The sequence below is a fragment of the Myxocyprinus asiaticus genome, chromosome 5 (assembly GCF_019703515.2).
Source record: "Myxocyprinus asiaticus isolate MX2 ecotype Aquarium Trade chromosome 5, UBuf_Myxa_2, whole genome shotgun sequence".
NCBI classification, from domain to species: domain Eukaryota; kingdom Metazoa; phylum Chordata; class Actinopteri; order Cypriniformes; family Catostomidae; genus Myxocyprinus; species Myxocyprinus asiaticus.
The window spans coordinates 25,421,986-25,494,074 of NC_059348.1; the positions used below are offsets into that span (position 1 = coordinate 25,421,986).

General features: G+C 37.3%; 4 protein-coding genes across 9 annotated transcripts in view; 3 read left to right on the forward strand and 1 right to left on the reverse strand.

Annotated features, from left to right (window-relative positions):
- Positions 1-2,624: 2,624 nt before the first annotated feature.
- LOC127440557 (cytosolic phospholipase A2-like) lies at positions 2,625-22,129 on the forward strand. 2 transcript variants are annotated; one of them, XR_007897166.1, is made up of 19 exons: positions 2,625-2,737; positions 2,991-3,080; positions 3,721-3,802; positions 4,422-4,570; positions 4,785-4,898; positions 5,026-5,063; positions 5,228-5,372; positions 5,480-5,616; positions 6,183-6,405; positions 8,567-8,681; positions 9,200-9,337; positions 10,119-10,208; positions 11,544-11,609; positions 12,854-13,093; positions 14,867-15,051; positions 15,754-15,943; positions 16,370-16,491; positions 16,627-16,784; positions 16,907-17,055. XR_007897166.1 is itself a non-coding variant. In XM_051697229.1 (18 exons), exons 2-18 carry the CDS (start codon positions 3,048-3,050, stop codon positions 17,045-17,047), a joined length of 2,244 nt encoding a protein of 747 aa, XP_051553189.1. In that variant the 5' UTR covers positions 2,625-2,737; positions 2,991-3,047; the 3' UTR covers positions 17,048-22,129. The 2 variants fall into 2 exon arrangements, 1 of the variants encoding a protein (XP_051553189.1); XM_051697229.1 differs by lacking the exon at positions 16,370-16,491 and having other exon boundaries at positions 16,907-22,129.
- Positions 22,130-25,650: 3,521 nt separating this feature from the next.
- LOC127440558 (actin-related protein 2/3 complex subunit 5-A-like) lies at positions 25,651-33,149 on the forward strand. Of its 2 annotated transcripts, XM_051697230.1 has the most exons (4): positions 25,651-25,913; positions 28,026-28,099; positions 28,313-28,489; positions 31,458-33,149. In XM_051697230.1, exons 1-4 carry the CDS (start codon positions 25,775-25,777, stop codon positions 31,518-31,520), a joined length of 453 nt encoding a protein of 150 aa, XP_051553190.1. In that variant the 5' UTR covers positions 25,651-25,774; the 3' UTR covers positions 31,521-33,149. The 2 variants fall into 2 exon arrangements, with proteins under 2 accessions (XP_051553190.1, XP_051553191.1); XM_051697231.1 differs by lacking the exon at positions 28,026-28,099 and having other exon boundaries at positions 25,651-25,894.
- Positions 33,150-41,036: 7,887 nt separating this feature from the next.
- Positions 41,037-57,003, forward strand: LOC127441005 (influenza virus NS1A-binding protein homolog B-like). Of its 3 annotated transcripts, none has more exons than XM_051698118.1 (15): positions 41,037-41,167; positions 42,317-42,497; positions 42,829-42,949; positions 44,020-44,192; positions 44,274-44,349; positions 44,436-44,609; positions 44,725-44,850; positions 45,648-45,755; positions 46,039-46,138; positions 46,240-46,464; positions 48,024-48,145; positions 48,216-48,342; positions 48,451-48,582; positions 48,701-48,874; positions 50,020-57,003. In XM_051698118.1, exons 3-15 carry the CDS (start codon positions 42,839-42,841, stop codon positions 50,274-50,276), a joined length of 1,905 nt encoding a protein of 634 aa, XP_051554078.1. In that variant the 5' UTR covers positions 41,037-41,167; positions 42,317-42,497; positions 42,829-42,838; the 3' UTR covers positions 50,277-57,003. The 3 variants fall into 3 exon arrangements, with proteins under 3 accessions (XP_051554078.1, XP_051554077.1, XP_051554079.1); XM_051698117.1 differs by having other exon boundaries at positions 42,317-42,493; positions 50,020-57,002; XM_051698119.1 differs by lacking the exon at positions 45,648-45,755 and having other exon boundaries at positions 42,317-42,493.
- A 13,685-nt stretch (positions 57,004-70,688) lies between these two features.
- The window catches only part of LOC127441311 (E3 ubiquitin-protein ligase RING2), a 7,642-nt gene continuing 6,241 nt past the window's right edge, over positions 70,689-72,089 (reverse strand). The window contains exons 7-8 of one of the 2 annotated variants that reach the window (XM_051698563.1): positions 71,599-71,746; positions 70,689-71,366 (exon numbers count right to left, since the gene is read on the reverse strand). In XM_051698563.1, coding sequence (XP_051554523.1) covers positions 71,645-71,746 — 102 coding nt within the window. In that variant the 3' untranslated portion in view covers positions 70,689-71,366; positions 71,599-71,644. Of the gene's footprint in view, positions 71,747-72,089 lie in introns of both variants that reach the window. The other variant, XM_051698562.1, reaches the window with a different exon arrangement.

Consider the following 72,089-nt stretch of genomic DNA (forward strand, 5'->3'; position numbering starts at 1 on the left):
AGTTTGATTTTGAGGTAATTTTATCTAATCTGTAATAATTTTTAACATGTTGCAAATGTATGTAGCTAATGAGAATAACTGAAATTATCAAAGTGTTTCAATCAAAACTTTTTAATAACTGTCCAATAAGTGAAAGGATACTATTTGGCGTGAAAAAAAAAAAATAAAAAAAAAATAATAATAATAAAAAAAACTATTGCTGGGGCTAAAGGCCCCATATAAAACACATTTATTATTAAGTGAGGGGAATAGATTTGTTCGAAATGGGCTCACACTGACTGATCCAATCACAATGGAGATTCGTTTGAAGAATTCATTCATTTAAAGAATACTTGAGATTATATGAAATGCCAGATGTGATTGAAATAAGTGGTTATTTTGATTAAGCATTATCCTACTTTGTTACATAAAAAAAAAAAAAAAAAAAAAAAAATACAAATAAATAAAAAAGCATAGTTCTGTTTCAAAATTATTTCCATAGATTTACACATTTTCCCCCTATTTTTAAACAATATCACTGTAACCCCCCTGGGGTCTTTACCCCAAGTGTGGGGTAAAAGGCTCCCTCGCCACTTTTATTTTATGCATTTTAATCAAAACAACCTTCCTTTATAATTTATTTTCACACAAATTATGTTGCTCCATCAATAGCCTATTAAATTAAAATAAATGTAGTATTTCAATCTAGATACACTTTATGACCAGAAAAAAAGCAAATGTTCATTGAGCCTTTAGACCCGTTGTAGCCTAATTTAAAATCAGCATTTTAATTGGAAAGCGGCATAAGATGGAAAAGAGGAAATTTTAACTTGCGTAATTACCACCAGTAGATTGGACGCATTGTACTTCAGCTCATGAGCGCTACCTTGCGTCAAATAAATTAGGCAATAACTATGGAATCAAAATCCCGTCAAAAGTATTGCGGTCAGGGATCCAAAAATAATAAGCGTAAAAAAAAAAAAAAATTAAAGCAAAGTTATCAGAATTGCAAACAAAATCATGTTTTCTTGGTTATTACTGTTTTTTTTTTTTTTTGTTTGTTTTTTTTTTTTTGTGCTCTGACAATTTTAAATGAATTTATTATTATTATTATTATTTTTTTGTACACTTACGCTATATTTTTCTTTGCTTTTGTTTCCAAGTTCTGCGCTTGGTTTTCCAAAACTTGTGAGTAGAATTTCATGTAAATCAGGGGGCGTTTTGCATCCCTATTGGTCCACTAGTTCTTGATCGACAGCTCCTCCTCTAGCCCATCATTCGAAGAGGGGAGGTGATGTCACTCCAATGCAACTCGGATGGCTGCTGCCCAATATTATATTATTTGTGGTTGATAGATACACTGCTTGTGTCTGTTTTGAGTATTTTCTGTTGGGTTCTGAACTTGTGACTACATTGGTACAGCTAGTAAAAACATGCATCAAACATCCACACCAACCCATCCTTGTTTTTTTTTTTTTTTTAGATATGCAGCCAATAACCTACAAACAAGGAAGTCTTAAATAATGCCTAAACTAAAGACTCTGCTAACTAAATTCAGCTGACTCGATACATGTTAATGGACTATGATAATGGCTTACTTTGACAACACATTGTTTCCTAGAGCTGGCAGAAAATACTCAAAACAGACACAAGCAGCGTATCTATCAACCGCAAATAATATAATATTGAGCAGCAGCCATCGGGGTTGCACTGGAGTGATGTCACCTCCCCTTTTCGAATGATTGGCTAGAGGAGCTGTCGATCAAGAACCCCTGAAGTTTTGGAAAATCAAGCGCAGAACTTGGAAACAAAAGCAAAGAAAAATACAGCGTAAGCGTACAAAAAAATGAATAATGTGAGCAAAATTGTCAGAGAGCACAAAAAACAGTAATATAACCAAAAAACCTTGATTTTGTTCGCAATTCTGATGACTTTGCTTTAAATTTTCAGTTTTTTTTTTGTTTGTTTTTTCAGCATATTTTAAATGTGTTTATATATTTTTGATTCATGCTTGTTATTTTTTGCTCTGCGCTAATTATTTTGATCTGCGCTTATTATTTATTTTTGTGCTTATTTTTTTTTTATCTACACTTATTTTTTGATTCACACTTATTATTTTGATTCACTCAATTATTTTTGGATCGTGACTGCAATACTTTTGACGGGATTTTGATTCCATAATTAGCCATTCACTTTCAATTTGAGTGGATTCTGGGTTTACTGTTTTTATGGAGTTATGATTTCAAATCAACTAAAACTGAAAACATGAACGCATCCATATAATATCATTTAACATTTATTACCATATTATGAGAAAGAGAGAAACAGACACCACGACTAAAGATAATTCACTGTAGCGCTTCTCATTTCCATCACTTGTGAAATATGAAGAGATGGGGCGGGAAAAAAGTTTGTTTCCGCCTTATATGGAGTTCGATTCATTTGAACGAATCGATTCGCTTGGACAGTTCGTTTCAATGAACCGATTTTACAAAAGCCATATTCATAAATTCTTTTGAGCCGAAGGTCAAATATAACCCACCTCTCATCAGAATTTTACTCTCAAACGTTCACTCTTACAGGCGAGTGATTTACAAAACGCTGTGCGATTCGGTTCGCTCGAGTCATTCAAATGAACCGGCTCACAAGAATGATTCGCTCGCGAATATTTAAATCCGCCCCGTAATGCGCATTGTTTTGGCCTTCCTGAAATAACTTTTAGTCGGAAGGGTTTAACAGCACTATACCACCAACCATGGTAAGTTATTACGTGGTTTGTTTCTCTATAAATTACTTTAACTTTGAGTACGCCTCAATATGACTTATGCAAATAAGTCCAGCAATTCCTATCATGACTTTCATCTAAACTGAGAGTGAACTTTTGGGTTCGACTCAGAAAGACGTATACCAGCTGAACTCTGCATATCTCTTTCGACAAGACAGTATCACATTTCAACTTCTTGTGCGTAGACAGTATTTTTATTCCTTTTTTTATTGTATAATTTTGACAGATATTGCCAGGACTGTCCTGAAATAAGCGTACCTTCATGACATAAACTGCTGTCAGAATGTCCTCTATCGACCCCTATCAATACATCATAGTAAGTTATATTATCCTCCTCAAGTTTCATTATGATGTTAGTGAGAGTTGTCTTAAAATAAAACCTAAATTATTACAATAAGTCTACTAATCGCTGATGACATTTTGTTTGGTGATTTTCAATATATATTGAATATATATATATATATATATATATATATATATATATATACAGTATATATTAAATGTACTTGTTATTATTTTTAATATGCATTCAGCTTATATTTATGTTTTGTTGTAATTTACCTGATTCTGAAATAAGGGAAAGAACTTCTGGGTCTACAGTTGTATATTTGGTGCTGCTGATGTTGATTTGCATGAGGAAAACTCCTGCTGGCACTTTCTGGAAATCCAGCCTTCATTTAAATTATGTATCATGTTGCTAAAATGCTACATTCATTAGTTTATTGATTTAAACATCATACCATAAATATGAATTAACCATAATATACGGTCAGAATGTTATTTTTAATTGCTTATTTTGAATTTATGACATCGGAAACCATGGACACTTCTGTCTGGGATTCACCTGTTGTCCATTTCCTACTTCGATAGCTAAATGAGCTACCTTTTCACATAGGCACATTTTACTGCCTTTTCCACTCTAAATCCTTGCCATTGTATATCAATGTTATCCACAGGTAGAGCATCAGTATTCTCATAGACTGAAAGTAACCGTGGTGAGAGCTGAAAATGTGACTAAAGGAGCATTTGGGGATTTATGTGAGTATAAATTCATGATGTCTTTTTCTTATTTAAAGAAATCCTTAAAGGGATAGTTCCCCCAAAAATGAAAATTCTCTCATCATTTACTCACCCTCATGCCATTCCAGATGTGTATGACTTTCTTTCTTCTTTACGACACAAACTAAGGTTTTAAGAAGAATATCTCAGCTCTAAAGGTCCATACAATGGAAGTGAATAGTGACCAAAACTTTGAAACTCCAAAAAAAGCACATAAAGGCAGCATAAAAGCCAAGGACACTGCAGATGCCAAGATTTATAGTGAAAAAGGAGTTACATTTTGGTCTGTACTCATCCAAAACCAATTGGATTGCTTCAGAAGACATGGATTTAACCACTGGAGTCATATGGATTACTATTATGCTGCCTTTATTTGCTTTTTGGACCTTCAAAGTTTTGGTCACCATTCACTTGCATTGCATGGACCTACAGAGCTGAGATATTTTACTAAAAATCATTGTTTGTGTTCTGCAGAAAAAAGAGGGTGAGTAAAAGATGAGAGAATTTTCATTGTAGGGTGAAGTGTTCCTTTAAATAAATAAATAAACAAACACAGTGTTTAGTGCACAAGCTTTACAGTTTATGTGTTTGTTCATAGTGGACACCCCAGACCCTTATGTGGAGCTGTCCATTCCAACCACCCCAGAGTCAAGAAAACGGACACGCCACATTGATAATGACATTAACCCAAAGTGGAACGAAACATTTGAGTTCGTATTGGACCCCAATCAACCCAACATTTTAGAGGTGAAAAATTCATACTCTAATTACTTATGGAGTATTTGCCTTTACAAGCTATTTCTTTTATTATGAGATACTTTACTGTAGTTATATTATCATTCCATGACAGTTAAAATATCTAGGTCATAGAGTGTTTTTAAAAGTTTTGTATTGAATTGCTGGAGTTTGAGAGTATACATGAGCACAATGTTGTAATGTCTTTTGAATGCTCTTTATTTAGATAACACTGATGGATGCTAATTATGTCATGGATGAAACTCTCGGCACAGCTACATATTCCCTATCAAAACTCAAAGTGGGGCAGACAGAGCAAGTGACACTCCCTATTGGCAAGGTGAAAACTCCAAATCCATTTTGGTATACATTCTTAGCTTGCCATGAATTAATCTGTGTACTGTCAATGTTAATGTGATGGTCAGTGATTTTCAGTTTATGGTTGTTTACTTTTATTTTCCTTCTAGATGACTAAAGTGTTTCTCGATATGTCCTTAGAAGTGTGGTATGTATGAAGCAATTTTAATGCAATATATTGTGCATGTTTTATACATTCAATATGTAAGTTCCTTTTTGTGCTCATTCAGTTGTGGTTCATGCAGATTTTTATTGTCATAACAAATGAGAATCGCAGTTGTATTCTAATTGACTCTTCTTATTGGTGAGCAGTGCATCCAGAGACTTGCGCTTCAGCATTGCTTTGTGTGATCAGGAGAAGCTTTTCATGCAGAAACGCAGGGACAGAGTTATGCTCAGCATCAAGAAACTTCTCAAAATGGAAAACCCGCAATTCCTTCCGGCCTCACCAAGAGAGGTGAACTCAAGGACCACTTTCAAAAATCAAAATTGTGCAATTCTAAAAAGGGGATTTTATTGCGAGTGTGTGAGACCCTGTCTTATTACAGTTCTGTTTGTGCTCAGGTTCCAACCATCGCCATACTGGGCTCTGGAGGGGGGTTTCGTGCAATGGTGGGCTTCTCTGGAGTGATGAAGGCTCTGTATGAGTCTGGAGTGCTCGACTGCGCAACATACGTTGCGGGACTTTCTGGATCAACATGGTCAGTATTTGTTTTAAAATGTCAAGTAGTTGGCACAAGATGGTTTATTATGTGAGGTAGCTACAGGATGGCTGCTAAGAAGTTTGCCTTTTATCATTATTACAGCACTGCATAACAACATTGTTATTGCACATACCTAGGGTTAGAGATTTGATTGGTAACTCGTCCTGCACTGTTTGTGTGTATAAATGGGTACCTCAAATCATGCAGCTTATTACATTTCTAATCGATCAGACTTTCACCTGGTGGATCCCTTAAGGGATTTTTATAAGCACAAACAGTGCAGGACAGGGCATAGACATTGAAGGAGGGAACCAATCCATATCTAGGGACCAGAATATCATAGAGACTTGGGGGTGGGCTCTTTTGACTTTGGGCCAGTAATTAACCACATTTAACACCCTAGCAACCACCAACAACAACATAGCACTGTGGCAGCGATTTTCGCATGGGCAAGCACCACTCACTTTTTCGCCAGAAACTGTAAAAATCTATTTCAGACTTTGTAATGACAAAATCAAATCTAAAATTTGGAGGAGCCTTCTATAATAACAATGTTTCCACAGGTATATGTCTATGCTGTACTCACATCCTGAGTTTCCCGCTAAAGGACCAGGGTATATTAATGAGGAGCTGATGAACAGGGTCAGCAATAACCCACTTAAACTGCTCCTGCCCCAAAACATCAACCGCTATGTCAAGGCTCTGTGGAAGAAGAAGTCAGCCGGACAGCCTGTCACCTTCACTGACATCTTCGGCATGTTGATAGGAGAGACTCTCATTCCAGGGGTGAGACAAGCAGGCTTATATGGGTTATTGATAGTTCTTACTGCAACATGATGTCATGCAAAAATTTTGAAATGCACTGTACTTTATTTAAAACCACTGTAGTATATTCAGATACAAAGGCTCATTTGTATGTTGTCTCCCTATTATGCATCCCAATGCAAATTGACCTCTTGGGAAGGATCGGCCCAATGAATCAAGGAAAATATTTTTCAATAGAGGAAGCTGACAGCCTCTGTAATAAGGAATTTGTCAGCTTAATCACTGATAACATTGTTTATCTAAATTCTCATATGACTATCAAATGACACAGAAAGTATTTACAGTGTGTGCTGAGACAGATGCAACAGAATGACTTTACTGATAAAGCATTGACTGTGACTGGGTAAATGATAGTTTCCCTGCAATGATATAGTGTTATAGTTCAACGAGCATTGATCATACTGAGGAAATATTACTATGCTGGTATGTAGTTGTAATGTTGCAGGCACTGGCAATGATGATGACGAAGACAATGACGTAGTGTAGAGAACCCAAGTGCAGTTTATTTACAAAGTGAGAACCAATGACCCTGACTACAAAACAAAACATGAACATGGACTAGACTAGACTTGACATAAACATAACATGGCTTGACTTGGCTAGGAGCAAAACACATCCACATACATTCAATACTTGACCAAGACACAATGGAAAACACGAGGCTTAAATACATGGACATGGGGGAACATAAACCAATAAACAAACAGAACTGATAACAAGATAATTAAACAATAAACCAATGAAAACATGACACATGAACATGGAGGGAAAACAGGAATCACATGACAAGGGAAACAGGAACTAAACATTTCAAAATAAAAGACATGAATCAACAAAATACACATGACAGTAGTGCACTTAATACAAAATAGCCACCACTGAAAGTGTTCAGGCACATAATTAAGTTTAGGGACATTTTTTTAATTGCTTGAATGTACATAAGATTTGTTTAAATCTACTACATTGTAGGTACTGACTTGTAAAAGAATAGTTCACCCAAAAATGAAAATTCTTTCATTTTTCAGGATTTTTTATTTTTTTTTTTAATCTTCACAACTCGTCTTTTCACCATAAAACAAAAGTGAAAAGTGATTCCGGGCTGTCAAGTTCCATAAAGGACAAAAAGCATTACAGAACATTAAAAATAGTTGATACAGTTCACACACTATTTTCCAAATTGTTGTTCACTCTCAAATCAAATCATTGATCAATTCCCATTAACAGAGCACAAATGAAATACAGTGAAATGTAAATAACATCAAACCTCATTGGTTCTTGTGCCATTGTCACAACATGATGACACGGAAGTCGACTTGTTGTTTCCGAGAATTCCAGTACCCTAGGATTGGCCACATTATGCCAACTCACTGACAAGCACTTTCTCCCATCAATAATTTTTGCATCGGCTCTAGCTTGTTTTCCTTCCCTTGTGGCTCGACCGGAAGAGTGTTGCGTCAGCAGTGTTGGAGACCCGGATTCGGATCCTGAGTTATCAGGAAGTTATTGCGTTCGCATAGAGCGCGATTCAGAGATTCTTTTTCACTAACATTACATTTTTAATCCACTGATGGTTAGGTATGCACTCTTCTTCACTTTATTACATCCTCTCCAGCTAAAAAATAACTTGCTTCACAACTCGCATTTGACGCCTCTCTGTGGACATTTCATTGGGAAAATGGAGCTCACATGCCCATACACCCAACAACACTTATCGCTTTGGCCACTGGGGGCAGTGTTTCAAATCTCTGTAATCACAGACCAATTTTAGAAAAAAAAGGGAAAAAAAAGAAAAGTGAACCTACTGTGTCCGATTTCACTGTAAGATGACGTGTGGTCACATGAGGTTTGAGTCACTATTCACTTACATTATATGACAAAAAGATGTGTGAAGATAAAAAAAAAAAAACAAATCTTTGTGTTCTACGGAAGAAAGAAAGTCAGGTTTGGAGTGATATTAGGATGAGTAATTCATAACAGAATTTTCATTTTTGGGGGAACTATTCCTTTAAGAAAATGATATGTAAATACTATGAAAATGTGATGATGTGCTTGCATTTTTGTCAAATGCTGTGATCACTCAAAAGAAAGATCATTATACTTTGTGTGTGTTTGTGTTGTTCAGAGAATGGACACAAAACTTAGCTCCATGCAGGAGAAGATTAATGAAGGTCAGAGCCCTCTGCCACTCTTCACCTGTCTGCACGTCAAACCTAATGTCTCTGAGCTCATGTTTGCAGGTAAGAGGACAACGACTGTTCACAAAGTCAATATTTGTTAAGACAAACAAAATAGCGGACATTTGTATGACAGTCACCTCTTTTTAGCCTACATAGAAATGCGGGCATTATCTATTTGTTTATATTTGCTTAAAGCAGTGGAAAACATGCAAATATTCATTATGGTGCCCGAACTAATGATTGATTCTTCCCTGACCCACTGGCTCAACCCAAAAGTTATATTTAGAGATTAGCCATTGTGTGTCCGTAGGTTTTCTGTTTTCTTTTGAATGAGATGAGTCGTGTGACAAAGCAGAGGTGATTGTTAAGTGGAAGGGAGTCAGTTACATTACTCGCTGTATTTGCCATAGATTTGTGTACTTGAGTCACATAGTTAAGGAGTATAACATTTTACATTTTGTTGTTACTGCTATATTAAATGTTGTGGTAGTGTAATATAATTTTTTCTAGTGCATGCAATTTGACTCAGCGTTGATCATACTGAGTGAATGTTTTATTCCTGTGCATCTCTCTGTCAGATTGGGTAGAGTTCACTCCGCATGAAATTGGCATGGCCAAATACGGCACCTTCATGTCTCCAGGGCTCTTTGGGAGCAAGTTCTTCATGGGCTCTGTTGTGAAGCAATATGAGGAAAACCCCTTACATTTCCTCATGGGTAAGACTGGGACTGCTCTGAATTTTAACAGAACCATTTTCTCATACAGACCCTCATATAAAAAATGTATTGTGGATCACTGGATACTGACTACCATATGAACTGGTAACTGAGTTAGTTTACATGGACACCAGTTTGCTAAAACCTACCAAAAATCCAAAAAAAAAAGGGGGATTATTGAAATCATCTGATTATCTCTGCTGTTGACATCAAAACGTAAACAGGCATGCCCACAACACTTGCTTGCATTAGATAAGCAGATAAGAACACTGGGAAAGGTGTTTATATGCAACGCAAAATCAGGATAGTGGATAAAAATCAATCATTTTTTGCTTAAACTGTTTATGACCATACCCCGAACTGCGTTTAAGACCTTTACATGACCGTATACATTGTCAGCTTATTAACCGTAATCGGTGTAAAAACATGCTTGTAAACACGCTCACTGACAACTTTACTCATTTATCGTATTATCTTTGATCAGGGTTATTCATACTTCCCAATAGTTATGCTTGTGTTGCTTTAATTCTTACTCATGAGTGACTCTTTATGTAAATATATCTTATCTTGAATCAAGACAGCTAATTTTGCACAAGCATCTTGCAGCTGTCAGTTAAAGAGGGTATAAGTGAGTTCTATATGAGAAGAACTGTCCTAAAAGCCTCTAATTGTTTTCAAGATTCTCAGTAGAATATCAGAATCAGTTCCATGTATTGTGCATTTTTGTGTGTGTTGCATAGTGTTTGCTGAGTGTTTGATGTGTTCTCTGTGTGTGATGCAGGTGTATGGGGAAGTGCTTTCTCCATACTCTTTAACCGGGTTCTGGGTGTGAAAGAGACAGCCAGCAGTAGCACAATGGAGGAAGAGTTGGGTGAGAAAGATTGTGTCTCTTCAGTGTTATGTCTCTTTTTGCTATCAGATCTTGAAGTCAGGCCCACCATGAAAGGGACAGTGTATGCTGTATTTCAAGAAAAACAATAGCTTGTCATATTGCTTTGTTTGTGACCATGTGACCTGCTAAAAAAGTGCTATGTCTGGTTCTCCTATTACAGAAATGTGCAGTTTACACATACTGCTGCATGTGCACACAGTTTGTAGGGTGTGAATGATAAGGCTAACACACTACCACACTGATCAACAAGCTATTTCTTGTGACATCAGTCAAAAACCCTGTCAACACAACTTCTAAACATAACATGTCTCATAGGATGTAGAGCAACATACATTTATCATGATAGATGGGTTTAATCAGTGTGTTGATGTTAGTTAATGTCATTCATGTTTGAACTTTCAGTGTTCTTTTTGGATTTTGGGTTGAATCTAATGAAGAAACGTCCTGGTCATATTTAACCCTAAAAGAAAAAGAAAAAGAAGAAACTACAATTTACTTAAAGAAAATTAGGCTTTTTTCTTGGACTAAGATTTTTATTATTTATTATTATTATAATTTTTTTGCATTGTGACATTATAGTATTTTCATGACAATTATTTCTAAATGATCATTATTGTAATGCAAAAAGAAAAATCATATTCTTATTCAGTACAACCAGTTCTGGGTAGATTTATTCTGAATTGTACAGTAATCTGGTACTGATTACAAATTACATGACAAAAATTGTAATTGTTAACATAATTTCTTGTATTACATGTTTTAGGTAATCTAATCGGATTAATTTCTGATTACTTTTGACTTCACTCTTGTTTATTTCATGTCACATGATAGTCTTGTACCATTTTGACATACAAATACAAAGAGGAAGAAAATATATTCCATTATTTATTACCAACAAAAACAAGATTTACCATATGTAAATCAGTGTTAGGCTGATTATAACAAATCTTAAAAAAAAAAAAACTATGTATAAACAGTATATCTTTTCTTTTTTAAGATTAAAAAGAAGAATTAGAGGATCAATAAATTATTAACAATTTACTGCCATTGCCTGATTAATATGTAATAATGTAATCCATAAATAGTAACTCTAATCTGATCACAAGTATTTTAAAATGCAATGTCATTACAAGTACTTGATTTTGTAATCTGATTACTGAATCCAGATTACAGTGGTACTTTACAAATTTACAGTATACCATTGTTTATTTTTTGCATTTGTAATAAGAATGATATATATATATATATATATAAACCAAACCCAAACATTTATTGACAGTTTTCATGAGATTTACCCTTCTCTTCTGTTTTCAGAGCAAATTAAACCAGAGCACATTGTGGGAGATGACTCAACAGATAATGAGGAGGAAACTCCAAGAGGTGAGAGATACTCTTAATATTTTGTCTTTCATTCTCTCTCTCTGTCACACACAACCACACACACACACTTAAAGCTGGCGTGTGTAACTTTTTCTGTGTTAAAATACTTCAAATCAAATCAAATCCCTTTATTGTCACACAACCATATACACAAGTGCAGCAGTGGGGGAAAGTCTTGGGTGCAGTTCCGAGCAACATAGCAGTCATGACAATTAGAATAAACATTTGATTTACACATAATACAGTTTACACATCTGTTACACAACACAATATACATCCCCCCCCCCCCCCCATGTTATCAGTGGAAATAAATATGAAGTGTTGTGCATTCAGGTGTCAGTTGATAGTCAGTTGCCAGTGTGTTATTGAAAGAAGTATAAAATGTGGGTCCAGTCTGAGGCTAATAAAGTGCGGTGCTGATATATGTATCGTGAGTGATCAAGAGTTCAAAAGTCTGATTGCTTGGGGGAAGAAGCTGTCATGAAGTCGGCCGGTGCGGGTCCTGATGCTGCGATATCACCTGCCTGATGGCAGCAGTGAGAGCAGCCCATGGCTTGGGTGGCTGGAGTCTCTGATGATCCTCCGAGCTTTTTTCACACACTGCCTGGTATATATGTCCTGGAGGGAGGGAACCTCACCTCCGATGATGTGTCTGGCAGTTCGCACCACCCTTTGCAGAGCTTTGCGGTTGAGGGCGGTGCTGTTGCCATACCAGGCGGTGATGCAGCCACTTTCTTCTATCCCAGCTTTATATGCAGAATCAACTGTAAGCAGTTAATGCAATCAAAAACTGTAAATACTGTGTCTCTGTGGTGCTATTATAATTCCTCTGTTTGTTTTGAGCAGCCCGTCTTACCCGTCTAAATAAATAAAATAAAATATAAAACAACCTTGATTTTTGGGGCCCTCTGGTGGCCCGTAGGCCCTAAGCAGCTGCTTATACCACTTATTGCTAGAAGCGGCCTTGATCTGTTTGTTCGATCAACAGCAGATGTTTTTGCAATTCCATTCGATGGCGCTAGTGCCGCAGAAATTATACACTTCAGCTTTAACTCAATATAAGTTCAATTTTATTTCTATAGCCCCTTTCACAGTACATAGTACAAAGCAGCTTTTACACAGAACTGTGGCTGCACAACCCCCAGTGAGCAAGCCATGGGCAAGAGCGCATCGAAAATCTACCTAAAGTGGTGAGGGGTAGAAGGAAGAAATATACTGTTTCTCTCTGTCTCTTTTTCTTCCAGGAGGCACAGAGTCTGCAGAGGTGGAAGATGAGCGGCAGCGTGATGCCCAGGCTAGCTGGGTTCAGCGCATGTTGACCTCAATAATGGGTGACTCCACCCTGTTCACCACACGTGAGGGCCGTGCCGGCAAGGTGCACAACTTCATGCTGGGGCTTAACCTGAACTCTACCCTGCCCTTCTCTCCCTTCAGCGGCCTCATGAACCAGACCTCAGTGGATGAGGAGGTTGATGCTGTTACAGGTACTAGTTAGTAACTTAGGTGACACTTTTATTCAAAGCAACTTACAGTACACTTACTAAAGGGACACCTAAGGTTTGCTACCTTACTAAAGCTAAAACATCACCCTTTTAAAGGGATTTTAACCTACAACCTGTCAGTTACCAGTACAGATCTTTAATGGGAAAGTTCACCCAAAAATGAAAATTCTGTCATCATTTACTCACACTCGTGTCATTCCAAACCTGTATGCTGTTATTTATTTTATTTTTTTGAAAACAGTATTTTGGAGAAATTTATGAAAAATTTTCTTCATTCAGTTCTTGACATACAACAACAGTTAATAGTGACTAACAGCATGTTGAGCTCCAAATGTAGTTCATTCAGCTATATTCCAAGTTTTTTGAGGCCAACGATGGGTTTGTGTGAGGAACAGACCACAATTTAAGTAATTATACACTGATAATTTTGCCCTCTACCAAAACTGCTTGTGTATAGCCCATGTTTTCATTCTTAATTCAAAAGTTGCATTTGAGAATCAATGGCATATTGGCGTCTATATGCCATTGAAGAATCTGGACATCAGCATGGGCTAGATGCGAGCTTCCGCGAAGGTGAAGATTAGCAGTGAATAACAACTTAAATTTCAGTCTGTTCCTCACACTAAGCTATTTTTTGAAGATGATTTGGAATAATGCGCACAAGTCATATGGACTACTTTTATGGTATTATTTTGTCCTTTTTGGAGCTTGACAACTCCTGGTCACTTTCAACTGTTGGTGTATGACAAGAGCATTGAAACGACATGAGAGAGAGTAAATAGACAGTATTTTATTTTTTGGGTGAACAATTCCTTTAAGGCCACCATGGTCTTAAACCACCATAGTACTTTTCTTTATGCCTGACAACTCACCTTGCCCTGGTCTCTTGAAGCATGTCGTTAAAAGAAAAGGGTGTGACAGACTGTAGGTGGAACAATAGCCTGAAATCTGGTCAGGTGCTGGAGTGGGAGGAGAGGGGAAGCCATTTAGTCAGCTCACAAAACTTCACACATACCAACACACCCACTGTAGATTAACATCTCTCCCAAGGGTTAAATGTACAGAAACACCTGAACGCATTAGCCGTGATACATTATGGTCAGATGCATGTCACTGCAAGATTGCCAGTCAAGTTAAATGTGGCAGCTTTGAAAGATCTCTATGTGGCATGTTAAGTTTATGTGTCATTCTATTAAGCTCTCAGATGAGTGAAGGCAGGATCTCACCATATAATTATTGATAATATTAGCATAGAGTGACTCAGCACTTCCTGTTCATATTTAGGTGTGAGAAAAAAGATGAGCACTTAACAAGAAAACGTACAGTTAAGTACAAAGAAAATGGCATTAATGCAAAATAGAATCATAATTACTTGTAGGCAGCAAACAACCAGGTAAATCTTTGTGATGGCATGTACTGTCGCTGGCTTTCCTGTATATTGCTATGCAAAGGCAAAGTGCAGTAACTACACCTTGATTGATTTATGACATAAGTCGGGTCTCTTAGAGTAATCTGTCCAGTTACAGACAGTTGTGGCTCAACTATGCTCAGATTCAGAGAACATGGAGTGTAAAAACTGCAGTAACACCAAAATCCTAACGAAAACTAAGGCAATTAAAACACTTTAGTTTCAGTGTTGGTGTAGTTATTTTTTATTTTTATTTTTTTGCATTTGTAGGCCATTTTAGGTCAGTGGCATTTCTTACAAACCACAGCAGTAGCACTGATATGAACAGACTTTGGTCTTTCCTGTAGATCCTGATGAGTTTGATCTTATCTACGAGCCCCTGGATGTGAAGAGTAAAAAAATCCATATTGTGGACAGTGGCCTGACCTTTAACCTGCCCTACCCTTTGATCCTACGGCCTCAGAGAGGAGTGGACCTCATCATCTCGTTTGACTTCTCTGCCAGGCCCAGTGACTCCAGCCCACCATTCAAAGTGAGTGTCTGACCTGAAGATTGAGGAAATATAGGGTGAATCTCATCAAAACGGTCATGAAATGCCAGGGTCATGTTTCACCCTAGAATCTAAAGGAAAATGTAAGAATTTCTAGTTTGCATAAACAAAATTATGCTTTTTTTATTTCTGGGGTGAAAGATGAGCCAGACATTTCTTTGTGTGATTCATCCAGTGTTAGTAATCATATTTTGATTATCATTTGCATGGCTAATGAATTTAAAGGGATAGTTCACCCAAAAATTAAAATCAAGCTTCAAAATTTTGGCACCCATTCACTTAATTGTCTGGACCAAAAGAGCTGAGAAATACTTCTAAAAATCTTTGATTGTGTTCAGCAAAAGAGAGATCCACATCTGGGATGGCATGATGGTGGGTAAATGATGAGAGAATTTTCATGTTTGGGTGAACTGTCCCTTTAAGACCTTTAGAATTACATGAAAGCATCCAAATATGGATTTCTGCTTAAGTAATTCAGTGATTTAAACTTAGGTCACAGAATGCAGTGTGTTTTGTCATTTAAAGGAATTGTACAGAAAGAAACTATTGAAACTATTTCATAGTTGTTCCATAGTTTCTTTCACTTTTTAAACTCCTGTGAGCATAGAAGAAGGGATTTGATCATATGTATGTTTGCCTAAGCTGTTTTCTGCATTTGATTGTGTTCTTGTCTATCTGTATTAGGAGATACTTCTGGCTGAAAAATGGGCTCGCATGAATAAGCTGCCGTTTCCTAAGATTGATTCCAAAGTATTTGACCGAGAAGGTCTGAAAGAGTGTTATGTGTTCAAACCCAACAAGGGAGACAAAAACTGTCCCACTGTCATTCATTTTGTCTTGGCCAATATCAACTTTCGGGACTTTAAAGCCCCAGGTAAGATCATGCATGCATCTTTAACACCGTATCCTAACCAGACGTGATGCAATAAACCGACACAATAAAGGTTAACCTGGAAGACAAACCTTTAATCTTATTGGGTGTCACTTTATCGTGTCAGAGTTTTTGTCCTAACCAGCTGCAACCATGACAAGTGAGAAAAACAGGACATTCTATCATTCGCTTGGTTTCTATTTCTGCAGTGTCGCACCGGGTAACCTCGTCCACTGTGAACTCCCATTGGTCCAAAATCCAGCTTCTCATAACAGTACATTAAACATGAAATATATTTTGAATGGCTGTGATTGAACTGAGCAGTTTTGCATTCAGTGTGGACAGACAGATCGCTTGATGCTGGAATCTGGATCTGGATCTGGTTAAGACTGTTACACTAACTCTGAAACAGTATGCTTTATTTTCCAGTGAGATCATTGCTTGAGTTTTGTTGTCATGTCTTTATTTGGAGGATGAGGTGGACAATAAAAATCAGTGGAAAACAAAAGGGTCCAATCAAACAAAAGCTCAAAGCTTTTCACAATTTTACAGTAAATCAGTTTAAGTGCATTCTTTCTCATCTGTCTGTTTTTGACATAATATTAAAAAATACTGAGAATTCCAACAGCATCATTTCAGTTTGAATGTAACGGTGATGCATTTTTTCCATTTTTATTGTGTTGAAGGAGTTCCCAGACAGTCAGACAGCGAGATAGAGTTCGGCAACTTTGACATATTTGATGATTCAGCTTCTCCCTACTCCACTTTCAACTTTCAATACCCCAATCAGGCCTTCAAGAGGCTTCATGATCTCATGGAGTTCAACACGCTTAACAACATTGAGGTCAGTGGTCAATCAACTTCCAAATGATTTAATAAGAAAAAGAGGTTCTTTTTTTTCCCTAGTTTTTTTTTTTTTGTTTGTTTTTTTGTCTTTGCTCTATGTAACACTATTTTGCTTTTTAGGTTATAAAAGAAGCTATTAAAGACAGCATTCTGCAGAGACAAGAGAACCCATCACGCTGTTCGGTTTCCCTTTCACTCAGTGAGATCAAAAACAAGAAGTTTCTGAAACGAAATACCAGCAATGCAAAAAGACACACCTAACAGATAGCTAAGCAAAAAGCTATACACAAAAGCCTCGACTATGTTGGTCCTCTGGTGCTGAATCAGACTTTTAAAGAGAATCAGCGAGCTGATTTATCAGACAAGACTGGATCGACCTTATTGCTGGGGTTTACCATGTTTTATAGTGTCTTTTACTGTGATTTCCCACGTTTCTTGAATCACCATTTTTAATATGTTTGAGCAAGTTCTCCACACCTTTAATTTTAAAGGGCTCTTACTTATTGAGACAGTCAACCGACAAATCTAGCAGTGCACTTCTCTAAGGAGCCAAGTACTGGCAGCTTCGTTTTTTGTGGGCATTTTAGCAGCAAATAATCTTCTGAGCTGTGACAGTCATTTATATTCTCAGTGGCAGCCTGAGCCTCAGGACATGCTGTTCCTTATGTGTTTTTGGTTGTGTGATAAAAAAACAATGGATGTTCTCCATTCAGTTCTACTGTGACACACCTATGACCAGTAGATGGTTTGTGGTAAGCCTTGTCTTTAGGACAGGTTTCGTCTCATATTTTATTGAAATGTTAATACTTTTGTTGAGAACTGGATTTGGCTGCTTCTATTTATTTTGCTTGCAAATGTCTTCTCTCTGGCCCAAGGGGTGAGAAGAAGGTGGAATGCCATCTTACTCCTCCCATGCCAGACTCCACCTCTTTGGGAGGTGTCAAAAATGATGACAAGATGGGACATGAATGACCTGATGTTTTGATAGATGAGTCAGTTCCTTTTTTTTGGCAAGCTCTAAATAATATAAATCTAACTTTACCTCTCCACATAATCAGTCCTCTGGTTTACTTAATGATAAAAGTTTATGGTAACACTTTACAATAATGTTCCATTCATTAACATTAGTTAATGCATTAAGTATCATGAACTAACAATGAACAACACATATTTTTACAGCATTTATTCATCTTTGTTAATGCATGGAGCATGCGAGTCATGCAGCTGACACTGTTCTCACACCACACGCCCCTTTTCTCACAGTGATAACGTCGCGGAGCAAAGAGGACACTGACAGCACACAGGCAGACAAGACAGAGCAGCTGGCACAGTGCAGAAGCGAGTTATTCAGACCAACCAGGGTACTGAACTCAAAAGTTGGCACCCTTGTATTTACTTATTTGTATGCTTATTTTGTTGCTACTCTTTAAAATAGTTTAAATCATTCATCATTGAACCAATCCTAACTGTGACCTGGAAGGAAAAGCCTGAAATCAAATTTGACATAACTTTTCATTAAAAGATGTAATATTTTGGAAGGATTAGCTTGAACTTTGAACTAAAAAAGAAATGGGAAAATAAGGATGCGCGCTGTAAATCAAAGCAGATAAAGTCATTAATAAAACTGAACTGAGGTCAGTGGGAATAAGGTGGCAGGTATATACTGGAAAGACAGGTAGAGTGGTAAAAATAGACCTAAGCTATTCACTTTATTTAGCCCCGCCCCTTTTCTGTGCTCCGCCCTTCCGAATTTTGTCATCCGTTAGTATTGAAGTTACTGAGAAGAGTCGATCAAATTGGATTATATGTGGGAGCACAGAAAGCATTTTTTATCAAGAGTTGATGGTGAGAGTCTACAGCACCCCTTTACTACTTGAAAATGCTAGTGGGGTGTTTTTTCTGTCACTCTAAATGTTCGTTTTTTACAGTTGTGCCTAATTCCGCCTATTCGGCTGAAGCCTCCCTCCCTTCGCGTGCACGCGCACAGTACCGCCGTGTTTCCACTAGATGGCAGTAAAAAAAGTGGGACTTCCGTTTTCACCCAACCCATCCGAAAGTTTAGTTAGGATGACAAGTTACACATTTTAATTCATGTTTGTATATGTTGTTTTTGTTATTCATTTGTGTAGATTTCTCTTATTAATTTGTTAAGAACTTTTTGCTTAAATGCTGAAAGGTGCAATAGAAATAAAGCTAGACTATATTATTTATTTCCACCAACAGCCAATTACAGAACTTTACTGCATCTACTACATGTACAAAAGTGTTTTAGATAAAATACCAGTAATATTATTCATTATCATGCAAATTAAATACACTTATGTGTTCATTTGGACAACATTGTAACATTACAAGTGTTGAGTGTGTCAGACTGACAAACTAATTTTCTTTCGTAAAGCATGTGACACCTTAGTGTAAAATCTACCAGTAGGCTACATACTGATTTAACGTTCAATAAGCAGACAAAAAAGACCTAGAATCGACTTGTTACACGAGTTGTGTAGAAACACAAATAATAAGGACGTAGGGCACTGACGTTTGAAATCCTTTGAATTATATTTCAGAGTCTGTGTTGCCATCTACTGGAAAATGTTTAACTTGTCATCCTAACTGAACTTTCGGATGGTTGGGTGAAGACGTAAGTCCCACTTTTTTACTGCCATCTTGTGGAAACACGGCGGTACTGTGCGCGTGCACGCGAAGGGTGGAAGTAGGCACAACGTCACCAGTGGAGGTAAATTGGACACACTGCACTTTTTCATAATACAATCGTTGAATTGTTATACGTGTAATTCTGCTTAATTTTTATGTTTCAACAACTTGTTAATAATTTGTGTTAAAATATGTGGTTGATAGTTGTGTAGAGGCTTAAATGTGATTAAAATAGTTGTAAACGGAATATAAAATAAAACATACACTTTCACATGTGTGTGTTTGTATAAATATAGTTGCACCCTCCCCCTGTCCTAATGCTCAAAAAGTCTGCTCACCTTATCTATAATGCCATGAGTAAATGACATGAGAAGATGGTCAGAGGTGTCATACAGAGAAATTTTGAATGACTTTGTCTTTGTGTTGTCTTTTGGAGTTTCATGAGCACAGAGACACAGTACATCCACAGCTTGAAGGTAATATCTTGTGTATTTATGAATGAAGTACTCTTTTTTTTCACAATCTCACTGGTCTACTTCCAGATGTTAAACACTTTAAAATACTCACGATAGCTTTTGACAACTTCATAACCTGTAAATCCACTTTGCTAGCTAATTATACTTTGACATAAACACCAGATATCTATATAGAACCGCTAGAACGGAAGTTCCGAGACAAAATTTTCAAGATGGCTGCGCGCTAGTTCCTCTGGCACATAAGGTGAATAGAGTGCACTTTAAGTCCAAAATAAATGTAAACCATTACAACTTCCTTGCTGTTTGTGGTCAGTACAATTTGGATTTGAAATGATGTAGTTATGCTGTAGCTGTAGCAAACACTACAACTGTAGTAGTCATGTATGTTTGTATGATTAGTTTATACACGATGTATTACTTTCCTAACATCTGATGGGTCAGTGCAGTACCTGCCCATTAAAGTAAGATTACACATTAAGGATGCAAACTTTTTTCTTTCTTTTTTTTACATAATAAAAGAACATCAATGACCTCTGGGGCATTAAATACTGGAAAAGCAGTAGAGCAGACAGCCATGCACTCTTAGTAAGCTTGTTTAGAGAATGACAAAATACAATCTCAGAAATGTATTTTTTTCTAAACACGTTTGTACTTGATCAGGAAAACATGATGCTCAAAACAATGTCAATATTACGGTTTTAATTTGATAAATGCAAAACCCAGATAAAACACTTATCTGTGCAAATAGATGATCTGTAGTTCTTTCCTTAATTGCTACCTTGTACTGTGGGATGAAATCTGTAAATAATATCAGCTTATCTACAAAGTGCTGTTCAATGTAATTTTGCGCTACCCTCCCAGCAGGTACCTGTTTGGATTTATTCCTCAGTTGTTGCTGTTATATTTAAATCTATTGATTGATCACAAAAAAACATATTGTATGTTACACAAACCTTCGTTTTCTGCTTTTATATTTCCTATCCATCCAAAGCTTCTAAAATTGGTTTTATTATGCTCTCAACAGTCCTCCAGGATGTTCTTTGTAGGGTGTGATCTGTTATGCCCCTTCAGATTAATCCAGTACGCCAGCATAAGTTTCACTCTTCTTATCCGTAATGGCATTTCCCCCGTTTCAACTTGTATAGCAGCTACTGGAGATGTTTTAAATGCTCCACTGCATATTCTTAGTCCTTGTGCCTGCTCCAAATCCAGCTTACTAAGGTGACTTGCTGCTGCTGACATATAGGTTATACACCCATATTCTAATGTAGCTCTCATAAGGGCCTGGTGTATATTCAACAATGATGCTCTGGTTGCTCTCCAGTCTTGTCCTGACAGGCACCTTAATAGATTGTTGACCTTTTTACACTTGTCCTTTACTTTATCAATGTGTCGCTTCAAGGTCAGCTTTTCATCTAACAATACCCCGAGAAATCTGATCACACTGACCTGTTCAAGTGTTTGGCCATATAATTTCAAGGATACTGCCTTATGGCATTTAGAAAAACATATCACTTGCGTCTTTGCTATAGATAACTGAAAAGCCCATTTATTTGCCCACTGTTCCACCATCTTAACTGCAGCCAGCATTTTCTTCTGTATATATTTTAGATTCCGCCCCCTTATCCATAAAGACCCGTCACCGGCATACAGCGATTTCCCTATACCTTTATTAACTTGCTCAAAAATATAATTAATCATGATGTTAAATATCACTGCCCTGTGGGGTTCCATTCTCTATTCTGTACCTACCCTTACCTATATTGTCCTGCCAAATAGGAAGTCCAGTACCCAGTTATATAACCTGCTGCCCACACTTAACTAACTTAATTTGATAAGCAGTCCTTCCTTCCACAACATATCGTATGCTTTTTCTATATCGAAAAAGACTGCTACCACTATTTCCTTATTTGTTTGGGCTTTCCTAATTTCAAACTCTAGGCTTAGAATAGGGTCCATTGTATTTCTACCTTTGCGAAAACCACTTTGAATAAGAGAAAAAAGGTCTCTACTCTCTAGAAAATATGTTATTCTCTCAGTTACCATTCACTCCATAGTTTTCCCTAATTGTGATGTAAGTGCTATTGGTCTATAGTTTGAGGGGATTGATGGGTCTCTCCCAGGTTTTAAAATTGGCACAATGATTGACTGTTTCCATGCCACTGGAATTTCCCTGTGTCCCAAACTTTATTAAACAACTTTAATACTGCAAGGAGTGTGCTGTCTTCCATACGCGCTAACATACTGTAACAAATGTCATCTTTTCCTGGTGATGATTGTCAAGTATTTAAAATGGCCCTCTTTAACTCAAACAAACTAAAAGGTAAGTCTAAGCTTTCTTTTGATGTAGTTTACCTTACATTTACACCTGTATTCTGTGCTAGTGTATTGTCCCTACACTGCCTAGCTCTTACTGATACATTTTCTGAACTGTGAATTTTCACTTATGTTTCTGCCAAAAGCTCTGCTTTTTCTTTATTACTTACAGCTGATTTGTTGCTGCTTAGCAACACTGGTATAGTATTGTTTCTCTTAATTCCACTCATTCTTCTGATCATTCCCCATATGTCTTACAGCTGTGTCTCTCACCCTATCCTATTACAATACTGCCTCCAGAATGCATGTTTAGTTGTTCTTATAGTCTTCCGAACTACTGCCTGTGATCTTTTGTACTGAATTAATGTTTCTAAATAATGGTGTTTCTTTAACTGTCTAAATGCCCTGTTCCTTCTTTTTACAGCTTGCCTACAATTTTCATCCCACTATGGTACACTCTTTTTACCTCTGTTCCCTGATCCCATTTGATATTTCCTCTGCTGACTGTCTAATGACTGCAACCAATTTTTTTTATTGAATTCATTCCCATTTGACATATCTTCTCTAAGTAAATGTTCACATCTGTCCTTACCCAGTGCTTGAAAGGTTTCCCAATTGGCTTTGTCTAATTTCCATCTTGATATCTTTATCTCCTCTTTTTGTTGTACTTCTATTCCAAACTTGATTCTTATAGGTTAATGATCGCTGCCCATTGATGACTTACTAAACACCTCCCATGTTGTAACACCTGCAAGTCCATTTTATACCAATGTTAAATCGATTGCAATTTTTGTATTTGAATACTGTTATACCTAGTACCTCTCCCATCATTCATACATCCTAATCTCTTGTCCTCTAAATTCCTCTATGATTAATCCATTTGCATCCGTTCTCTTACTCCCCTACAGTACACTATGCACATTAAAGTCTCCACACCATATTACTTTACCCTGTATTTGCCCACCCACAGTATTCAATGTATCAAGGCACATTCTATTACATGGATTATAATAATTACTTATAGTTATTTCATCCTTTTCTGATTACTATTGATTCGTGTTCTTTTCCTAAATTTATCAGATTATACCTAGTACCATTTTGCACAAATGTTGCCACACCACTACCTTTTCCAGTCATCCTGTCATTCCTAATTGCTGTATAACCCTGTATTATAAAATCCCACTGAGGTCTTAGCCATGTTTCCTGTAAGCATATTATATTAGGTTTATATAATGGTTTGAGACAATTTTTTTAAATTCCTGACCATTGGCGATGAGACTTTTCGCATTCCACTGTAGAATAATAAATACCATAATGTAGCATCACCCCGTGACTGTGAGCTAGATGTCCCTCCACATAACATTTCCTCAACTGCTTCCCATCCTAGACCTATGACTCCTCGATATTTTTCTGCTGATTTTACTATTATTTTGATTTTTTCAGTCTTATCTGTTTGTGCAGAACAGTTTATAACATCAACCATGAACAATACAAACTCGTTTCTCCCCACAATCAGTGTGTCTTCATTTACTTTACTACATCCCTCACATGGTCTCATTTTGTTGCTCTCTGTACTTATTTTCTCAGCGTGTGATTTGCTTGGCTGCACAAATACTTTCTTAGCTGCTTCAGCATACGTAATCCCATGGGAAATTTTCAGTTGCTGAACTTCTGCTACTCTCTTACTGGCCTCATACCCCCAGTAAGCAGGACTGTGTTCCCCTCCACAGTTGCAGCATTTAAGCTTAGCTCCTCTTTCACACTTTCCATATTCACGTTTGCCAATACATCTTCCACATCTTTGTTTGCCCTTGCATACTGCCGCTACATGGCCATACTTCTGGCATTTCAAGCACCTTAATGGCGGGGGAATATAGGGCCTGACATCATAGCTCATATACCCAATACATATTTTGGATGGTATTCTTTCCTCATTGAATTTCAACATAATTGACAGGCTGTCAATTCTCTCACCATTACGAGTGGTTTTCAGGTGTCTTGCTTCTGCCACTTTCCCTCCCATTATATTTTCTTTAATCTGATCTATCGGCACACTTGTATGTATTCCCGAAATTACTCTTAGTACCATCTTTTTAACATTAATCAGTGTTCCTTGCACTCTCTTCCCTTCAATCTTGTTTAATTTGATAGCCTTTCCTTGTTGATTACTGTCCTTGCAAAGTATCAATAGTGATCCATTACGCAAAACTCTTGCACTCTTAACCTCACCCATCAGTTTGTTTATTGCTTTAGTTAGCTGAATTGGGTTCCACTCACCAAATGAGGCACCTTCTTGAACCAGTTTAATGATCACTTTGTACTCATTTCGTTCTCCTGTTGCTACTGTGTTTTGCTCATTATCAGTTTCTTCCCAATGAAAACTTGCATCTTGCTGCCTTTTTTATGCTTTCATCTACCATTAATCTTCTGTACATTATCCACCCTGCATCATTCCCGGCACCTACTTCCATTCCTCCTAGCTCACTTCCTGATCTGTCACTTCCCTCTGCTATCTCCTGTCCATTCACAGCCCGGCTGTTTGCCAATCTTCACATCGACCTACCAGTGACACCTAGTGGTGTGGATACAACATCATTCAAAAACAATAGATTTCAGTTACAGATGCCATTGTAGAAATTCACTATTCACAGTCAGCCATGATTAATTTAATCCAAGAGTGAAATTGTCCAATAACAAGATGGTTACTGAGATTAAGCGAGTAGTATTCAGCTGGCCATGTGATTCTAAAATGGCAGCCCCCATAAGGGCGCCCCTGCCCCATGTACAATAAATCAGCTTTTATGTGACTGATATGACTAGAGTCCTCATCTCATGTGAGTCGTCCATCATTCTTTACATATGTTTCAAAATTACTTTCATTTCTTTAGGAGTAAAACTTTTTTAATGGGGAAAAAATTTACTGAGTGCACCTTTAAGTTGTACTGTTTTAATATAATGGAGTCATCTTGTGGCCCCATTGGAAGTTTGCTGAGGCCTCCTTGTTGAGAACCACTGATAGCAGAGCTGGAGTAGGACCTAATTACTTGGTAACAACTCACTGTTTATGGAAGAACTTATAACACTCCGTTATAATGCAGGATGAGACTTCTCATAGCTGCATGCATGTTTGACTTCAGACCTAAAAACACAGGCAAGTGTAAAGGAAACACTGAAGAAACGAGAGGGTAACACGGAACCCTGTTAACCTGAGTGGGGCTTTAACTCAGGCTAAATTTAGGACCACAGACAGCAAATTAGGTTGCTAGCTACACTAACTAAGAAGGAAACTGAGTTGGAAGTAAACTTACAAGTAAATATAGTTTTTTGAAAAATGAAAGACAGCTCTTGGGCGCCTCCTACAGTTAGCCAAGAGATGACATGATATCTGACTGAAGGTGTTCGTTCAGGCCGCAGCCACAGGGGGCGCCTTCTATGCGGAAGTCCACAAGCGACCGAGCTGCTTCATGAAAGTCCTGGGACTACTCAGTACAAAACTAGATAAGCACATTACAAATCATTTTCCGATTGCGTGATCGAACCAACCATGTCGAAGAACACGGTGTCAGATCGATTCAGAAAGGTTGATGTAGATGAGTACGACGAAAACAAATTTGTCGACGAAGAGGACGGCGGAGAAAATCAGCTGGGTCCGGATGAGGCTGAGGTGGATTCTCTCATCAGATCATATCCTTTTTTAAGTCCTGTGTGATTACTTTTCAAAGAGCTTGCATGTTGCATGGCATTTTTATCGGTTGGTTTTTGGAAACACACTTCTAGTTTTAATTTGCAAATATTTGATATTTTATCTACTCACTGGTAGACGATATGGGTGTGGTAGTCACTTTCATTCATTAGGTAAATGCACACTAACCTCCTCCCACAAGTAATTATCAACACTTTATGGTAATTCAAAAGTAATAAATTACTGCTGCCATCGTTAATGCACGCAGTATATAAAGCTGCACATGATAGATGTGGCAATTACATAAAAACTGTCAGTCTTTGTGGTCGTGGGGTTGCTGTAGAAACACTTCCGGATGTCCGTGTCTTCCGGTTGCAAGCGTTTAATTCAGTTGCCACATTTTATAATAACAATGTAGTCAGTTTAAAAAACGTATGCATTATGATAATTTAAAGGAATATGTGTGGTTCAATATAAGTTGATCTCAATCGACAGCATTCATGGCATAATGTATAAACATTTGTTATAATCCCTGCTTATCTTTAAATAATAATAAAAAAAAAAAAAAATCGAATTTACAGTGATGCACTTACAATGGAAGTGAATGGCGCCAGTTACACAAATGTTAAAATACTCACTTTTTTCAAATGTAGCCACAAGACATAAACAATATGTGTGTTAACGCAATTTTGCTTACAACCCTTTTCTGTGTAAACTATTATCCAATTTTACAACTTTGTGGTTCTGGTAAATGACTATTTAAACAACATTACAGCTCAAATAATTTGAAAAAGTTTTATCAGAAGAACTAATGTAAGTGCATTTATAAAATTATAAGCTTTACATCATAAAAATCATAGCTTTTCCTACCACTGCTATGCTGATGTTATGCAGCTCTACCTGTCATTCCAGCCTGATGACCCTACTGTCACAGCTCGTATCTCTGCCTGCCTCTCGTACATTCCGGCCTGGATGAATAAACACTACCTTCAGCTCAAACTTGCCAAGACAGAACTCCTCGTGATCCCAGCCAACCCATGTGTTGACTACAACATCACTATTCATCTTGGTTCAACTACACTAACACCAACCAGAACAGCCTGGAACCTTGGAGAGGTGGTAGATGATAAGCTTAATTTCACTGCACACATCTCATCAACCGTCCGGTCTTGCAGATTTGCACTTTACAACTGCTACACAGCTCCTGGTCCAAGCTCTGGTCATTACAAGACTGGACTTCTGCAATGCTCTGTTGGCTGGCCTTCCAGCTAACACAAATAAGCCACTGCAGATGGTCCAGAATGCAGTAGCATGTCTGGTCTTCAATCAGCCTAAAAGGGCTCATGTCACCCCACTTTTGATTTCACACCACTGGCTACCTGTAGCTGCCTGCATCAAATTCAAGGCTTTGACTCTGGCCTTCAGGACAGCCAGTGGAACCGCACCCTCTTACTTCAGTTCACTTCTTCAGGTTTATGCTCCAACTCGCTCTCTGTGGTCTATGAACGAGCAACGCCTGGTGGTCCCATCACAAAGAGGCTCAAAGTCTATTACTCAATCATTCACTTTCTCTGCTCCTCTGTGCTGGAATTAACTTCCAACTTCTACACAATCTGCTGTGACCTTCTCAACATTCAAGAACCAGCTGAAAACACATCTGTTCCGTGAGAACTTAACCAACCCACACTAATTGCACTTACTATTGAACTAAACTTGCACTTAATGTGCTAGCATCTTTACTACTACAGCCACTGTGAGAACTTGTCAGTCCTATACTGCAGATGTTGTTCAGGCTTTGTATGACAAATTGCTTGTGTCTCATTTGTTAGTCGCTTCGGATAAAAGCATCTGCTAAATGACTAAATGTAAATATAAATGTACATTTCTGCCTTTAAATTCTCCAAAAATTGGCCCCATTGACTTTCATTATAAGTGCCTCACTGTAACCTAAAGTTTTTTTTCTTCTTTTCATTTTCTTTTTGTGGTAATCAACATTATGCCACAAATTCTCTCGATTAAGCTTAACTTGTATTGAACCTGGACTATTCCTTTAAGACTGAATAGTAAGATTTGAATACAGTCCGTTCTGAGGTGTTTTCCTTAGTGCAGTGTACAGGTAACCTGATGGGGGCTTTACAGGCGGTACTGAAGAATCCACCAATCAATACCAAGAACCAGAATGTAAAGGTGAATTAAGCCTAAGCCACCTTAAAGTATCAGTCAAGCATGACATTTATAGCAAAAGCATCCTCTGTTCAGTGTCCAATAATACACTGCATTAGAAGTCCAATTATTACCTTCTACCAGTTTTGTAAGAACATCTGCTTGATGTATGGAACTAATGGGTTCATGATTCATTTACTTTTCAAGGCAGTTCACTGTGTCTGTTTATGTGTTCAGGACCGGGCTGAAGGCCTCGTGTTGAAAGTGCTCAGCTCTTTCAAGGCTAGCGATATAGAAAAGGCTGTTCAGTCTCTGGATAAAACTGGAGTGGACCTCCTCATGAAGTACATCTACAAGGGCTTTGAAAGACCCTCAGACAACAGTAGTGCCATCCTGCTTCAGTGGCATGAAAAGGTAAGAGTACTGTATAGGCCTTGCTCACTGCAGAGCCATCTTTGATTTTTTTATGGGAATGACAACGAGGGTGTTTGGGATAGACGTTCAGTCTCTTCAATTGGCTGTACTGCAGTTGAAAGTGTTTTTGGATCATTCTGCGGACAAAACATTGAAAAAATATTTTTTCAAAAACAAACAAGCAGACAAAGAACTCCAGACAAAAATTAGTTGCAGATGTGATCTAGGAGGTATATATAGCTTTATACTGTGCATTGAAGAGATGGTTATCCCTCACAGCCTCGTTTTTATTTCCGTTAAAAATCAAAGATGGCACTACTGTGAATAAGGTCTGGTTTGTGAAAGAGAAATTATTCATATTTTAGTCAATAAAGCACCATTAGCTTATTTTTTTCATTGAAAAGCAGAAGTAAATTGTCATCATTTACTCATTGTCATTACAACTTTAGATTATTTTCTTTCTTCTGTGGCACACAGAAGGAGATCTTAGGCAGAATGTTCAAGCTTTCAAGACAATGTTCAGTGATAAAAAGTGAACGAGGATTTATACTGCTCCAAAAAAGCACCATAAATGTTGTCCATTGACTCAAACACTATATGCCAAGTCTTCTGAATCCATACGATAATATTGTGAAATAAGCCGCTTCCACCATCGGGCCGGACAGTTCTCATCACAAAACCATACCATTCCGTGCCGATCTGGGCCAGTTGGCGCAGTTACAATTTCTTTTTCCACTGTGGTGCTGTGAAATCAGGAGAATGTACGTAACAGATCCATCTGTTGGCGACGGCGTGAGAGGTAACCATTGGAGCAAGTGCGGCGTGCTATGGAGGATGATAGCATATTCAATTTTTGGTACAGCTTTTTTTCTGTGGTTTTACTCAGCTAACAAACAACAAAGACACGGACCATGATGCAAAAAGAAGAGTAAAGAGAAAAAGGCGTGAGGTTTTACATAATTTGCTGACAGTGCTGGGTGGATTACTTGTGAATTTGTAATCAGTACCTGTAATATCAAATCAGTAATGTAATATTGTAGATTACATTTTTTGGGGGTAATCTAATCTGAATACTTTTGGATTACTTCCAACCTAATTCTATTTTATTTGGTCACATGCATTTGAGTAGGATAATAATTTTAACATAAAAGTACAAAGAGGGAGAAAATGTATTTAATTCTTTATTACTTACAAAAAGAGCCTCACAAAAAGAGCTCCTTATGACATTTTTAAAAAAGTGCATTAAACATTGCATGAATGAAATAAACATTAAATCTACCAGCAATGACAGTGCATGGCCAAAGTTTATAATTCAAACACTGAGACATCAAGTTAATTTTAACTGCATAAAACAATAGCAACATTACGAAAATTAATGACCATAAAATCAACAGCAGTGACATTGCTTGATCAAAGCTTTCATCTAAAAACACTGTGACAAGGTCTCTGACTTTGTTGAGTTCTCTTGGAATGAGGAAGCGGGAGCCAGGTGAACACTCCAATGTAAGTCACTTTTATTTCTCACTCTTTTCAGTGTCTCTAACAAAACTCAAATACTGCTCTTCAGCAACAAACTGATCACACACATAAACACACTTCTGCATGCAACTCTCTCTCTCCCTCCAGCGGTCTGGATTGCCCTTTTTATCCCTCTCCGCTCTCACTGCAAACACAAAACAGCTGTTAGTGGTGATTTCCCACAGGTGTCAATCCTTACCGTTCTGTCTTTCCCGGCCTAGCTCTCTGCAAATGTCGCTCGGCCACACCCCCATCACCACAAACACTTAACCATTACTGGTTACTTATGGTCCATCACCTATTCCAAAGTTGAGGTGCAAGATATTATCTTCTGAACAGCAACAATATTCTAAAAGCAGAATATTTTAAAAACAGCAGAGTTCTACCGAGTCACACAAGGAACAATTGTGTCAAGTTTCATGCAGTGGAGCTTTGTTCCATATTGCTGCATATTTTTTGCAGTTAAACTATTGTGTACCCTGCAGGCAGGACCCTTAGAGATGGCATCCACTAGATCCTATGAAGCAATTAAGTTCAGTGTGTGAGCTGCACACCATTGGTGTAATTTCCTTCTTAAAAATTAAATGATCTCTATAAATCCTGTGGATAAATGTTGAGGTAGACTGCTCCATCTTCACCTGGCAGAATAGATCAGTTCTGAGTGCAATACACACAACACTCCCCCTCCTCCTCTCTTCCAAAAACACTCGAGGACTTAACGAACATATATCAGCGGTGTGTTGATTTGGAACAAAAAATTTAAAAGATTGAAAAAAAAGAATGATTAGAATGATCCATAAATTAACAATTTATTGCCATTGCCTTGTTAATCTGTAATCATGTAATCTGTAAAAAAGTAAATGTAGTCCAATTACGAGTATTTTAAAATTTAATGTAATCCAGTTACAAGTACAGTACTCGATTTTTGAAATCTGATTACATAATCCAGATTACATGTAATCTGTTACTACCTAGCACTGTTTGCTGAGGGCTTAAAACATAAAAAGGATATTTATTGACAAATTATTATGAGAATCAGATCAATATTTAAGTCCGTTTTTACCATAAATTCTCCTCCCTGCCCAGTAGGGGGCAATATGCACAATGAATATCACCAGGAAACAAAAGAAGGACTTAAATATTGAACTGTTTCTCACCCACACCTATCATATCTCTTCAGAAGATATCGATTTAACCACTTGAGTCGAATGGATTACTTTTATGCTGCCTTTATGTGCATTTTGGAGTTTCAAAATGTTGGCACCCATTCACTTGTATTGAATGGACCTACAGAGCTGAGATATTCTTCTAAAAATCTTTGTTTGTGTTCTGCAGAACAAAAAAGGTTATGCACATCTGGGATGGTATGAAGGGGAGTAAATGATGAGAGAATTTTCATTTTTGGGTGAACTATCTCTTTAACTACTGCAATGACTTCTGTCCTCTCTAGGCTCTCTCAGCAGGTGGCGTGGGCTCCATTGTCAGAGTGCTCACAGCCAGGAAAACTGTGTAAACTTCAGCACTGTGGCAGGATTGGCAGGGGGACTGGCTGGCACAACACCTCGTGGTCTGGTTTATGCCCATATGCCATACTGTGGAGGATGCTCAGTCACTCAGTTACGATCAAACAATACACTCTCATTTGGATTTCTTGCAGTGAAGATATGCACCTTGGACCTGTATGTCAACAGAATGGTGATGAGAAATGTTATTATTGACCTCAGCACAGACATTTTAGCTATTATCAAAGGATATGCCTCTTTACTTGTCTACTTCACCTCTCATACTTGTTCCAGTGTGATGACTGAACATGTAAAGGCATGACTAAATCATTACATAGTAATGCTAGCAATGGCATGTTACAGTGAGGCACTCTGGCGTGTACTATTATTTGTGATCCGCTCCATCGTTTTGAGTCACTTTGACCTAAAATCACATTTTGCACTAAAGTAAAAGGAGACCATCTCAGCTTTGTGATTAAATAATCATTATGTGTCTTCTCCAAACTGTTGCAGAGACTTTCCCTTTTACTTCCATGCATAAAACTCGTTCAGTTTCTGGCTCGAAGTAACTCAAAATGATGGAGCAGGTCACATTTGTTTTACCTAAGAAAATGATCCATTTAGTTTGTAGAGGATTTTCAGTTTGCATTCTTTCACAACCTCCCCATCATCTACTCCTTTTGAGAAACATAATCAGAGCTGGTCTATGGAATATGCCAAAATCAGTATTCACTTGGTTATTTTAGTTTGGTAGTACATGCTGTATTATTCATGGCCATGATTTCTTTACCACTTGCGTGCACTGCATATGTTAGTTCAAGGTTGGTTTTTGAATATAGCCTTATCTTAATGCCTGTGCTTTTAGGCAAGAGGGAGATTTCCTGCCCAAATTATTGTGGTAATAAGCTTGTTTTCCTTTATTGTTCCTTCAGTAATTCATGCAGCTTCTATGACACATCTCCTTGGTTTCATATCACACTGGGATCACATTTTGAGAGTAAAAAAGGGAATAATTTTTCTTATGTTGCAAAAAACTTTTTTATTGTCATAACTGTTAATTCATACTAATTCATACTGTGTTTTTTGTACTCTTTACAAAAACTAAGAGTTTCTTTTTTTGTAATGCTGAGTGTTATTAAAATTGTCCACCAGAAGCTTGTGTATATTGATCACATTTTGGAACTTTGTTAGATGTTATCAATTACAGAAATAATAATCATAATCATAAACAATTTCTTAACATACTTTAAATTCAGACATTATGTCAGGTGCTGATTATATAGCTAACCTCTGAGACACACAAGTGTTTGTGCACTCTCACATTTCCAACCAAACAAGGCAGCAAGCAGTCTAGCAAGACATTTCTAGATCAGGCTTATGCTGCAATGGAGACATGTTAGAGTGCAGAGGTTGCTTCCACTGTGGTCTGTATATTTTTGCCATACTTGAAGCCATACATAAGCAACCCAAGGAAGTATCCACTTGTTCGTGAAAGATTCTTGGTGAATGTTCAGTTTGCATCATGCCAGTCAATAATTTGATTAAATGCGAAATATTATGAACTAGTTTACCAACTGCCTTATCAAAAATTCCTTTTATATTGTATGGTCCTTTTGAAAAATAAATTAAATGTATTATAATTTCTGTTGTGTTTTTTCCATCTGTATTTATTAATGGTACAAATGTATATTTGAGTTATGTCATAAAAGCGATTTCTGTTCTGTTGTTAGTCTCTGCGCCAACATGACAAAAATGCATTTTCTCTCATTTTAGTCTGAAATGTCAATTGTGCTTGCTTTATTTACACATATGATTTAAGTTGTATATTTAAATTTGAATGAACAATTATATTGACTGTTAAATAATATAAAATATTTTATTTATAATTTATATATATAATATATAAGCACTGCAAAGGGTGGTGCGAACTGCCAGACACATCATCGGAGGTGAGCTTCCCTCCCTCCAGGAAATATATACAAGGCGGTGTGTGAAAAAAGCTCGGAGGATCATCAGAGACTCCATACACCTGAGCCATGGGCTGTTCTCACTGCTACCATCAGGCAGGCGGTATCGCAGCATCAGGATCCGCACCAGCCAACTTCATGACAGCTTCTTCCCCCAAGAAATCAGACTTTTGAACTCTTGATCTCCCATGATCAAAATACATCAGCACTGCACTTTATTACCCTTACTCTTATATCTCACACCGGACTGTCATAAATTATATTATTATTATATTATATTCTCTCTTAACAACTTACTATCAACCGACAGCCTGAATGTCAATACAGTACAATACAACCTACTGTACATTCTATATATACTATATATATACTTTTTTATATTTTTTTATTTTTTATTTTTATTGAATAATGTGTATCTATATAGTGCGTATTGTATACTGTACAGTGTATGTTATTATTTGTATATTGTTGAGTGTAATTATGTGTATAACAGATGTTTAAATTGTGCTGTGTTAATTTGATGTTATTGTAAATTGGTACTGTCTCATCACTGTCACGACTGCTATGTTGATCGGAACTGCACCCAAGAATTTCACACACCATTGCACTTGTGTATGTGGCTGTGTGACAATAAAGTGATTTGATTGATTGATATATATATATATATATATATATATATATATATATATATATATATATATATATATGAGTTGTGCTCAAAAGTTTGCATAACCTGGCAGAAATTGTGAAATTTTGGCATTGATTTTGAAAATATGACTGATCATGCAAAAAAACTGTCTTTTATTTAAGGATAGTGATCATATGAAGCCATTTATTATCACATAGTTGTTTGGCTCCTTTTTAAATCATAATGATAACAGAAATCACCCAAATGGCCCTGATCAAAAGTTTATATACCCTTGAATGTTTGGCCTTGTTACAGACACACAAGGTGACACACACAGGTTTAAATGGCAAAGGTTAATTTCCCACACCTGTGGCTTTTTAAATTGCAATTAGTGTCTGTGTATAAATAGTCAATGAGTTTGTTAGCTCTCACATGGATGCACTAAGCAGGCTAGATACTGAGCCATGGGGAGCAGAAAAGAACTGTCAAAAGATCTGCGTAACAAGGTAATGGAACTTTATAAAGATGGAAAAGATTATAAAAAGATATCCAAAGCCTTGAAAATGCCAGTCAGTACTGTTCAATCACTTAAGTGGAACATTTGGGGATCTCTTGATACCAAGCCAAGGTCAGGTAGACCAAGAAAGATTTCAGCCACAACTGCCAGAAGAATTGTTCGGGATACAAAGAAAAACCCACAGGTAACCTCAGGAGAAATACAGGCTGCTCTGGAAAAAGATGGTGTGGTTGTTTCAAGGAGCACAATACGATGATATTTGAACAAAAATTAGCTGCATGGTCGAGTTGCCAGAAAGAAGCCTTTACTGCGCCAATGCCACAAAAAAGCCCGGTTACAATATGCCCGACAACACCTTGACACGCCTCACAGCTTCTGGCACACTGTAATTTGGAGTGACGAGACCAAAATAGAGCTTTATGGTCGCAACAATAAGTGCTATGTATGGAGATGGGTCAACAAGGCCTATAGTGAAAAGAATACCATCCCCACTGTGAAGCATGGTGGTGGCTCACTGATGTTTTGGGGGTGTGTGAGCTCTAAAGACAAGGGGAATCTTGTGAAAATTGATGGCAAGATGAATGCAGCATGTTATCAGAAAATACTGGCAGACAATTTGCATTCTTCTGCACGAAAGCTGCGCATGGGACGCTCTTGGACTTTCCAGCACGACAATGACCTTAAACACAAGGCCAAGCTGACCCTCCAGTGGTTACAGCAGAAAAAGGTGAAGGTTCTGGAGTGGCCATCACAGTCTCCTGACCTTAATATCATCGAGCCACTCTGGAGAGATCTCAAACGTGCGGTTCATGCAAGATGACCAAAGACTTGACCTGGAGGCATTTTGCCAAGACGAATGGGCAGCTATACCACCTGCATGAATTTGGGGCCTCATAGACAACTATTACAAAAGACTGCATGCTGTCATTGATGCTAAAGGGGGCAATACACAGTATTAAGAACTAAGGGTATGCAGACTTTTGAACAGGGATCATTAAATTTTTTTCATTGTTGCCATGATTTGTTTTATGATTGTGCCATTCTGTTATAACCTACAGTTGAATATGGATCCCATAAGAAATAAAAGAAATGTGTTTTGCCTGCTCACTCATGTTTCTTTAAAAATGTACATATATTACCAATTCTCCAAGGGTATGCCAACCTTTGAGCACAACTGTATATATTCTGGATTCTTATGAAACACACTCAAAAAAATAAAAAAATAAAAATAATATACATATATATATATTTAAGAATTACACCTTTCAATTTCATAACAAAATTCCATCAAATTTAAGTAATCTTAAATAAAAAACTAAATAAAGTTTTATTAACTGAATTTTGTTGAACATCACACAATTCAATTTGACGCAATTTTATTATGACATTTAAATGCTAAGTAAATCTTAAGGATAGGCTAAAATATTTTTTTGAGTGCATTTATTCTTTAAAGGGATAGTTCACCCCAAAAATAGTTTTCCTCTGCAGAACACAAAGATTTTTAGGAGAATATTTCAGCTCTGTTGGTCCATTCAAAGCAAGTGAATGGTGAACAGAACTTTGAATCTCTAAAAAGCACATTAAGGCAGCATAAAAGTTAGGGATGCACCAATACCACTTTTTCTCTTCCGATCAGATACCAGTGTTGTTGTTGTTTTTTTTTTTTGCATAATCAGTTTAGAATATCTTTACATTATTGTGTGGAACTAATTGGGAGTACTCTTTAATATGTAAAGAAACACAAACCTCTAACTACACATTATTTCAATATAAATGTATAGCTTATTAAGAAACACTTTATTAACTAGTCTACTGGATAATGTAGCAGCAAAATTAACAGTAATTCCAGTATGTCATCAGTAGAAAAGAAACCAGCGTTTTATTTTTTTATTTTTATTTATTTATTTTTTTTTTTTCAAAAATGTTTCAACTTGCATCTGGACTTTAAAGGATTCAGATCTCCTTTTCATCAGACATCAGTCCACTTTTCATTCACACAGTTATTTTTTGGAACCCATTCAACTTAAATATTATTATAAATTGTGAACAAATACTACTGGTGACAATAATAATAATAATAATAATAATAATAATAATAATAAATTGTTATTAATATTATTATTATTATTGACTTTTAATTTTAATCTTAAATACAACAGTAACATATTTAAATCGTGCACTTTTTAAACCCTCATGCTTTTATTTTGACATTACCGCTGTGAAGGCTAAAAATAGCCGCGAGTGCATCACCAGCCTGTGCATGAGTTTGTGTCAGCAGAGCAGCACCATTCACTAACGCGCTGGCGCTGCGCATACTATATATTTACTTATTAAACACAGCCTTTCACAGAGCTATCGCACGTCTTCAAGTGGCTTTGAATAAAATGCACGAGTCATATGAACTACTTTAATGGTGTTTTTATGGTTCTTTTATATCATTTTTTTTTAGCTTGACAGTAACGAACATGACTAACACACAGTATCGGATTTGGATCTGGCTCGTCGGACCGATACCCGATCCGTTTAAAAGCTTCGGTATCGGAGCCGATACCAATCCAGGTATCAGATCAGTGAATCCTAATAAAAGTAATCCATAAGACTCCAGTGGTTAAATCCATGTCTTCAGAAGCGATGCGATAAGTGTGGGTGAGAAACAGATCAATATTTTAAACTTGTATTACTATAAATCTTCACTTTCACATTCTTTTGTTTTTGGTGATTCTCATTCTTCATGCATGTCACCATCTACTGGGCAGGGAGGAGAATTTATAGTCAAAAATGACAATATTAATCTGTTTCTTTCTCACACCTATCATAGCACTTTTGAAGACATGGTATAAAAGTGAAGTCTTATGGATTAATTTTATGCTGACTTCATGTCCTTTTTGGAGCTTCAAAGTTCTTTTCACCATTCACGCATTGTATGGACCAACAGAGCTGAGATATTTTTCTAAAAATCTTCGTTTGTGTTCTGCAGAAAAAAGAAATTCATACACATCTGGGATGGTATGAGGGAATGATGAGAGAATATCTATTTTTGGGTGAACAGTTCCTTTAAATGAAAATGAGTGTAATGAGATTTGACCCAATTAAATGCATTTTAACCTGATGAAATGAGAAAAGATGCATTCTTTTACACAAACATAACAAAAAGGTCTGGCTATATTTGCAATGGATTGGTAAATATTTGAGACTTAGATTGTATTTACTTAATTTGATGTGCCAAATCACAGTAGATACAGACATTAAATACTTCAGGCTTCTAAAGAAGTTCTAATCAGAAAAAAACTTGGCAGGGTTTATAGTCAAATTACATGGTGGTTAAGGTACAAATACATTTACCATACTTAAAATTCTACCTATAAAGTATTCATGTTTAGGCTAAATGTCCAGCTAAAAAGCAATAACGTAAGTGTTTGACAATCAAAACACCACTAGATGGAGGTCTAACATCTGTCAGTGGTGAATTATAGGGCTTTTCTCACTACTCCAACCCCTGGGTCAACATTATTTTTTGACCTTGGGTTAAACTGTCATGAAACCCCCCTTTTAACCACTGGTTAAACAATGTTTTACACTTGCAATTTTTAAAGAGCCAAGGCAGAATTATCAACTGGGCATGTGGGGGACATGACCCGGAGCCCCAAATTTCCAGGGACCCCAAGCAGCGAGTACCCCATCCCTCAGTACCAATCACCACTCTAGAACAACACAAGGGTCGTTTTGTTGTTTTGTGTACTGTGGAGATCATTAAATGAAGGGCCCCTTTAAATATAATAAATAATAAATAAATAGAAGAGCACAGGGGCCCATGAACTAAGTTAAGTTTTTCTCCACTGCAGTAATAAATATATGAGAGATAACAAACTCTTTACAATAAGAACTGGGCACACGGGTATATAAGAGGGTAGGCAAAAGATGCGTTGTGGTCTTGTCATTTATTACTTCCCAAAGCGATCACTCAGGGTCGCTGTTTTCTACTGCCTCTTGAATGCTCCTGTGTAAAATCTTAATTTGTTTCCCTGCATGTGCTGTAGTGTAAACGACATAAGAATTTTCATATGAAGAGGAGAAAGATCAACTATAATCTTACCAAAGCAATAAAGGTGTGTGACACAAATCAACACAATCTACACTATATATTTTCATATCTCAGAAATGCATCTATAAATACTCTATAGTGACCCTAACTACAGACAATTTTGATGACTTATATAAGACTAAGAATCAGACAGTATGTGTGGATAACTATGAATTAAACATACAATCATACAGAATACAACCAGATGATGACAACCAAGGTGCCAACCAAAAAGGAGACCAGCTTTGCTTACATACTTCTATTTGATTCATTTTAGGGACAGATTTGACAAACAGGAATGTAGTGAGTTGTGACTGCTGATAAGAATCATTTGGAAATTTGTATGTCAGTTTATCTTAAAAGTATGTTTTAAAGCCAAGGGAATCACAGATGTTTGTTTTCAATATTTTTTTTTACCACCAACATTTCACAAAAGGCTAATTGAAATGTAAACATATTTGTCATCAACAGTGACAATAGTCTGATAATTGCACAATGCCTTGCTCTGAACAATACAAGTAATTCTAAATGGATTATACCAACATGAACTCTGGATTCCTTTACATCTTCTTAAAAGACCCACATTTAACATTAACACAAAATACATTTAGAGTAGTCCACAAAACGAGTTCACTGTAAGAAGAGGATAACCTGCAATTGTTACACTTAGGAGCTATCCCTTGGCTAACCCTTTAGAATTAGTTTTGTTGGTGTAACCTAATCAAGTTGATTCGGACATGTTAAATAGTAACCTAAATTAACTGATTTGAAATGTATGTATATGCGGCACGCACACGCGCGCGCGCGCACACACACACACACACACACACACACACACACACACACACACACACACACACACACACACACACACACACACACACACACACACATACATACACACCCAACAGCCACAACATTAAAACCACCTGCCTAATATTGTGTAGGTCCCCACAGACTGGTTTGAACTGACAAAGTCTATGGTAACTCAGATAACCGCTCTGCACATCTGTGGTGAGCAGAATGGCATCTCAAAATGCTATTCTGAGATGCGGGTTGGAACGGTTTTGGCGGCACAAGGGGGACCTACACAATATTAGGCAGGTGGTTTTAATGTTGTGGTGGATCAGTGTATATATACACTACCGGTCAAAAGTTTTGAAACACTTGACTGAAATGTTTCTCATGATCTTAAAAATCTTTTGATCTGAAGGCGTATGCTTAAATGTTTGAAATTAGTTTTGTAGACAAAAATACAATTGTGCCACCATAATAATTTATTTCATTATAAAACTAAAATGTAATAATAATAATAATAATAATAATAATAATAATAAAATGACTTGGACCAAATAATAAAGCAGCCATTAAGTGCCCAACATAGATGGGAACACCTTCAATACTGTTTAAAAAGCATCCCAGGGTGATACCTCAAGAAGTTGGTTTAGAAAATGTCAAGAGTACATTTCTGAAATATCTAAGCAAAGGGTGACTACTTTGAAGATGCTAAAATATAACACAGTTTTGATTTATTTTGGATTTGTTTAGTCACAACATAATTCCCATAGTTCCATTTATGTTATTCCATAGTTTTAATGACTTCACTATTATTCTAAAATGTGAAAAAAAAATAATAAAATAAAATAAAATATATAATAAAGAATGAGTGTTTCAAAACTTTTGACCGGTAGTGTATATATATACAAACATCTGATATATGTATATATATACAAACATCTGATATATACATTGTGATAGGCTACTATTTATTGCAACATTCTTAGTGAAAAACAAATAACAATAAAAATCACATCCACAGCGTTTGCAATTATAGATATTTCTTGATAATGATCATGAATTGCAAACTGATATTTCAGTGGATCCCAATGTACGAGTAATCAGATTGGGTTAAAAACATGTTAAATGTCAGTGTTCCAGAGCTTCAAATATGCATCTTCAAATTACTTTACAAGTCATGTAAGACATTTCCAATATTATAAAACCATGAGACAAATATTCTAACTATGAATGCACCAACTGCAGAAAAAAAAATTATATACATATTCATAAGTATTACACAGTGTTTAGGTATGAGAAACCAAAGACTTTATGGTATAGCATGATTAAACTGAATAATGGTTTGTGACACAACCAATCATGATCACGGTATTAATCTAAGCGTTCCATGCAATGTGGTTCTTTTTATATAGATTAAGAACAATACAATACAATTCAATATTTCTAACAAAATATATTGCATCTGTAAAGCAGAATGATATAATTTCAAGTAAGAGCTGAGCGCTCTTTGTCCCTCCCATCGTGCTGCTGTCGTCATCGGTGACGCAGCATAGTTAAGCGCGCGCTCTGTCTGGTTAACGGCGGTGCGTCATGTCAGCATTTCTACTAACCGCTCATTTATCTTTGCAGAAACGATGTCTGTCATCTTAAACAGTCAAAGGAGCCTGGTAAGACTTTCAACTCGGGCTTTGGGGTGAAGTTAAGCTGTTTTTGTGGATTAGGTTGGGTTTAAGTTTCAGTTAGCAGCACTGGCGCCCGAAGTTCTCGTTGTAGTTGTGAACTATTAAAGAAAAACCACTTTGTTTTTGTTTTGCCTATAGGTTTGTTTGCCCTCCGACTTGAATTTTGTTTGAGTATTCAGTCAATTATATATTATCCGGTTTTGTTCATGACGGTATTCTCGTATTTTCTTATGGTGGGTGTTGGTTTGGACAGTCGTGCTGGTAGCGTGTTTATAAAACTGAATTTGCGCTTCACTGTATCTCTGAAACATACTGGACTGGAATTATTGCAGTTCATCTGCCCAGTCAGCTGGATAAAGTGTGTCACGTCCGATCCCTTTAACCGTTAACAAAACAGCTGGCTACTTTCAGAGCATCATTATTCATTATTCATGCCAGGGACGTTGTATATTTTTCAACAAACACATATTTCGTCTGTCCGAGTTGTTGCATGTCATATAACCCACCACTTGTGTTTATGTTGCAGAAGCTGTGAAAATAAGTTTAGGAGACGTCACGTGTGTTGAGGTGTTTCTGGTTGAATCTCTAAAACAGTTCCTGCTCGCGCTCCGTGTCTCATGCGCGCTAACCACATCCTGAAATAAACATTAAACCCGGACAAACACAATCCACTAAACAAATACTGGCATGAATAGTTGCTTTTGTTTATCTGACAATTATATTAACGGCATATTATTTAGAATCCTGTATTTCATTTACTCTACTTTTACTCTGCACAATGACAATACAATGTAATCTAAATGAGAAAGTTAAGTTTTAAAGTGGAATTTGTGGTCTATGGGTATTTTTTTTAGAGGAAGGATATAATGTTTGTTTGTTCACACCATAAATACAGGTTGGCTTATCAAAGTTGTTGGGTACTGCGTTTGTGTTGTGGATACCGCAGTTGAGTGATCTTTGAGATTTATACTTAAAACCACATTAATTGTTGTTCCTGCACAGAAACTTGATGACTGTCGTAAATCTTTCAGGAAACACAGTTTTATTTTTTGTTAAATTCTTCTGAATATTCTAAATATCTCTTGTAAATTGCCATGGATTAATTCAATGTGTTTCTCTTGTTCTCCTCATCAGGTCATCATGGATTATAAAGGGGAAAAACTTGTATTTTTTTAACACACGTTAGACACAATTGATCATCACTAAGTCTGTGAAGTTGGAGCAGCCACTGCTTCTTTTCTGCTGCATTCTACCTTCTGTTGAAAAACCTACTTAAACAATTGAACAAGATTCTTCTGTTACATCTACTTGGTAGGTGTGTTTCCTCACCAAGCCTGCATGGAATCTGTGCCTATAGAAAACTAGATTTCTACAGATTGGGATTGTCTGTGAAGTTTTACACATCCTCCAGTCTTTGCATGTTAGTTTATTAAATGTTTTGCATACTTTAATAAAGCTTTCAACAACCAATTTGAATATACTAATATCTGAACAGATTTTATGACATTTAAATCAACTGCATGCATTTTCTCCTTCAATCAATGCAGAAAATGTGTAAAACCAGCCAAGATTATTAAAACTGTATTCTGGGTTTAACAACATTCTCATTTTGCTTCTTTTGCTTTCCTCCTCTATGTCTCTAATAGATCCATCAACATGTTTCCTAACGGGTGTTTGATATTTGAAGATGAGGGCTTCCGTGATTCTACTGTGGTCAAGATGAATGCTTTACGGAAAAGCGGCCAGTTTTGTGATGTCAGACTGCAGGTAAGATCAGAAAAACACATGCATTGTGATCATCTTTTCTTAAGGCCTTGATATACTTCATACAGTATCGAAGAACAAATGGTTGTGATGTCATTTAGAACAAAATCCTGCCAAAAAGGTGTTTTTGAGTTTGTTTCGGTGGTTCGTAACAGCTCGCCGGGGTGAACTATTAGGAAAACTTCTGACCAGCTGCTAAACATCTTCTTACTGTCAATGGTCCACGCCATCGGTGGATGTGACCTGGAGCTCCACCTACCTTGAGGCCGACAGCTAAATCTGTTTACGTTCTTCAGTCAGTCAAAATCAGTCAACATGAACACACCGGCATGTAGAGTTATTAGCGAACTGGTGCAAATATACCTACATCTGTACAATCCTTCACATAGAGACATTTTTTGTTTTTTTTTGTTTGATTAGTCTACAAAGGGAATCAAATCCTTTGAAATACTTTCAAGTGCCCATTTCCTCATGTGCTATCTGCAGCAAAAGCCTGCATTCACACATCTGCCCAAAGTAAAATATGCCTCTCTTCTCATCATTCTTTTGTCTGTTTTTTCCCCATTTACACTCTTATACACCCACTTTGCAGTAGTATCATCACAAATTACAATAACAGAGTGTAATCGGCATAGCGGTAGCGCATAGTATAGCGTGTTGTTAGCTCAAGAGCTCCATGAATTCAGAATGCAAACATGGCAAATAAAACATTTTCTACTGCATATATATTACTTTAAATCATCATTGATTGGTTAAAACAGTTTTTGTTTTTCTTTTTTCGCTGACATCATGTGACTTCTACTCACTAAATGAGGCACAAAGTCATTAACACATTTTATTGTCACATTAGTTAAGGTTTTCCATGTTGTCTTGAGCATCCTCATATTTAATTGGACCTCTAAACGCCATCCCACAGTGGTGGGGCAGCTGTCTGAATGTTCGCAAACAGTATACTGTTGCTTGGCTTTTTCGAGCTTCTTTTTACCCCTGAACGAAGAAGAACTTCTACAGAAGTGTATTGGGGCCTTCAGTGTCCAATGAAAACACCTTTATTGATGATGGTCCTTTTTCAGGTCTGTGGACATGAGTTTATGGCCCATAAGGCTGTGCTGGCCTGCTGCAGTCCTTACCTGTTTGAGATCTTTAACAGTGACTCTGAGCCACAGGGTGGGGTTTCACTGGTCAAATTTGATGACCTCAACCCAGATGCTGTGGAGATCTTGCTCAGCTATGCCTACACCACTCAGTAAGTATATTTACTAAGCATTAAAGCTCTGTATTGTATATGCTAGCAAGAGGTTCCATATACCCCTTTTTTTGTTGACAGGCTGAAGGCAGATAAAGATCTGGTCAGTGATGTGTACTCTGCAGCAAAAAAGCTTAAATTGGACAGGGTCAAACAGGTATGTGCAAGCGCATAGTTAAACTTTCCTAATGTATACAATTCTATACAGTTTCTGAGCTATAGAATCCTCTTTCTCTTGTGCAGCTCTGTGGAGACTACCTGCTATCAAAAATGGATTGCCAAAGTGTCATTTCCTATCGCAATTTTGCTAGTAGCGTGACTGATTGTCGGCTTTTGAGCAAGATTGACAGCTATATCCATGACCATCTTCAGGAGATCTCTAAACAAGATGACTTCCTTAAACTTCCTCGACTGAAGGTGAGTCGAGAAATGGAAATCATTATCATATTTTAAGTCTTGGAGTGTTTTGAATGTATGGCTAATTTCTATCTCTATTCCTTATTTCTTTTGTGTGTGATTTTTCTTTTGCTAGTTGGATGTTATACTAGAGGAGAACCTGAACCTGCCAGGTAATGGTAAACTCTACTCAAAGGTGATAAGCTGGGTGCAGCGCAGCTTGTGGAAGAATGGAGATCACCTGGAGAAGCTGATGGAAGAGGTCAGTATTGTCTTTAACTGTTCTTTTGGCTTCCTCGTGTTCCCTAAATTCCTATTCAAAGGTTGATTCTGAGCCCCCACCCCCCCATTCTTCTGCCTATGAGTTTTGCCCTTAACCTTGTAAATTTTGCAGTATGTGCTCCTCAAAATACTGAAATTGAACTGTTTTCCAGGTGAGCCGAACTAACTGTTCAGTTTTTTCCCCCTTTCTCTTTCTCTTTTTCTTTTTTTTTTTTTCTGTACTGACCTGAATTGAATTTTGGCTACTTGCCATTTACTCTCTTTCTACTTTCTCTTTCTGCTCTTGGGAGTATTACTATCTTGATTCTAATGGCTGCTCCTCCCTATTGATCTCCCCATCTCTTCTATAGGTTTAGTAATGCACAGCAAGAGCAGATTTGACAAGGCCTGATGAAGAATGCAAGATCCCAACCGCCAATGCTTCTTAGTCAGCCAACCAAAAGACGTGTGCACAGGGTTCCCGAGAGTACTGGAGTTATTTTTTCCTCTCTTTTTGTCTTTTTCCAAATCCCATTGTGCTGCAATTGGTTTAGATGGGTCTTTGGCCCAAAGCAAAGTTGCTTTTAATAGGAATGATCTCTCCTTCCAGCATTCTTTACCATCACAGTGACCATAGACACGAGAGGTCATGGCTCTCTCAAGGTCCAAGCAGCACAAAGTTGTCCAAGACCTCCCTCAAAACAACTGACTCCACTGCTCAGGAAACAAGACAGAGTGTTGCTTTGCACTTGTTATGGAAACACCCACATGGGTCTTGTTGATGTGTTGTTGTTGCAGGTGCAAACGCTGTACTACTCAGCAGATCACAAATTGCATGATGGGAGCCTGCTTGAGGGGCAGGCAGATATCTGCAATTCTGAGGATGACCACATCCAGTTTGTGCAGGTACAAGGCTGGTTTTCAGTCATCCTTGTCCTGTATTCTCTACTGTAGAATAGCAGGGCTCCCATTTTATTAACATTGAGGTGGTTCTCATGAAAAAGGATTCTGTGAAGCACCAGCTTTCTTAGCCGTGTGTGCACTGCAAAAGACCCCATGGATGGTGGCAGATAGTCTTGGCACTGAATAGAATGGGTTTATTTTTTGTCTCTTTTTCTGTATGCATGTGTAGTAGAAGTAGGAGGTAAAGTTAATGCAGTGGTTTGTAGCTGCCTGGTTTGTTTTGCAGAAGAAGCCTCCTCGAGAGAAAAACGAGATGATCTCTCCCACCTCCAGCAGCCAGTTCAACAAGCACGAATGGAAGTACATTGCCTCAGAGAAGACCACCAGTAAGTGCTTCACCTGACCAGCTTTTATGTCTTATCTTAAACTTTTATACTGGATAAAACCTGCATAACAAGGGATTGAACCTCTTTTCCCTCTGCTCCAGACAACTCATACCTGTGTCTGGCTGTTTTGAGAGGAGTCCTGTGTGTGATCTCCTTGTATGGCCGCAGCAGTCCCCAGAGTTCCTCCTCTGCTACGCCCTGCATGCTGAAGAGCCTGAGCTTCGAGGCTCAGCCAGAAGAGCTGCAGGAGAGGTTGCTAAAGCCCATGCATTATGCTCGCTCCGGTCTGGGAACTGCTGAACTAGAAGGCAAGCTCATTGCTGCAGGTATGTGTTTCCAAAGATTGATAAATGTTTTTGGAAAAAAGGAAGGGACTTATTTGAGCTATTTGACCGGAACTAGTCTGAATGTTTTTCATTGTTATTTATTTGGCATCTTCTAACATTAGCCATGGGCATTTGGAGTAATTTTGTAGTAGAGTACACCAACACAAAATGAGGATCGATTGCTTGAAATTTATAATTTGTTCAAATTTTAACAATTGTACCTGTTTTTCTTTTGAAGAAAATGAGCATTATGCATAAACGACATCTAGATTCGAAAACAACAAACAAACATTTGCGTTAACATATAGAAAAATACATTCCAAGTCTTTTGAAGCGATATAATCACTTCAAATATTTTAAATGTTCTTTTAGGGGATCTATTCCTTTAACAATGTCATGCATCCACAGCGCCAACCAATGCATTGAGTTCTAATGGCAAGATTTATGTGAGTGAAGCAGTTTCATGTTGCCCACGGCAGGCAAAGGCACAAAGGAAAATCAAATTGCAATATTTAATTACTAGTTGAATATTTAAAGCTGATTGAGTACTCAGTTAAACGATTACTTGTGCCCATCCTTAATCTGAAACCTAAGTTTTTTTTTTTACAGCAACAAAAAGTAATGATTAGGCATACACCGACTCTACACTCATAGAATTCCTCAGAATGCTCGAAATTTCTGCAGAATTCTTAGGTATGTCGTTCAGCAAGTTTTACACATTCCCCACCGTTTGGATGTTTTTCCTTTCCATATAATTGCATTGAAAGCATTTTGAAGAAATAATTCCAACAAGAGTGTTGTATACTCAGCTCTCGTATTTTACCATAGATAAACCCATTTCACAGGTTTACCCATAATTAGTGCAGAAAATGTTTAAAAAAAAAAGTGTGCAGATTCCACATGGGCCTAGTATTGACACTTCTCAAATACAAACATTGCAAGACAAACATTCAGAGTAGTGGTGGAGCTGGAGAGCAAATACAAAAATGAAACCACCAAACAGCATTACACAAAATAAGAGAAAATGTATTATTATTATAGTAAACATTAGCTTAAAGGAATGTTCTGGGTTCAGTAAAAGTTAAGCTCAATCGACAGCTTTTGTGGCATAATGTTGATTCCTACAAAAATTGTGACTTGCTCCTCCTCTTCTTTTAAAAAGCAAAAATCTGGGTTACAGTGTGGCACTTATAATGGAAGTGAATGGAGTCAATTTTTGAATGTTAAAATACTCACTGTTTTACATTTCTGTGTTTAAACCCTCCAAAAATTGGCCAATTCACTTGCATTGTAAGTGCCTCACTGTAACCTCGATTTTTGCCATTTTATTATTTTTTTAACAAAAAGGAGGAACGAGTCGAAATTTTTGTGGTAATCAATATTATGCCACAAATGCTGTCTATTGAGCTAAACTTGTACTGAACCCGGAACATTAAGTTCCGAATTATTTCTGATGGCTGACCAGAGACTTTTAATTTACACAAAATGTATCTTTGATGAAGGAATGCATTCGATAATTTGCTTTGAAGTTCTGATGTGTATGCTTGTTTTGTGGTCAGGTGGCTACAACAGAGAAGAGTGCCTGAGGACTGTGGAGTGTTACAGCCCGAAGAATGATTGCTGGACTTTCATTGCTCCCATGCGCACTCCACGAGCTCGCTTCCAGATGGCTGTCCTAATGGTAAAGACAGCACAGTTAAAGTAGCTATGGGTCAACTGCCATTAGAGCTTAATGAATGATTTCCTCTCAGGGTCGGCTGTATGTGATTGGTGGCTCCAACGGTCACTCAGATGAGCTGAGCTGTGGAGAGATGTATGACCCCAAGGCTGACGAGTGGAGTCAAGTTCCTGAGCTCCGCACCAACCGTTGCAATGCAGGTATGGATGACTTCCTACTGAACTTGATTATGTGTTCATGTAGGGATGCACAAAACAACAAGTGTCTTTATTGATGAGATGGATAAACCTGTTTGTGCATCTTGTCAGGTGTGTGTTCCTTGCAAAACAAGCTTTTTGTGGTGGGAGGATCTGATCCCTGTGGTCAAAAGGGCTTGAAGAATTGTGACTCCTTCGACCTAGTGTCAAAATCTTGGACCAGCTGTGCACCACTGAACATCAGTATGTCAGTTTCTTTTGTATGTGCAAAAACTGAAATGACAAGTCGGTTTGTTTTACAAGTTAATGCTAATCCTCAATGTGTGGTTCACAGTTTGCATCATCTCTCTTCTGTGATTAGGGAGGCACCAGGCAGCAGTGTGTGAGCTAGATGGATCTGTGTATGTGATTGGTGGCGCTGAGTCCTGGAACTGCTTAAACTCAGTAGAATGCTACAACCCTGAGAACAACACCTGGACCCTAGTGGCCCCCATGAATTTAGCCCGGCGTGGAGCGGGTGTTGCTGTTTATAAAGGTAAATAGAGATGGTAAATAAAGAAAATTAAATTGAGTACAAACTGTTTAGTTCTGTAAGGATGGGATTTCTTTCTGTTAGAGTTGTGCTCAAAAGTTTTCATTCAGGCTGCTCTGGAAAAAGACGGTGTGGTTGTTTCAAGGAGCAAAATACTTGTTGACCCCTCTCCAAACATAGCGCTTATGGTTGTGACCATAAAGCTCAATTTGATCTCGTCACTCCAAATTACAGTGTGCCAGAAGCTGTGAGGTATGTCAAGGTGTTGTCGGGCATATTGTTACTGGGCTTTTTTGTGGCATTGGCGCAGTAAATGCTTCTTTCTGGCAGCTCAACCATGCAGCTAATTTTTGTTCTGGTATCATCGTATTGTGCTCCTTGAAACAACCACACCGTCTTTTTCCAGAGCAGCCTGTATTTCTCCTGAGGTTACCTGTGGGTTTTTCTTTGTATCCCAAACAATTCTTCTGGCAGTTGTGGCTGAAATCTTTCTTGGTCTACCTGACCTTGGCTTGGTATCAAGAGATCCCCGAATTTTCCACTTCTTAATAAGTGATTGAACAGTACTGACTGGCATTTTCAAGGCTTTGGATATCTTTTTATATCCTTTTCCATCTTTATAAAGTTCCATTACCTTGTTACGCAGGTCTTTTGACAGTTCTTTTCTGCTCCCCATGGCTCAGTATCTAGCCTGCTCAGTGCATCCACGTGAGAGCTAACAAACTCATTGACTATTTATACACTGACACTAATTGCAATTTAAAAAGCCACAGGTGTGGGAAATTAACCTTTAATTGCCATTTAAACCTGTGTGTGTCACCTTGTGTGTCTGTAACAAGGCCAAACATTCAAGGATATGTAAACTTTTGATCAGGGCCATTTGGGTGATTTCTGTTATCATTATGATTTAAAAAGGAGCCAAACAACTATGTGATAATAAATGGCTTCATATGATCACTATCCTTAAATAAAAGGTTTTTTTTGCATGATCAGTCATATTTTCAAAATCAATGCCAAAATTTCACAATTTCTGCCAGGGTATGCAAAATTTTGAGCACAACTGTACCTGGTAGGAAATGGTTAATGACTTAAGCTTGTCAAATCGAAGGCTAGCCATGAATTAAGTATATATTTTAAACTGCTTAAAGGGAAGCTCTTTGTGGTTGGAGGATTTGACGGCTCTCACGCTCTGCGATGTGTGGAGGTCTATGATCCAGCCAGGAACGAGTGGAGGATGTTGGGAAGCATGACATCGGCACGTAGCAATGCAGGGGTGGCTGTGTTGAACGGTGTGCTCTGTGCTGTCGGGGGCTTCGATGGCAATGAGTTTCTCAACACCATGGAGGTATATGACCCAGACACCAATGAGTGGAGCCCATTCATAGAAGCATTAGCTAAGAGCTGAACAGGGTGGGGGGCTCACCTGTCCTCAAACTGTGTAACTTTGTAATGTAATTGTTTTATTGTTATTTGTTTAGGCGCTATTTTAGGAAGGATGACTTTGATAAATATTCCCATAGGGTTGCCCAAAGCAACGTAAAGCTTTTGCATATTGCATAAATTACTGTGTAAATATTTTTTTTTTTTTTTTAATTCACCAAGAATGCCAGTACTTAGATATTTTGGAGATATTGAGGTTAATATTTCAGAACAGGTTTTAAGCTTACCTTGATTGATGCCTTGTTCTTTGAAGATGAAATGTACATCTACAGTTGGATAGTCTTAGACCACAGGATACTTGAAGTCAAAGCCTTGCCATCTTAGATGGAGCCATGATGCTTTGGTGTATTGGTATTTTTGCCTTTTTATACAACACTTGTAAGTGTCCAGTATGTAAAACTGGGAAATGCACATTCCAAGTTGTTTAAAATGAATTTGTGCCAGAGACTTGGTTTTACTTAAATGTTTATATTTCTGCTTGTTGCTAAAGAAGCTGATAATGATAATGCCATTTTAATACCAATTAATGACACTGAGATGGTGTTTATCTCATCTCATTCATTTCTGTATTTAAAACCTTGCTAGACCAGAACTTTAAATTGATTTATTTTATTTTTTTTTTTTTTTTTTTTTTGTCTTTTGGTACAAAAATGAGAGAAGAATTAATAAACCATTTCAGCTTGAATGGATTGAGTGTCAGACAACTTTCATTCATCCATCCTACCTGAAAGAAAGTGTAATTTAGAGTTGAAGTCAGAAGTTTACATACACTTAGGTTGAGTCATTAAAACACATTTTTTAACCACTCCACATATATCATATTAGAAAACTATAAGTTTGATAAGTCGTTTAGGACATTTACTTTGTGCATGACACAAGTAATTTTTCCAACAATTGTTTACAGACAGATTGTTTCACTTTTAATCGACTATATCACAATTCCAGTGGGTCAGAAGTTTACATACACTAAGTTAACTGTGCTTTTAAGCAGCTTGGAAAATTCCAGAAAATTATGTCAAGCCTTAAGGCAATTAGCTTCTGATAGGCTAATTGGAGTCATTTGGTGTACCTGTGGATGTATTTTAAGGCCTACCTTCAAACTCAGGACCTCCACAAGTCTGGTTCATACTTGGGAGCATTTTCCAAATGCCTGAAGGTACCACACTCATCTGTACAAACAATAGTATGCAAGTATAAATACCATGGGACCACGCAGCCATCATACCGCTTAGGAATTCTGTCTCATAGAGATGAACGTAGTTTGGTGCGAAAAGTGCAGCTCAATACCAGAACACCATCAACATACATATTAATGGGTGACTTTAATAGCCACAGCACATTATGGGGAGGTAAACATACAAATACCAAAGGCAAAAGAATAGAGGAGTTCATTTACAATAATGATTTGTGCTTACTAAATGATGGTTCAAGCACATATTTGCATCCAGGATATGGAACATACTGCGCTATTGATTTAACTTTGCGTGAACCTGAAATAATAATTGACTTTTCATGGCAAGTATGGAAGGATCTCTACTGAAGAAGATATACAAGACACTTCTAGATGGCAAACGAAAAAAGCAAATTGGTATAATTTCCAAAAACTTTGTTATGAGAAGTTCAACATAGACTGGCAAGAATATCAAGATCCGATAAAGAAATTCACCGATATACTGATTGAAATAGCAGAAAAAACTGTGCCAAAAACATCAACAAAGTCATGCCGTCTGAGAAACCCATGGTTCAGTGAAGACTGTAAAAAGGTTATTGCTGATCAGAAGGCAGAAAGAAACTTTAATAAACATCCAACAACCAAAAACCTCATCAGATTGAAAATGTATAGAGCACAAGCACGAAGAATTATTAATAAAACAAAGAGGCAGAGTTGGAAAAAAAATGTATTAAGTTTAACGTCACAGACACAAAGTATGGGATATGATACGAAAGATGAAAAATAAGGAAGAAGGACTACAAATACAACACATAAAAAATCAGGATACTTTATTAACATCGAAACAGGATATTGCTAATAAATTTTCGAGAGAAATTCATCACTAGAAAACGGCCTTCCCAGATTTAAGGAAATACAAATAAAACAGGAACAGGAAAAACTAAATTTCTCTTCGGATAACACCGAACTGTATAATCAACCTTTTACAATGGAAGAACTTCTGAAAGCTATTAAAAACTCCAACGACACTGCAGTTGGACCTGATACAATTCACTATCAGTTCTTGAAACATCTACCCCAAAATATACTATTGATCCTACTGAACATACTCAATAGCATTTGGAAATCAGGAAAAATACCAGCTAACTGGAAAGAAGCAACCGTTATACCAATACCTATACCAAGAAAAGACCATACTGACCCAAACAATTATCGGCTATTAGCCTTAACCAGCTGCCTGTGCAAAACCATGGAACGAATGATCAATGATCGGCTGGTGTGGATTTTGGAAAAAGACCAAAAGATCAGTAAATATCAATGTGGATTTAGACGAGGGAAAAGTACTCTCTCACCTTATAAGATCAGAGTCTTTTGTAGTAGCATGTAGTAGCAGTATTTTTTTTATTTAGAAAAGGCTTATGATATTACGTGGAGGTATGGCATTCTAAAATATTTGTACAATATGGGTTTCAGGGGATGTCTACCCATTTTTATTTCCAATTTTTTATCTAATAGAGTTTTTCGTGTTCGAGAAAGAAACGTGCTATCTGAATTGCATGTACAAGAATCAGGAGTGTCCCAAGGAAGTATACTTTCAGTAACTCTTTTCAGCATTAAAATTAACGGGATTGTAAGTGTTATGGGGCCTAATATATTCCGTAGCCTATATATAGATGATGTGTGCATTTGTTATAAAGGCAAAAATATGAACGTAATTGAGAGACAAATACAAATATGTATAAATAAAATGTATGACTGGTCAGTACAAAATGGATAAAAATTTTCTAAATCAAAAACTGTATGTATACATTTTTGTATTATGCGATCTATGCACCTCGAGCCAGAACTCTTTTTGGAAAGGGAACCTGTAAAAGAGACAAAATTCCTAGGACTTACTTTTGATAATAAACTATCCTTCATCCCTCATTTCAAAATGCTGTGGAATAGATGCTTCAAAGCAATGGATATTACAAAAGTGCTAGCAAGGATCAAATGGGGTGCAGATTGTGAAGTACTCTTGAGACTCTATAGGACACTTGTTCGATCAAAAATGGACTATGTGAGAGCAGTTTATGGATCTGCCAGGAAGTCATATTAAAATGTTGGATACAGTACATCATACAGGATTGAGACTTGCACTAGGAGCATTTAGGACCTCTCCAATCCAAAGCTTGTATACAGAAGCAAGAGAACCATCACTATATAACAGAAGGCTGAAACTGGCCCTTAACTATGCAGTTAAGCTAAAAGCTAATGAAAGTAACCCAGCATATTCTTCAGTCTTTCATCCTCAACATTCACACCTGTATGAAGCCAGACCCAGGTACATCAGTCCTATTGGAATTCGCACAAAACCACACTTTGAGAACATGGACATTAATCTGGATATGCTAACATTGACACATCTGTGCCCTATACCGCCCTGGAATATTAAAAAAAACAACTATCATGATGAACCTGGCTCAGTATACTAAAACGATAAATCATCCAAATGTCTATCAGGAGAAATTTCTGATTTACATCGTCCCATGTACCAGTGTACACACATGGATCAAAGTCAGACAGTCATGTATCTGCAGCAGTAGTGATTGGTCCAAAATGTTTTGGCGAGTGTATTCCTGGACAAAGTTCAGTTTTCACAGCAGAAGCTTGTGCATTATTACTAGCTTTAGAACAAATAGAAAAGGAACAACAATGTCACATTCTAATTTGTACAGATTCTAAATCTTGCCTGCAAGCACTCGAAGCTCTGAAAATAGAACACCCTACAATTATTAGCATAATAGGAAAAGTGGACTCTTTAAAAAAAAAAAAACAAGATTTCAATATTGTCTTTTGTTGGATACCAGGCCATATGGGTTTGGCTGGCAATGAACAGGCAGATAAAGTGGCTAAGCAAGCACTTCAGTTGGACATGACAGAATGTTATATACCAATATCTGATGTTAAACCTATTTTGAATCTGTACATTCACAACAAATGGTGAATGGAATGAATGCATATATAACAAACTACATGAAGTGAACCCAGTATTAAATCAAGGAGTTTTTTTATTTCCTCTTTGAAAATAGATATGACCAGGTTGCATAAACGAGATGTCGAATTGGTCACTCAAGGCTCACTGATTCATACTTATTGAAAGGGGAAGAGAAACCGGTTTGTGATCTATGTAAGAATTTAAAAGTGCATCCTATGTAAGAGTGTAAAACATATTTTGATAGAATGTCCATATCTAAATGATATTAGACAACGTTTTTATTCAGAAAATGTATTGATGGACATTTTCAAAAAGGTCTCTCTGGGAAAATTTTAGAATTCCTATCACATACTAAACTGAAAAACTCTATATAATTGTTATTACTACTACTGTTATTATTGTTATATATGTGGATTTTTGTATCTGTCAAACTATTGTAAACATTGTTTAATTTGAATACTGTTGTCTTTGCCATGAATATAGCCATTGCTGCTGATATGGCATCAAAAATATAAATAATAAATAATAATCAATCCCAGAACAACAGCAAAGGGCCTTGTGAAGATGCTGGAGGAAACAGATAGACAAGTACAGTATCTATACCAACAGTAAAACAAGTCCTATATCAACATAACCTGAAAGGCTGCTCAGCAAGGAAGAAGCCACTGCTCCAAAACCGCCATAAAAAAGCCAGACTACAGTTTGCAAGTGCACATGGGGACAAAGATCTTACTTTTTGGAGAAATGTCCTCTGGTCTGATGAAACTAAAATTGAACTGTTTGGCCATAATGACCATTGTTATGTTTGGAGGAAAAAGGGTGAGGCTTGCAAGCCGAACAACACCATCCTAACCGTGAAGCATGGGGGTGGCAGCATCATGTTGTGGGGGTGCTTTGCTGCAGGAGGGGCTGGTGCACTTTACAAAATAGATGGCATCATGAGGAAGGAAAATTATGTGGATTCCAAATGGACAATGACTCCAAGCATACCTCCAAAGTTGTGGCAAAATGACTTAAGGAAAACAAAGTCAAGGTATTGGAGTGGCCATCACAAAGCCCTGACCTGAATCCGATAGAAAATTTGTGGGCAGAACTGAAACAGCGTGTGCGAGCAAGGAGACTCAGTTACACCAGTTCTGTCTGGAGGAATGGGCCAAAATTCCAGCAACTTTTGAGAGAAGCTTGTGGAAGGCTATCCAAAACGTTTGACCCAAGTTAGACAATTTAAAGGCAATGCTATCAAATACTAACAAAGTGTATGTAAACTTCTAACCCACTGGGAATGCAATGAAAGTAATAAAAGCTGAAATAAATCATTCTCTCTACTATTATTCTGATATTTCACATTCTTAAAATAAAGTAGTGATCCTAACTGACCTAAGACAGGGAATGTTTTCTATGATTAAATGTCAGGAATTGTGAAAAACTGAGTTGAAATGTATTTGGCTAAGGTGTATTTTGAAATTCTGGGAAAGTCATATGTTTTTGTAGTTGTGCTTTGCTCTAAAATTCTCCTCAGCTAGATATTACTCTTTGTACAGTAAGTGCTTTTGTAAAGTAAATCATGCACTCTAAGCCAGCATAATAACATCATTCTGTCCTTTGGGGGTCTTATTGAAGACGTTTGAACTCTAATAAATATAATACTTTAACTGTATTAATTCCAAAGTTTGGTACTTGAAATTTTAATGGAAATCTGCCCCCAGCAATCTAAATTTATTTAAAACCATAATCCAATAATAATGAAAAGAAAGGTCAAGTAAAAATGAGTGGAAATTAATTGATCAGAAAGTGTCTGAACCTTTACAGTGCAATGTGAAAAATGGGTGTTGTAAGGCTGGCACTGGAATGTCTACAACCAAAAGGCACCATTTCCGGTAAAAGTCAAGGAACTCTGCGAGAATCAACGTCATAGAACTCTCTCACAAAAGCTGAAATCTACACCTGAATATCACCACGTGTGATAAATTGCAAATCGCCTTGCTGCCCCCCCTTCTCCCCTTCAACAGCTCTGGACCAACACAAAGACACAAGATTTATATGAAAAATACAACAAATACCATGAAAACAAAGAATGCAACTGTATGTGTTTGATATAATTTAAGAGGTCTCTGTGCGACTGGTATAGTGGTCTCTTTCCCATGTTGATAAAACTAATGGTAACAAAGTTATAAGGTCTTTGCCAAATACTGCATAATTCTGGAGGTCTATCCCCCTCCTTGACCTACAATTGAAATTATCTCCTGTATCTCATTGTTCAAAGGATAATACCATTTGGAACACAATGTTTATTCTGTCTAGATATTTAAGGAAAGTTGGCAGGAAGCTCTGGGAATCTGTAAGCAGATCTCCCGCACAATTGATGTGTGTAGTCGTTTTCACCAGGGATCTGTAAGCAGATCTCCCATGCTGTACCGCTGCATGTAGTTTTGTCAGGTATGTTTCCTTTTATTTTTAGTAATGCTTGTTTATTCTGATCATGTGAAATTGGCTTTGATTTGAATTTCTGCAACAATGTTTTATATCCTACCTGACAAATAAATTGTTATTATTTGATTTATTCTGAATTCCTCCGAAATCATTTATATCATTACTGGAGCTTTAATATAGGAGGAAGCCATTTAAAGACTCTCAGTTTGAATTTAAACCACTCAGGACAACCAGGTAGGACAACCACCTAGGACAGCCGGGTAGGATTTGAATTTCATTAGACCAGGGTAGACCATACCTGAGCTTTAATATAGGAGAAACCACTCAGGACAACTGGGTAGGAGAAAGCCATTTAAAGACTCTCAGTCACTGCTCACCGCCCATCTTAGCAAGTTGTATGTATGTGACTAAGCGGCAATATCGTCTGGTTAGGGGACAAGCCAAAACAGACGATATTAGTTAACCCTACAACCGCTGACTAAGAACGGAACTGGCTATCCATTTTCGGGAGGTTTACGTAATTTAATAACGGCCGGCGTAAGTCTCCAAAGATCGAAAGGACAATGAATAGAAGAGGATTTAGAGTAATCAATAACCTAAAAAGATCAAATTAAAAGAATGATCAGAAATTAATTAGAGCTTAAATATAAATTAGAGGTCAACTTAAAATTGGAGTCAGATTAATATAAAATTGGAGTCAGATAAAGTGAATAACGGAATCAAATGTGTGAATTAACAATAATTGCTTTATTTCAGCGCTCAGAAAAGACAGAACAACGCAGAGACCTTCAAAGGCAATTTATTGAAGTTCCACTCCGGAACGGATAGAAAATTATCCCTTTTTACAGTGTCACCTTCTCAAAATCGTTTCTGTGCAGATCATTGTCCTGCATGAACTGAAGATTAAGCTCAGGAGTATTGGACAGCACTGTGCCAGGTTGAGTGCCTAGTGGATTTAGTCTGGGAGTATGTCAAACTCTTACCTAGATGTTGGCCTAGAAGTGACACATGCCCCATTCATAACTAAAGAGCAGACCAGTCTTAGTCCCTGATCCCTTGGACATGTTAATACAGGCCACAATCTGGTCTTGTTAAGAATGAGGTTTGCAAGTGTGTTTTAGTGCTGCTTTGTATTTGTCTGAGTGGAGATTATGTAAGAGCATAGTCAGTTTTCATAGTTGCAGTCTCTTACATAAGGAAGGCTGTGCCTGGGAGTGCAGGTTTTAAAAACCATTATTCATAACAGCCTCACATGTTTGCTTTAAGAATCTGGTGCTGCTATTTAGAGACTGTGTATGTTGTTTTCCTTTCATGCACTTCACACAGAATAGACGTGTTGGCAGCTAGCTCAAAATAAGTGTGTGATAAACAGGAAACAATAAGGTTGTAGTATATAGCCTAGTTACAGCAAACTCTGATCTTTACAGGGCCATTAAAGGGATAGTTCATCCCAAAATTAAAATTCCCTTCATTTACTCCAAACCCGTTTGACTGACTGACTTCTGTAAAATATACATTTAGATTTTAAGCAGAATGTTAGCCTTAACATTCTATAGGAAAAATATGCAATGAAAGTAAATGATGACTGAAACTAACATTCTGCCTAACATCTCCTTTTGTGTTCCATGGTAGACGGTAAGTCATATGGGTTTGGAACAACATCAGGGTGAGTAAATGTTGACTGAATTTTCATTTTGGATGAACTATCCCTTTTAATTTTGTTCCAACAAGCCTCTCCTGCAAATATAACTCTATCATACTTTTAAGGACTAATGTTCTATGCATGTGCCCTTTAGGAAAACAAATTCTGTTTGTCTTTCAGGCACTTTAGAAATTGCTTGGATTCTTTCGGCTGGATTAATCTGTCTGATTCAGATATGTAGTGTGATTGATGCATTTTTACTACGTGAAGTCTCACTAAGTGCAGTGACTCATTTGGGACAATGTAATGGACTTAGGACTTCTGCACAAGGTATTTGCATTGCATTATCTCCCTTAGTGCTTGAGTCCTGACAATGAAGCTCCACTCAGAGACAATACAGTTTTAACCACATATAGGATTGACGTATGGAGAAGTGCCCAGGCAGGAAAAGTCAGAAGTGATGCATAACTGTTTGAGGACAGAAGTCTGTGCTGTCATCACTCACTGAAGCCAATAATTAAAGTTGCTTGGAATCAAAACAAACTAGACAGACCGCCGGTGTGACCCTTCTTCAGTGTAACCTGCTGCCCTGATTTCAGTAAAAAGCATTACAGAGAAACCTTGATCTAGATCTGCTGGAATGTGAGTGAATGGTTAGATCTTTATAATTAATTAAAAGTGTAATGAACTGTACAGTACATGTAGTGTCCCCAAAAAGTGTTTGGATATACTTAATCCAAACTTGAAAATGAATTAATGTCTTCGCATTAAATAGCAAAATATTAATTTATTTTAAGGAAATGTAGTACAAACCCACTTCTTAACCCTTGTGTTGTGTTCATTTTGTGCTAACACATTTTGGGTTCCTGGTCAAAAATGACCGGCCCACTAAGATTGTTTATAAATCTCTCATATTGCATATATTATCGGAAAATATCGCTTTAGATCTTTTTTCAACTTCTTTTTTAGTAATTATGGTTACTAATAGGTTTTGTACTCCTTTTTTTGAACATATTTAAAAATATATATATATTTTTATGGATAGAAGGATTAATTGAGTTTATACCGGGCCAGTGGGGGGCACTTCCTGTGGAAAAATAAATAAATATAATTACATAAATTAATAACCCCTTGCTTGATCTGAACAAAATAGGTGTCATTTCAAAGCTTAGAATCTGGACTTTACAATGCATATAACTGATCCTACCAACTCTTAAACAATCCTTTTTAATTTGCTGACAAATAAAAACTGTTTCGTTCTCATCATTTGCAGATTTTTTATCACAACAATTATATTCAGAGTTGGTAAAACCATAAAAAAGATGAGATAGCTATGTGTTATATGTCACTGGAAAGATGTCAGTTAGTAGAATGCAATGAGCATATTTTTTTTTCTCTCAGAGGCCAAACTGCAGTGAGTACAGTTGAAGTCAGAAATTTACATATACTTATGTAGGTTGAAGTCATTAAAACTCATTTTTTTAACCACTCCACAGATTTCATATAGCAAACTTTAGTTTTGGCAAGTTGTTTAGGACCGGGGGCCGAGAGGGGGTGCTAGGGGGGTCCACAGAAAATTAAAAAAAATAAAAGTGTAAAAATGTAGAAAAAAAGTTTAACATTACAGAATTTGACATTATTACAGTTTCACACTGCATGCTTTCTAAAGACTGTTTGGAAATGAGATTAATCATGATTATCTTTTTCTGCTGACAGTCATAGTTTATAACCTTAAAAAAAAGAAACTGCATATAGGTTTGTGATGGAAAAAAATTAAAATATTGAAACTTTAGCTGTCAACTTTAGCTTGCTCACAAGGGGTTGTGAAAGCATTATACAAATATATTTAAATTTAACTGTTTATTTTCAGGTTGATATATAAAGATTAATTGTGAAAATAATATAAGAAATTAGATACATTGTAAACTTCATACATAATAAATATTTTTGGAGATAATATTTTACAGATTATTTTAATAATTTCTTTTGACATTAATACAATGAGAATATTATTATTTCATTTCTCACGCAGTAAAATTGGGTCTTTATGCATGGAAATATAAAGCTGCCTTTATACTGTATTTTTGGAAGGGGGGTCCCTTGCAAGGATATTAGCATATTTGGGGGTCCTTGGCATCGAAAGGTTTGAAAACCCGTGGTTTAGGGCATCTACTTTGTGCATGACACAAGTAATTTTTCCAACAATTGTTTCACTTTTAATCGACTATATCACAATTCCAGTGGGTCAGAAGTTTACATACACTAAGTTAACTGTGCCTTTAAGCAGCTTGGAAAATTCCAGAAAATGATGTCAAGCCTTTATGCAATTAGCTTTTGATAGGCTAATTGGAGTCAATTAGAGGTGTACCTGTGGATGTATTTTAAGGTCTACCTTCAAACTCAGTGCTTCTTTGCTTGACATCATGGGAAAATCAAAAGAAATCAGCCAAGACATCAGAAAAACAATTGTGGACCTCCACAAGTCTGGTTCATCATTGGGAACAATTTCCAAACGCCTTAAGGTACCACGCTCATCTGTACAAACACTAGTACGCAAGTATAAACACCATGGGACCACGCAGCCATCATACCGCTCAGGAAGGAGACGCATCCTGCCTCCTAGAGATGAATGTAGTTTTGTGCGAAAAGTGCAAATTAATCCCAGAACAACAGCAAAGGACCTTGTGAAGATGCTGGAGGAAACAGGTAGACAAGTATCTATATCCACAGTAAAACAAGTCCTATATCGACATGACCTGAAAGGCTGCTCAGCAAGGAAGTTGCTACTGCTCCAAAACCACCATAAAAAAGCCAGACTACAGTTTGTAAGTGCACATGGGGACAAAGATCTTACTTTTTGGAGAAATGTTCTCTGGTCTGATGAAACAAAAATTTTACTGTTTGGCCATAATGACCATCGTTATGTTATGGGTGAGGCTTGCAAGCCAAACAACACCATCCCAACCGTGAAGCATGGGGGTGGCAGCATCATGTTGTAGGGGTGCTTTGCTGCAGGAGGGGCTGGTACACTTCACAAAATAGATGGCATCATGAGGAAGGAAAATTATGTGGATATATTGAAGCAGCATCTCAAGACATCAGCCAGGAAGTTAAAGCTCAGTTAAAATGTAAAAAGTTAAAATGGGTCTTCCAAATGGACAGTGACCCCAAGCATACCTCCAAAGTTGTGGCAAAATGGCTTAAGGACAACAAAGTCAAGGTATTGGAGTGGTCATCACAAAGCCCTGACCTCAATCCGATAGAAAATGTTGTGGGCAGAAATGAAAAAGCGCGTGCGATCAAGGAGGTCTACAAACCTGACTCAGTTACATCAGTTCTGTCTGGAGGAATGGGTCAAAATTCCAGCAACTTATTGTGAGAAGCTTGTGGAAGACTACCCAAAACTTTTGACCCAAGTTAAACAATTTAAAGGCAATGCTACCAAATACTAACAAAGTGTATGTAAACTTCTGACCCACTGGGAATGTGATGAAACAAATAAAAGCTGAAATTAATCATTCTCTCTACTATTATTCTGATATTTCACATTCTTAAAATAAAGTAGTGATCCTAACTGACCTAAGACAGGGAATGTTTTCTATGATTAAATGTCAGGAATTGTGAAAAACTGAGTTGAAATGTATTTGGCTAAGGTGTATGTAAACTTCTGACTTCAACTGTATTAGTGTATGAAATTTCCACTGACACACATAAATATAATAAACAGGAGTGGCTTTTTGTCACGTTTTTCCTTATTAATACCTAAAACATACATATAACATGGACAGTGACATATCGTAACTTACAGCAGACTATTCTGATTCAAACGAGCCCAAACGCAACACAATATAAGTAGATCTTGAAAAATTATTCAAAGAGTGTACACGGAAATACGATGCACAAAAGGGCACTCAACACATTGTGTGTGTGCACATGTCTGAGGACTTTGTGTGTGCAAACGCACATCCACATATGTGCTCAGCTAAAGGATTGGGATGCTCCTGAATACTTAATATTTTTGTATTTTTTAGTCTAATCCATTCATTTCCAAATCATTTTCATTTTTGAATGGGAACACAAGTAACAAAGTGAAATACCCAATTTAAAGGGTACAGGTTTGTGTGTGTTTTCAGATACCAGATGTGAACAAAGTCAAGGAATTTCATTCCAAATGGAATAAGTAAAAAAAAAAAAAAAAAAACCTTGGAAAACAAAAGTCGTCCAGGTCAAAATGACCAGAACATAATGGTTAAGCAAACCATTTCACAAAACGTTTGTTAGGTTTCAGTTTCAAATAATAGATATATTATCATTTGCATAACCTCATGTTGTATCATATATCAGAGCACAAACAAAGATTTATTTTGAAGGATACTGTATATGATGTGGTTTTTTCCATACAATACAATACAAAGTCAGTGGAGTCCAGGCCTTCCTGGTGGATGACAAAGTCTTTCTGGGACTCATTACCAGCCCTGCAGACTATGCAGAGATTCATGAGGAACTAAAGAGGAGGTTCTAATGGATGTCCATATCAATATCGATGAACTGACATGATTGTTGCTTTGTAGACAGTGAAAAACACTGACCCTAATGAACACACAAGCAAAAATACACATTTAAAGATCACATAGAATCTTTTTACCATCCATTCATCTTCTATAGCCACTTGTCTTATGCAGCGTCGCGGGTAGTGTTGGAGCCTATCCCAGCTGTCTTGGGCCGAAGGCAGGGAAACAACCTGGACAGGTGGCCAGTCCATCACAGGGCAACACACACAGACATACACGTTCACACTCTCACCAACGGGCAATTTAGGGTCTCCAATTAACTTAACTTGCATGTCTTTTTGGACTGGGGGGGAAACCAGAGAACCCGGAGGACACCCACGCGAACACGGGAAGAACATGCAAACTCCACACAGAAAGGCTCAATTGAGCCGGGACCGGGATAATCCTTTCATCATTTACATTTTGTTAAATGACAGACAAGAGAATTAAAAGTGAAACAAAAGCAACATCATCTAATAAATGTGGTCCCATTGTATAACAATTACTTTTCCCAACCTAGAAAGAAAGAAAAGATTTAAATATGCCAGATTTCTGTCTGTACTTCATAAATCACATCCTCTCAATGTCACTATAATGCCGACACAGACGTAAAGATATGGTCTCAGATTTCAGCCAAAGAACATGGTGTACATGTGGTACATGTTCTGCTTGACAACTGATTTTAGGCTTGCACTCACATGCTCTTTATGTATGGTGAACACAGTGTTCCTCAGTGGAGCCCTGATTTAGGAGGCACCTCTATTGAAAAAGAAAAAAAAAACACTGTAGCAACAGCACACCAACAATTGTCCCAGATGCCCAAACAGTGGCACAATGCCCAGGCTCTCAGATTTGGCTAAAGAGTCTCCATCACTCCCCAAATAAAGATGAAAGTGATGGAAAGTATACACTTATAGAGCACCAATAACAACACAGCACATTTTGTACTTTTGTCTGATTGGCTGAGGAAGTTTAATTCAGTACAGAGTGACCATTTATCTAACAACAAAACGGTTTTGTGATTTGAACATGAACGTGCCTGCATGTGCATAACAGCAATAATGTAGCAACAGTAACTTTTTATTACTTTATTTTGCATATTATAAACAAAACAGCCTGTGCAGTAACATAATAAAATACTTGAAGATTACTGTTTATGGTGTAATGGGTCCATTGAACGCAGGGAGGGTTCATTCTCACACACACACACACACACACACACACACACACACACACACACACACACACACACACACACACACACACACACACACACACACACACACACACACACACACAGGGGATCAGATGGTTAAAGACAACTGTGTTTGCACAGATAATAAAAAAATTCTGTTGTGGAGTGTTGACAGAGTACAAAGAAGCATTTCCTGAAACTCCCTGTTCCAGATCGTGGAGAGAAGAAAATGAAGAACATAAGCTCCTTATACACCTGATACATGTGTTACATATGAGGCCACCCTAGTTACATACGAGTGTATACTGTATGTATGTATATACCATTGTGCTCAAAAGTTTGCATACCCTGGCAGAAATTGTGAAATTTTGGCATTGATTTTGAAAATATGACTGATTGGCAAAAACACTGTCTTTTATTTAAGGATACTGATCATATGAAGCCATTTATTATCACACAGTTGTTTGGCTCCTTTTTAAATCATAATGATAACAGAAATCACCCAAATGGCCCTGATCAAAAGTTTACGCACCCTTGAATGTTTGGCCTTGTTACAGACACACAAGGTGACACACACAGGTTTAAATGGCAATTAAAGGTTAATTTCCCACACCTGTGGCTTTTTAAATTGCAATTAGTATCAGTGTATAAATAGTCAATGAGTTTGTTAGCTCTCACGTGGATGCACTGAGCAGGCTAGATACTGAGCCATGGGGAGCAGAAAAGAACTGTCAAAAGATCTGCGTAACAAGGTAATGGAACTTTATAAAGATGGAAAAGATTATAAAAAGATATCCAAAGCCTTGAAAATTCCAGTCAGTACTGTTCAATCACTTATTAAGAAGTGGAAAATTCGGGGATCTCTTGATACCAAGCCAAGGTCAGGTAGACCAAGAAAGATTTCAGCCACAACTGCCAGAAGAATTGTTCGGGATACAAAGAAAAACCCACAGGTAACCTCAGGAGAAATACAGGCTGCTCTGGAAAAAGACGGTGTGGTTGTTTACCTACTATTCATGCGATTATCTAATCAGCCAATCGTGTGGCAGCAGTGCAATGCATGAAATTATTGATCAGATACGGGTCAGGAGCTTCAGTTAATGTTCACATCAGAATGGGGAAAAATTTGATCTTAGTGATTTCAATATATATATTCATAAAGCATTCAGACCCCTTCATTTTCTTCACATTTTGTTATGTTGCAGCCTTATGCTAAAATGCTTTTAAAACATTTTTTGCACATCAATCTACACTCCATACCCCATAATGACAAAGCAAAAAACAGATTTTTGATAACTTTGCAAATTTATAAAAAAAATATGCTTTGACACTTGAAATTTAGTTCAGGTGAATCCTATTTCTCTGGATCATCTTTGAGATGTTTCTACGCTTTGTTTGGAGTCCACTTGTGGCAAATTCAATTGATTGGACATGATTTGGAAAGGCACACACCTGTTTATATAATGTCTCACAGCTGAAAATGCATATCAGAGCCAAAACCAAGCCATGAGGTCAAAGGAACTTCCTGCAGAACTCAGGGACAGGACTGTGTCGAGGCACAGATCTGGGGAAGGCTACAACATTTTTTTGGCTGCATTGAATGTTCCCAAGAGCACAGTGACCTCCATAATTCTTTAATGGAAGAAGTTTAGAACAACTAGGACTCTTCGTAGAGCTGGCCGCCAGGCCAAACTGAGCAATCGGTGGAGAAGGGGCTTGGTAAGAGAGGTGACCAAGAACCCGATGGTCACTCTTGTTGAGCTCCAGAGATCATGTGTGGAGATGGGAGAAATTTGCAGAAGGACAACCATCATTGCAACACTCCACCGATCTGGGCTTTATGGCAGAGTGGCCAAACGGAAGCTTCTTTTCAGTGTAAGACACATGGACGGTCCCCATCCAACCTTACAGAGGTTGAGAGGATATGCAGAGAAGAATGGCAGAAAATCCCCAAATCCAGGTGTGCAAAGCTTGTCGCATCATACCCAAAAAGACTTGAGTCTGTTATCGGTGCTTCAACTAAGTACTGAGTTAAGGGTCTGAATACTTATGACAATGTGATATTTCAGTTTTTTCTTTTAATAAATTTGCAAAGTTATCAGAAATCAGGTTTTTGCTTTGTCATTATGTGGTATGGAGTGTAGATTGAAAAATTATTTAAAGCATTTTAGCAATAGGCTTTAACAACAAAATGTGGAAAAATGAAGGGGTTTGAATACTTTATGAATGCACTGTGTGTGTGTGTGTGTGTGTGTGTGTGTGTATATTTTTGGAATAATGTACAGATTTTGCTGTTTCGGGAGGAAATTGGTATTTCAATTCACCAAAGTGGCATTCAACTGATCACAATGTATAGTCAGGACATTACTGATGTAAAAAACAGCACCATCACTATTTGAAAAAAAAAAAATTTTTGATCAAATCTAGACAGGCCTCATTTCCAGCAGCCATCACTCCAACACCTTATCCTTGAGTAATCATGCTAAATTGCTAATTTGGTACTAGAAAATCACTTGCCATTATATCAAACACAGCTGAAAGCTATTTGGTTCGTTAAATGAAGCTTAACATTGTCTTTGTGTTTGTTTTTTAGTTGCCACAGTATGCAAAAGACTGGCATGTCTTAAGGTCAATATTAGGTCAAAAATGGCAAAAAAAAAGTTTGCTTTTTTTCCAAAAAAGCCTTTAATATGTTGTTTAGGTTGTTTAATGCAAGCATAGATTTAAAGAAAGGCATAGATTTGGTGGTTGTAATGGTGGGGAATCTTCATATGAAACCTTCGCAACTGGTTTTGTGGCAAGTTCCACTGTGACAACTCTTGTGCAATTGTCTCTCAAAGCATGAAAAACTGATTGTTCAGTGCAATGTGTTTGGAAACAGTCTGAGAACTGTTTCATCCTGTACACACACAAACACTGAGATTTTTGCATGTGAAAATGCAGTTGAAATGAGGTCTCTAACTCTTACTGCCAGTGAACATCTGCATTATGCTGTCATCTGCATTTGAGAGGCAGACTGCGTCACACTACATGTGCAGATGATGAAATGATTATTGCTTAGTGACCAGCTTAATAGCTCAGAACAGTTTAAAATGAACATCAAACCACATTCTCCGCATATTACAAAAATTTAAATACTTAAAGGGACAGTTGACTAAAAATGGAAATTCTCTCATCATTTACTCACCCTCATGCCATCCCAGATGTGTTATGTTCTTTCTTCTGCAGAAAACAAATGAAGATTTTTTTGAAGAATATCTCAGTTCTGTTGGTCCTTACAATGCAAGTGAATGGTGGCCAGAACTTTGAATCTTCATAAAGCACATAAAAGCAGCATAAAAGTAATCCATACGACTCCAGAGGTTTAATCTGTCTTCAGAAGCGATATGATAGGTGTGGGTGAGAAACAGAACAATATTTAAGTCCTTTTTTACTATAAATTTCCACCTTTAACCGACCAGTAGGTTGTGATATGCACAAAGAAAGTAAATCACCAAAAAAAAGAAGAATATGTGAAAGTGGAGATTTATAGTAAAAAAAGCACTAACATATTGATCTGTTTCTCACCTTTCATATCGCTTCAAAAGATTGAACAGTGGAGACATTTGGATTACTTTTATGCTGTCATTGTGATTTTTGGAGCTTCAAAGTTCTGGTCACCATTCTCTTGTGTTGTATGAACCTACAGAGCTGAAATTTTTTCTAAAAATCTTTGTGTTCAGCAGAAAAAAGAAAGTCATACACATCTGGGATGGCATGAGGGTGAGTAAATGATGAGAGAATTTTCATTTTGGGGTGAACTGTTCCTTCAATAGATTTCAAAGAATAGATTTTCCATTAATAGATTTTCCAAACATCTTTTGTGTTCCTCAGAAGAAACCATGCAGGTTTAAAATAACACAAATGTGAGTAAATGATGACCAAATTTTCATTTTTGGGAGTTCAGGTTACGATTCAGAAATCACTATGGTTACTGAACAGATCTAATAAGGTTTGAGTGTTTCTGTAATACGGCCCCTGATTCTGATTTTGTTAAAGGGCGATTGAGAATGAAATTGACTCTTATCTCTCCCAACGAGTCAAAAGAATAATTTTTGATCTGTGAAAATGTCAGACCACTTTAAAGGTCATATGGCGATTCTGTGGGGTTTTTGCACAAATGCATGGCCCATCTTTGATGTGGGAGGCTACTGCTCTTGATCCTTTCAAAGCAGCAGGGTGTGACTGGCCCCTGCCATGACCTGACTGCATAGAGATTGAGTGCCCTATGTGTGCTAGTAAAAGCACATTTCTGAGACTCCAGTGAGGGTCAACTGCACTCTTGCTGTGAGGTTGTAAAATCCATTATGAATGGGTACATATCAAATGAATCACAACTGACACAGATGACCCAACATAGACAGCCAGTGTGACTACATGAACCAAATGGCCAGACTCTCTTTTCTTGACATATAAATGACTGGTAGGTAACCTGAGGTCAGGTTAATAGGGTGCTTGGGAAAAGCCACAGTCTCTAAGACTTACGCAACAGGACATGCACAGAAGCATAGGGAGAGATGGCAAAATGGAGATTTGTGGATGGGAACAGAACAGGACTGTGTGAAATTGCCATTAAGAGGCAAGGCGATGCCATCTGGCATGGGATTAAGGGAATTTATGGGAGGGGTTTTGTGCAACAGTGATGATTCTGCTCTCATCTTTGAACTTGTCACACAGCAATACACTCAAAAAAACACTCAATTCAATCATGGACAGTGGTTCCACACGTTTGAAATGAGCTCTCTTAATTTTGAATTACCATTCAAATTTATTTGAAGTATTTAATTTCAATTTGAATACTTCAAGTAGAAAGTAACTGAATTAAGTAAACTCAACAAGATTTAACATCTCAAAATAACTCAAATGAAACTCTTTTAGTAATATGCTTAATGTTATCATGCTAACGCTTGTGAGAAGCACTCCTGAGTGCAACTTGGTCACTATGGTATTGTTAGTACAGCAATTGCTCAATGGATAAAGCAATATGTAGAATACTCCAAATGTATTGGTGCTCAACCTAGGCTCAAGCTCCAACATGATTTAACCCCCAAAACAACAACAGAAATTCTTGTAAATCGCACCATAACAAAACATGAACACTAACCAGTCTCCCCCTTTATATTCATCTTGCAAAAAGACACATAAAACAACACTTAACTCCTCTGCACAGTTTCAGTTGAACTAACAAAGAGTATTAATGTTGTCCCAATGCAAATGGATTAAGTAAAGCAGACAAGACACTTTTTTTGCTTAAAGTTCCCTTTGGTTTCATATTTTTGGAATAATATGAACATGGGAGGATTGAGTAAAACTGACTATAGTGAAATATAATTTTTTTTGAGTGTAGTGAGAAGAGGTTTTGCCTTAGTTTGAATAAGTGCAAGGCCAGAGATAACTGACGTTTTACAATAGTGGCCCCAAAAAGGATTTGGACATTTGACCCACACTTGCAAACAGATGCTAGACATTTTCTCAGACCTAACTTCACTTTCCTTTTTGCAGTTTTTAGTAAACTTTTATTTTTTGCTGTTATTTTTAACCAACTGGTTCCATGGTCATATTTAGTTGATGTATAAAATCAGTTACCTTCAAATTCAAACAGGTGTCCTAGCAGAGTAGCCACGTAGTTCATCACATTAACATATGGGCATGCTCCACTCTAACGTCCGACAACCAAAAAGTGTCCAAATTGTCTACATTGAACTATGTGTTTGAATATAAAATGTCTAATGTACTGTAATTTCAAACTTGACTCCAGGGGCATTGATGAGAAACACTGCAATCCCATGCTGGACATGAGATTAAATCAAAACTGTATAACCGCCCACTAATCTTCACAGAATACACGGACAACCTACTACGGAGGCCTTATTATAACTTCAGTGGTTTCTAGACATGATCTGCTGAGCTGGTACACAAGAAGTGAAGCAGTCAGGTGAGCTATGAGAGACCTTACGTAATATAGGCAACACTCTGTCATAAATGTTAATTATATAGTTGAGTGGTTTAACACATTAGTCGTATTAGAAAGTCATTATTGATATAGTATCTGTGTAATAACAGCATAAAACATTACATTGTACTAAATACTGCATATCCTTTATCATATAAATCTTTATCAATGGATCAAACCTATTATTTCTCTACAAACATGTGACAGTTCTTTGCAAATATTTGATGCCCTTCTGATATTAACCATTATAAAGAGATTACTGTTATGTTTATCTCATTTATCATATTTTGAAGAAACTCCCATTTAGCCTTGAATAACCTGTTGCAGTAGCACCATCTGCTGGGGATCCGTTTCAACCCAACTATACTCAAGAACTTCTATACAAAGCTGTGGCATGACACAACAGGTGTGACGCCGTAATTGTTTTTGTTTTTTTATTTTCCAAACAACGAACGCTGTATACATTTTTTTTTTCTTTTCAAAAAACAACATGAACTCATATGTATGTCAAGGATGTCAAACTAAAAGTACTTCATGCTCTAAAAAGTTGCCTCCAATGAAATGTGACTATCAAAACAGAGACCATCTTCATGTACAACTGACAGCTTAAGTTCTTTAAATTTGTAGTTGAGTAACAGCTGTCACATTGGTTTAGCTATACATTTTCCAGGTAGTTCACCCAGGTATACTATAAAGTGGTGTAGTATGTACAATCCCCAAAACACCTGATGTAATATGGTCGACCTACACAGTAGTACAGACTAGTAAAAAGACAGAGTCGCGTGACATAAGCCATCACATTCTCTCGACACATACTGGTACACAGTGGAAAATGCAATCATGTTAGTCAACAATTGTTGCTGCTACAGAAGTTGTGTCTAATGCACTTAAAATCTCTTACAGCTCAATGAAAGTCAGTCTAGTCTGATATCAACGACACGTCCACCTTCCAACATCAGCGTCTTCCACGAAGCACTCAGTAGGACTTCCTCAGTGTCATGGTGTTATGGTTGAAGTATCCATTTTGCAGATGTTGAAGGCAATGTCAGAGTCCTCTTGATGAAAGGCCTCAAAATATATCAATGAAATGACTGTCAACTGAAAGGATGAAGGGGGAAAATGAATCCACACACTGGTTTGACTCCCATGGCCCTCCCACCCCATTCACATTGATCAACCCTGGTCTCGTTCCAATTCAAAAAGACAAAAAACAAACCAAAGCAGCCACAGTTATTGAGGACCCGGGGCCCCAGAAAATATTATTCTCCAGACGAGGAGGAACAGCGAAAAAAAGATAGAAAGAAAGAGGGAGAGAGAAGAGTGGATGAACCTTCAGTCTGTCCATGACCTGCTTGGGCCCTCATGTCTTGCTGAATTTATTTGTGCTCCTTTGTTGGGGCAAAGTACAACTCCATAGGCTTGTTGACTTTCCAGTACTTCTCGCTCACTAGCTCCAGGGAGAAGGAGCCATTCAGGACCTGTGAGGGGAAAAGTGAGTGTCATATTGAAGGAATCAATGTATGCAAGCCGCACGTGTTACTGACTATCAGTATGTTGTGGTATGTAAAAGGTGTCCAATAGGATGTCACAATTAATCATTTTAAAATCTAAACTACAATATGGCCTCATGGGAAAAAAAAATTATTTTTGAATACAAAATGTATTTTATTTTAATTATATTGTGTGAAGAGGTTTGATTTTAGCTCTTTTAAAGAGAACTTGAGTGTGAGCACCCTTAAAGGAATATTCCAGGCTCAATAAAATTCAGCTCATTCGACAGCATCTGCGGCAAAATATTGATTACCACAAAACGTTCTCTCC

Bases quoted from the DNA above. Each gene is read 5' to 3' on its own strand.
- LOC127440557 (XM_051697229.1), top strand. From the start codon at position 3,048: ATGTCCTCTATCGACCCCTATCAATACATCATA. The intron at 6,406-8,566 runs GTGAGACAAGCA...TGTGTTGTTCAG, and splicing joins GAGAGACTCTCATTCCAGGG to AGAATGGACACAAAACTTAG. The intron at 15,944-16,626 runs GTAAGATCATGC...ATTGTGTTGAAG, and splicing joins TCGGGACTTTAAAGCCCCAG to GAGTTCCCAGACAGTCAGAC.
- LOC127440558 (XM_051697230.1), top strand. From the start codon at position 25,775: ATGTCGAAGAACACGGTGTCAGATCGATTCAGAAAGGTTGATGTAGAT. The intron at 25,914-28,025 runs CATATCCTTTTT...TAGTGCAGTGTA, and splicing joins GGTGGATTCTCTCATCAGAT to CAGGTAACCTGATGGGGGCT. The intron at 28,490-31,457 runs GTAAGAGTACTG...TGTCCTCTCTAG, and splicing joins TGCTTCAGTGGCATGAAAAG to GCTCTCTCAGCAGGTGGCGT.
- LOC127441005 (XM_051698118.1), top strand. From the start codon at position 42,839: ATGTTTCCTAACGGGTGTTTGATATTTGAAGATGAGGGCTTCCGTGAT. The intron at 44,193-44,273 runs GTAAGTATATTT...TTTTGTTGACAG, and splicing joins AGCTATGCCTACACCACTCA to GCTGAAGGCAGATAAAGATC. The intron at 46,139-46,239 runs GTAAGTGCTTCA...CCTCTGCTCCAG, and splicing joins TGCCTCAGAGAAGACCACCA to ACAACTCATACCTGTGTCTG.